This window comes from Astyanax mexicanus, chromosome 1 (genome assembly GCF_023375975.1).
Source record: "Astyanax mexicanus isolate ESR-SI-001 chromosome 1, AstMex3_surface, whole genome shotgun sequence".
NCBI classification, from domain to species: domain Eukaryota; kingdom Metazoa; phylum Chordata; class Actinopteri; order Characiformes; family Acestrorhamphidae; genus Astyanax; species Astyanax mexicanus.
The window spans coordinates 67,427,312-67,496,048 of NC_064408.1; positions in this window are offsets into that span (position 1 = coordinate 67,427,312).

A 68,737-nucleotide genomic window follows, 5' to 3' on the forward strand; every position below is an offset into this window, starting at 1 on the left:
CCAAAATTTTTCGAAGTTTTTTTGGGTCAAATTTTTTTTGGTCTCAAAATTTTTCAAACTTTTTTTTGGGTCAAAATTTTTTCGAAGTTTTTTTGGGTCAAAATTTTTTTGGTCCCAAAATTTTTCAAACTTTTTTTGGGTCAAAATTTTTTTGGTCCCAAAATTTTTCAAACTTTTTTTGGGTCAAATTTTTTTTGGTCCCAAAATTTTTCGAAGTTTTTTTTGGGTCAAAATTTTTTTGGTCCCAAAATTTTTCTAAATTTTTTTTGGCTCAAATTTTTTTTGGTCCCAAAATTTTTCAAACTTTTTTTTGGGTCAAATTTTTTTTGGTCCCAAAATTTTTCGAACTTTTTTTTGGGTCAAAATTTTTTTGGTCCCAAAATTTTTCAAACTTTTTTGGGTCAAAATTTTTTTGGTCCCAAAATTTTTCAAACTTTTTTTTGGGTCAAAATTTTTTTGGTACCAAAATTTTTCAAACTTTTTTTGGGTCAAATTTTTTTTGGTCCCAAAATTTTTCGAAGTTTTTTTTGGGTCAAAATTTTTTTGGTCCCAAAATTTTTCTAAATTTTTTTTGGCTCAAATTTTTTTTGGTCCCAAAATTTTTCAAACTTTTTTTTGGGTCAAAATTTTTTTGGTCCCAAAATTTTTCAAACTTTTTTTTGGGTCAAATTTTTTTTGGTCCCAAAATTTTTCGAACTTTTTTTTGGGTCAAAATTTTTTTGGTCCCAAAATTTTTCAAACTTTTTTGGGTCAAAATTTTTTTGGTCCCAAAATTTTTCAAACTTTTTTTTGGGTCAAAATTTTTTTGGTCCCAAAATTTTTCAAACTTTTTTTGGGTCAAATTTTTTTTGGTCCCAAAATTTTTCGAAGTTTTTTTGGGTCAAAATTTTTTTGGTCCCAAAATTTTTCAAACTTTTTTTGGGTCAAAATTTTTTTGGTCCCAAAATTTTTCAAACTTTTTTTGGGTCAAATTTTTTTTGGTCCCAAAATTTTTCGAAGTTTTTTTTGGGTCAAAATTTTTTTGGTCCCAAAATTTTTCTAAATTTTTTTTGGTTCAAATTTTTTTTGGTCCCAAAATTTTTCAAACTTTTTTTGGGTCAAAATTTTTTTGGTCCCAAAATTTTTCTAAATTTTTTTTGGCTCAAATTTTTTTTGGTCCCAAAATTTTTCAAACTTTTTTTTGGGTCAAAATTTTTTTGGTCCCAAAATTTTTCAAACTTTTTTTTGGGTCAAATTTTTTTTGGTCCCAAAATTTTTCGAACTTTTTTTTGGGTCAAAATTTTTTTGGTCCCAAAATTTTTCAAACTTTTTTGGGTCAAAATTTTTTTGGTCCCAAAATTTTTCAAACTTTTTTTTGGGTCAAAATTTTTTTGGTCCCAAAATTTTTCAAACTTTTTTTGGGTCAAATTTTTTTTGGTCCCAAAATTTTTCGAAGTTTTTTTGGGTCAAAATTTTTTTGGTCCCAAAATTTTTCAAACTTTTTTTGGGTCAAAATTTTTTTGGTCCCAAAATTTTTCAAACTTTTTTTGGGTCAAATTTTTTTTGGTCCCAAAATTTTTCGAAGTTTTTTTGGGTCAAAATTTTTTTGGTCCCAAAATTTTTCTAAATTTTTTTTGGCTCAAATTTTTTTTGGTCCCAAAATTTTTCAAACTTTTTTTGGGTCAAAATTTTTTTGGTCCCAAAATTTTTCTAAATTTTTTTTGGCTCAAATTTTTTTTGGTCCCAAAATTTTTCAAACTTTTTTTTGGGTCAAATTTTTTTTGGTCCCAAAATTTTTCAAACTTTTTTTTGGGTCAAATTTTTTTTGGTCCCAAAATTTTTCAAACTTTTTTTTGGGTCCAATTTTTTTTGGTCCCAAAATTTTTCGAAGTTTTTTTTGGGTCAAAATTTTTTTGGTCCCAAAATTTTTCTAAATTTTTTTTGGCTCAAATTTTTTTTGGTCCCAAAATTTTTCAAACTTTTTTTTGGGTCAAATTTTTTTTGGTCCCAAAATTTTTCGAACTTTTTTTTGGGTCAAAATTTTTTTGGTCCCAAAATTTTTCAAACTTTTTTGGGTCAAAATTTTTTTGGTCCCAAAATTTTTCAAACTTTTTTTTGGGTCAAAATTTTTTTGGTCCCAAAATTTTTCAAACTTTTTTTGGGTCAAATTTTTTTTGGTCCCAAAATTTTTCGAAGTTTTTTTTGGGTCAAAATTTTTTTGGTCCCAAAATTTTTCTAAATTTTTTTTGGCTCAAATTTTTTTTGGTCCCAAAATTTTTCAAACTTTTTTTTGGGTCAAATTTTTTTTGGTCCCAAAATTTTTCAACCTTTTTTTTGGGTCAAATTTTTTTTGGTCCCAAAATTTTTCGAACTTTTTTTTGGGTCAAAATTTTTTTGGTCCGAAAATTTTTCAAACTTTTTTGGGTCAAAATTTTTTTGGTCCCAAAATTTTTCAAACTTTTTTTTGGGTCAAAATTTTTTTGGTCCCAAAATTTTTCAAACTTTTTTTGGGTCAAATTTTTTTTGGTCCCAAAATTTTTCGAAGTTTTTTTTGGGTCAAAATTTTTTTGGTCCCAAAATTTTTCTAAATTTTTTTTGGCTCAAATTTTTTTTGGTCCCAAAATTTTTCAAACTTTTTTTTGGGTCAAATTTTTTTTGGTCCCAAAATTTTTCAAACTTTTTTTTGGGTCAAATTTTTTTTGGTCCCAAAATTTTTCGAACTTTTTTTTGACTCAAAATTTTTTTGGTCCCAAAATTTTTCGAAGTTTTTTTGGGTCAAAATTTTTTTGGTCCCAAAATTTTTCAAACTTTTTTGGGTCAAAATTTTTTTGGTCCCAAAATTTTTCGAATTTTTTTTGGGTCAAAGTTTTTTTGGTCCCAAAATTTTTCGAACTTTTTTTTGGGTCAAAATTTTTTTGGTCCCAAAATTTTTCAAACTTTTTTGGGTCAAAATTTTTTTAGTCCCAAAATTTTTCGAACTTTTTTTTGGGTCAAAGTTTTTTTGGTCCCAAAATTCTTCAAACTTTTTTTTTGGCTCAAAATTTTTTTGGTCCCAAAATTTTTCGACGTTTTTTTTGGGTCAAAATTTTTTTGGTCCCAAAATTTTTCGAAGTTTTTTTTGGGTCAAAATTTTTTTGGTCCCAAAATTTTTCTAAGTTTTTTTGGGTCAAATTTTTTTTGGTCTCAAAATTTTTCAAACTTTTTTTTGGGTCAAAATTTTTTTGGTCCCAAAATTTTTCGAACTTTTTTTTGACTCAAAATTTTTTTGGTCCCAAAATTTTTCGAAGTTTTTTTTGGGTCAAAATTTTTTTGGTCCCAAAATTTTTCAAACTTTTTTTTGGGTCAAAATTTTTTCGAAGTTTTTTTTGGGTCAAAATTTTTTTGGTCCCAAAATTTTTCAAACTTTTTTTTGGGTCAAAATTTTTTCGAAGTTTTTTTGGTCCCAAATTTTTCAAACTTTTTTTTTGGCTCAAAATTTTTTTGGTCCCAAAATTTTTCGAACTTTTTTTTGGGTCAAAATTTTTTTGGTTCTAAAATTTTTCGAAGTTTTTTTGGGTCAAATTTTTTTTGGTCTCAAAATTTTTCAAACTTTTTTTTGGGTCAAAATTTTTTCGAAGTTTTTTTTGGGTCAAAATTTTTTTGGTCCCAAAATTTTTCGAACTTTTTTTTGGGTCAAAGTTTTTTTGGTCCCAAAATTTTTCGAACTTTTTTTTGGGTCAAAATTTTTTTGGTCCCAAAATTTTTCAAACTTTTTTGGGTCAAAATTTTTTTGGTCCCAAAATTTTTCGAACTTTTTTTTGGGTCAAAGTTTTTTTGGTCCCAAAATTCTTCAAAAATTTTTTTGGCTCAACATTTTTTTGGTCCCAAAATTTTTCGAAGTTTTTTTTGGGTCAAAATTTTTTTGGTCCCAAAATTTTTCGAAGTTTTTTTGGGTCAAATTTTTTTGGTCTCAAAATTTTTCAAACTTTTTTTTGGGTCAAAATTTTTTCGAAGTTTTTTTGGGTCAAAATTTTTTTGGTCCCAAAATTTTTCAAACTTTTTTTTGGGTCAAAATTTTTTTGGTCCCAAAATTTTTCAAACTTTTTTTGGATCAAATTTTTTTTGGTCCCAAAATTTTTCGAAGTTTTTTTTGGGTCAAAATTTTTTTGGTCCCAAAATTTTTCTAAATTTTTTTTGGCTCAAATTTTTTTTGGTCCCAAAATTTTTCAAACTTTTTTGGGGTCAAATTTTTTTTGGTCCCAAAATTTTTCAAACTTTTTTTTGGGTCAAAATTTTTTTGGTCCCAAAATTTTTCGAACTTTTTTTTGACTCAAAATTTTTTTGGTCCCAAAATTTTTCGAAGTTTTTTTGGGTCAAAATTTTTTTGGTCCCAAAATTTTTCAAACTTTTTTGGGTCAAAATTTTTTTGGTCCCAAAATTTTTCGAACTTTTTTTTGGGTCAAAGTTTTTTTGGTCCCAAAATTTTTCGAACTTTTTTTTGGGTCAAAATTTTTTTGGTCCCAAAATTTTTCAAACTTTTTTGGGTCAAATTTTTTTTGGTCCCAAAATTTTTCGAACTTTTTTTTCGGTCAAAGTTTTTTTGGTCCCAAAATTCTTCAAACTTTTTTTTTGGCTCAAAATTTTTTTGGTCCCAAAATTTTTCGAAGTTTTTTTGGGTCAAAATTTTTTTGGTCCCAAAATTTTTCTAAGTTTTTTTGGGTCAAATTTTTTTTTGGTCTCAAAATTTTTCAAACTTTTTTTTGGGTCAAAATTTTTTCGAAGTTTTTTTTGGGTCAAAATTTTTTTGGTCCCAAAATTTTTCGAAGTTTTTTTTGGGTCAAAATTTTTTCGAAGTTTTTTTTGGGTCAAAATTTTTTTGGTCCCAAAATTTTTCAAACTTTTTTTTGGGTCAAAATTTTTTTGGTCCCAAAATTTTTCGAAGTTTTTTTTGGGTCAAATTTTTTTTGGTCCCAAAATTTTTCTAAATTTTTTTTGGGTCAAAATTTTTTTGGTCCCAAAATTTTTCGAACTTTTTTTTGACTCAAAATTTTTTTGGTCCCAAAATTTTTCGAAGTTTTTTTTGGGTCAAAATTTTTTTGGTCCCAAAATTTTTCAAACTTTTTTTTGGGTCAAAATTTTTTCGAAGTTTTTTTTGGGTCAAAATTTTTTTGGTCCCAAAATTTTTCAAACTTTTTTTTGGGTCAAAATTTTTTCGAAGTTTTTTTGCTCCCAAATTTTTCAAACTTTTTTTTTGGCTCAAAATTTTTTTGGTCCCAAAATTTTTCGAACTTTTTTTTGGGTCAAAATTTTTTTGGTTCTAAAATTTTTCGAAGTTTTTTTGGGTCAAATTTTTTTTGGTCTCAAAATTTTTCAAACTTTTTTTTGGGTCAAAATTTTTTCGAAGTTTTTTTGGTCCCAAATTTTTCAAACTTTTTTTTTGGCTCAAAATTTTTTTGGTCCCAAAATTTTTCGAACTTTTTTTTGGGTCAAATTTTTTTTGGTTCTAAAATTTTTCGAAGTTTTTTTGGGTCAAATTTTTTTTGGTCTCAAAATTTTTCAAACTTTTTTTTGGGTCAAAATTTTTTCGAAGTTTTTTTGGTCCCAAAATTTTTCAAACTTTTTTTTTGGCTCAAAATTGTTTTAATCCCAAAATTTTTCGAATTTTTTTTGGGTCAAAATTTTTTTGGTCCCAAAATTTTTCAAACTTTTTTTTGGGTCAAATTTTTTTTGGTCCCAAAATTTTTCAAACTTTTTTTTGGGTCAAAATTTTTTTGGTCCCAAAATTTTTCGAACTTTTTTTTGACTCAAAATTTTTTTGGTCCCAAAATTTTTCAATTTTTTTTTTTGGGTCAAAATTTTTTTGGTCCCAAAATTTTTCGAACTTTTTTTTGGGTCAAATTTTTTTTGGTCCCAAAATTTTTCGAACTTTTTTTTGGGTCAAAATTTTTTTGGTCCCAAAATTTTTCGAACTTTTTTTTGGGTCAAAATTTTTTTGGTCCCAAAATTTTTCGAACTTTTTTTTGATTTAAAATTTTTTTGGTCCCAAAATTTTTCGAAGTTTTTTTTGGGTCAAAATTTTTTTGGTCCCAAAATTTTTCAAACTTTTTTTTGGGTCAAAATTTTTTTGGTCCCAAAATTTTTCGAAGTTTTTTTTGGGTCAAAATTTTTTTGGTCCCAAAATTTTTCTAAATTTTTTTTGGGTCAAAATTTTTTTGGTCCCAAAATTTTTCGAACTTTTTTTTGGGTCAAATTTTTTTTGGTCCCAAAATTTTTCGAACTTTTTTTTGGGTCAAAATTTTTTTGGTCCCAAAATTTTTCGAACTTTTTTTTGGGTCAAAATTTTTTTGGTCCCAAAATTTTTCGAACTTTTTTTTGACTTAAAATTTTTTTGGTCCCAAAATTTTTCGAAGTTTTTTTTGGGTCAAAATTTTTTTGGTCCCAAAATTTTTCAAACTTTTTTTTGGGTCAAAATTTTTTTGGTCCCAAAATTTTTCGAAGTTTTTTTTGGGTCAAAATTTTTTTGGTCCCAAAATTTTTCTAAATTTTTTTTGGGTCAAAATTTTTTTGGTCCCAAAATTTTTCAAACTTTTTTTTGGGTCAAAATTTTTTCGAAGTTTTTTTTGGGTCAAAATTTTTTTGGTCCCAAAATTTTTCGAAGTTTTTTTTGGGTCAAAATTTTTTTGGTCCCAAAATTTTTCAAACTTTTTTTTGGGTCAAAATTTTTTCGAAGTTTTTTTTGGGTCAAAATTTTTTTGGTCCCAAAATTTTTCAAACTTTTTTTTGGGTCAAAATTTTTTCGAAGTTTTTTTGGTCCCAAATTTTTCAAACTTTTTTTTTGGCTCAAAATTTTTTTGGTCCCAAAATTTTTCGAACTTTTTTTTGGGTCAAAATTTTTTTGGTTCTAAAATTTTTCGAAGTTTTTTTGGGTCAAATTTTTTTTGGTCTCAAAATTTTTCGAACTTTTTTTTGGGTCAAAATTTTTTCGAAGTTTTTTTTGGGTCAAAATTTTTTTGGTCCCAAAATTTTTCGAACTTTTTTTTGGGTCAAAGTTTTTTTGGTCCCAAAATTTTTCGAACTTTTTTTTGGGTCAAAATTTTTTTGGTCCCAAAATTTTTCAAACTTTTTTGGGTCAAAATTTTTTTGGTCCCAAAATTTTTCGAACTTTTTTTTGGGTCAAAGTTTTTTTGGTCCCAAAATTCTTCAAAATTTTTTTTTGGCTCAACATTTTTTTGGTCCCAAAATTTTTCGAAGTTTTTTTTGGGTCAAAATTTTTTTGGTCCCAAAATTCTTCGAAGTTTTTTTTGGGTCAAAATTTTTTTGGTCCCAAAATTTTTCGAAGTTTTTTTGGGTCAAATTTTTTTTGGTCTCAAAATTTTTCAAACTTTTTTTTGGGTCAAAATTTTTTCGAAGTTTTTTTGGGTCAAAATTTTTTTGGTCCCAAAATTTTTCAAACTTTTTTTTGGGTCAAAATTTTTTTGGTCCCAAAATTTTTCAAACTTTTTTTGGGTCAAATTTTTTTTGGTCCCAAAATTTTTCGAAGTTTTTTTTGGGTCAAAATTTTTTTGGTCCCAAAATTTTTCTAAATTTTTTTTGGCTCAAATTTTTTTTGGTCCCAAAATTTTTCAAACTTTTTTTGGGTCAAATTTTTTTTGGTCCCAAAATTTTTCAAACTTTTTTTTGGGTCAAAATTTTTTTGGTCCCAAAATTTTTCGAACTTTTTTTTGACTCAAAATTTTTTTGGTCCCAAAATTTTTCGAAGTTTTTTTGGGTCAAAATTTTTTTGGTCCCAAAATTTTTCAAACTTTTTTGGGTCAAAATTTTTTTGGTCCCAAAATTTTTTGAACTTTTTTTTGGGTCAAAGTTTTTTTGGTCCCAAAATTTTTCAAACTTTTTTGGGTCAAATTTTTTTTGGTCCCAAAATTTTTCGAACTTTTTTTTGGGTCAAAGTTTTTTTGGTCCCAAAATTCTTCAAACTTTTTTTTTGGCTCAAAATTTTTTTGGTCCCAAAATTTTTCGACGTTTTTTTTGGGTCAAAATTTTTTTGGACCCAAAATTTTTCGAAGTTTTTTTGGGTCAAAATTTTTTTGGTCCCAAAATTTTTCTAATTTTTTTTGGGTCAAAATTTTTCAAACTTTTTTTTGGGTCAAAATTTTTTCGAAGTTTTTTTTGGGTCAAAATTTTTTTGGTCCCAAAATTTTTCGAAGTTTTTTTTGGGTCAAAATTTTTTTGGTCCCAAAATTTTTCAAACTTTTTTTTTGGGTCAAATTTTTTTTGGTCCCAAAATTTTTCGAACTTTTTTTTGGGTCAAAATTTTTTTGGTCCCAAAATTTTTCAAACTTTTTTTTGGGTCAAATTTTTTTTGGTCCCAAAATTTTTCGAACTTTTTTTTGGGTCAAATTTTTTTTGGTCCCAAAATTTTTCGAACTTTTTTTTTGACTTAAAATTTTTTTGGTCCCAAAATTTTTCAAACTTTTTTTTGGGTCAAAATTTTTTTGGTCCCAAAATTTTTCAAACTTTTTTGGGTCAAAATTTTTTTGGTCCCAAAATTTTTCGAAGTTTTTTTTGGGTCAAAATTTTTTTGGTCCCAAAATTTTTCTAAGTTTTTTTTGGGTCAAAATTTTTTTGGTCCCAAAATTTTTCAAACTTTTTTTTTGGGTCAAAAATTTTTTGGTCCCAAAATTTTTCACATTTTTTTTTGGCTCAAAATTTTTTTGGTCCCAAAATTTTTCGTACTTTTTTTTTGGTCAAAATTTTTTTGGTCCCAAAATTTTTCAAACTTTTTTTTGGCTCAAAATTTTTTTGGTCCCAAAATTTTTCGAACTTTTTTTTGGGTCAAAGTTTTTTTGGTCCCAAAAGTTTTCAAACTTTTTTTTTGGTCAAAATTTTTTTGGTCCCAAAATTTTTCGAACTTTTTTTTGGGTCAAAGTTTTTTTGGTCCCAAAATTTTTCGAACTTTTTTTTGACTCAAAATTTTTTTGGTCCCAAAATTTTTCGAAGTTTTTTTGGGTCAAATTTTTTTTGGTCCCAAAATTTTTCAAACTTTTTTTTGGGTAAAAAATTTTTTGGTCCCAAAATTTTTTCGAACTTTTTTTGAGTCAAAATTTTTTTGGTCCCAAAATTTTTCAAACTTTTTTTTGGGTCAAAATTTTTTCGAAGTTTTTTTGGTCCCAAAATTTTTCAAACTTTTTTTTTGGCTCAAAATTTTTTTGGTCCCAAAATTTTTCAAACTTTTTTTGGGTCAAATTTTTTTTGGTCCCAAAATTTTTCGAAGTTTTTTTTGGGTCAAAATTTTTTTGGTCCCAAAATTTTTCTAAATTTTTTTTGGCTCAAATTTTTTTTGGTCCCAAAATTTTTCAAACTTTTTTTTGGGTCAAAATTTTTTTGGTCCCAAAATTTTTCAACCTTTTTTTTGGGTCAAATTTTTTTTGGTCCCAAAATTTTTCGAACTTTTTTTTGGGTCAAAATTTTTTTGGTCCCAAAATTTTTCAAACTTTTTTGGGTCAAAATTTTTTTGGTCCCAAAATTTTTCAAACTTTTTTTTGGGTCAAATTTTTTTTGGTCCCAAAATTTTTCGAAGTTTTTTTTGGGTCAAAATTTTTTTGGTCCCAAAATTTTTCTAAATTTTTTTTGGCTCAAATTTTTTTTGGTCCCAAAATTTTTTAAACTTTTTTTTGGGTCAAATTTTTTTTGGTCCCAAAATTTTTTAAACTTTTTTTTGGGTCAAATTTTTTTTGGTCCCAAAATTTTTCAAACTTTTTTTTGGGTCAAATTTTTTTTGGTCCCAAAATTTTTCGAACTTTTTTTTGACTCAAAATTTTTTTTCCCAAAATTTTTCGAAGTTTTTTTTGGGTCAAAGTTTTTTTGGTCCCAAAATTCTTCAAACTTTTTTTTGGGTCAAAATTTTTTTGGTCCCAAAACTTTTCTAAATTTTTTTTGGCTCAAAATTTTTTTGGTCCCAAAATTTTTCTAAATTTTTTTTGGCTCAAAATTTTTTTGGTCCCAAAATTTTTCTAACTTTTTTTTGGGTCAAAATTTTTTTGGTCCCAAAATTTTTCGAACTTTTTTTTTACTCAAAATTTTTTTGGTCCCAAAATTTTTCGAAGTTTTTTTTGGGTCAAAATTTTTTTGGTCCCAAAATTTTTCAAACTTTTTTTTGGGTCAAATTTTTTTTGGTCCCAAAATTTTTCAAACTTTTTTTTGGGTCAAAATTTTTTTGGTCCCAAAATTTTTTGAACTTTTTTTTGGGTCAAAATTTTTTTGGTCCCAAAATTTTTCAATTTTTTTTTTGGGTCAAATTTTTTTTGGTCCCAAAATTTTTCGAACTTTTTTTTGGGTCAAAATTTTTTTGGTCCCAAAATTTTTCGAAGTTTTTTTTGGGTCAAATTTTTTTTGGTCCCAAAATTTTTTGAACTTTTTTTTGGGTCAAAATTTTTTTGGTCCCAAAATTTTTCAAACTTTTTTTTGGGTCAAATTTTTTTTGGTCCCAAAATTTTTCAAACTTTTTTTTGGGTCAAAATTTTTTTGGTCCCAAAATTTTTCAAACTTTTTTTTGGGTCAAAATTTTTTTGGTCCCAAAATTTTTCAATTTTTTTTTTGGGTCAAATTTTTTTTGGTCCCAAAATTTTTCGAACTTTTTTTTGGGTCAAAATTTTTTTGGTCCCAAAATTTTTCGAAGTTTTTTTTGGGTCAAATTTTTTTTGGTCCCAAAATTTTTCTAAATTTTTTTTGGGTCAAAATTTTTTTGGTCCCAAAATTTTTCAAACTTTTTTTTGGGTCAAAATTTTTTTGGTCCCAAAATTTTTCAAACTTTTTTTTGACTCAAAATTTTTTTGGTCCCAAAATTTTTCGAAGTTTTTTTTGGGTCAAAATTTTTTTGGTCCCAAAATTTTTCAAACTTTTTTTTGGGTCAAAATTTTTTCGAAGTTTTTTTTGGGTCAAAATTTTTTTGGTCCCAAAATTTTTCAAACTTTTTTTTGGGTCAAAATTTTTTCGAAGTTTTTTTGGTCCCAAAATTTTTCAAACTTTTTTTTGGGTCAAAATTTTTTCGAAGTTTTTTTGGTCCCAAATTTTTCAAACTTTTTTTTTGGCTCAAAATTTTTTTGGTCCCAAAATTTTTCGAACATTTTTTTGGGTCAAAATTTTTTGGTTCTAAAATTTTTCGAAGTTTTTTTGGGTCAAATTTTTTTTGGTCTCAAAATTTTTCAAACTTTTTTTTGGGTCAAAATGTTTTCGAAGTTTTTTTTTGGGTCAAAATTTTTTTGGTCCCAAAATTTTTCGAAATTTTTTTTGGGTCAAAGTTTTTTTGGTCCCAAAATTTTTCGAACTTTTTTTTGGGTCAAAATTTTTTTGGTCCCAAAATTTTTCAAACTTTTTTGGGTCAAAATTTTTTTGGTCCCAAAATTTTTCGAACTTTTTTTTGGGTCAAAGTTTTTTTGGTCCCAAAATTCTTCAAAATTTTTTTTGGGTCAAATTTTTTTTGGTCCCAAAATTTTTCGAAGTTTTTTTTGGGTCAAAATTTTTTTGGTCCCAAAATTTTTCAAACTTTTTTTTGGGTCAAAATTTTTTTGGTCCCAAAATTTTTCGAAGTTTTTTTTGGGTCAAATTTTTTTTGGTCCCAAAATTTTTCTAAATTTTTTTTGGGTCAAAATTTTTTTGGTCCCAAAATTTTTCAAACTTTTTTGGGTCAAAATTTTTTTGGTCCCAAAATTTTTCAAACTTTTTTTTGGGTCAAAATTTTTTTGGTCCCAAAATTTTTCAAACTTTTTTTGGGTCAAATTTTTTTTGGTCCCAAAATTTTTCGAAGTTTTTTTTGGGTCAAAATTTTTTTGGTCCCAAAATTTTTCTAAATTTTTTTTGCTCAATTTTTTTTTGGTCCCAAAATTTTTCAAACTTTTTTTTGGGTCAAATTTTTTTTGGTCCCAAAATTTTTCAAACTTTTTTTTGGGTCAAATTTTTTTTGGTCCCAAAATTTTTCGAACTTTTTTTTGGGTCAAAATTTTTTTGGTCCCAAAATTTTTCAAACTTTTTTGGGTCAAAATTTTTTTGGTCCCAAAATTTTTCAAACTTTTTTTTGGGTCAAAATTTTTTTGGTCCCAAAATTTTTCAAACTTTTTTTGGGTCAAATTTTTTTTGGTCCCAAAATTTTTCGAAGTTTTTTTTGGGTCAAAATTTTTTTGGTCCCAAAATTTTTCTAAATTTTTTTTGGCTCAAATTTTTTTTGGTCCCAAAATTTTTCAAACTTTTTTTTGGGTCAAATTTTTTTTGGTCCCAAAATTTTTCAAACTTTTTTTTGGGTCAAATTTTTTTTGGTCCCAAAATTTTTCGAACTTTTTTTTGACTCAAAATTTTTTTGGTCCCAAAATTTTTCGAAGTTTTTTTGGGTCAAAATTTTTTTGGTCCCAAAATTTTTCAAACTTTTTTGGGTCAAAATTTTTTTGGTCCCAAAATTTTTCGAACTTTTTTTTTGGGTCAAAGTTTTTTTGGTCCCAAAATTTTTCGAACTTTTTTTTGGGTCAAAATTTTTTTGGTCCCAAAATTTTTCAAACTTTTTTGGGTCAAAATTTTTTTAGTCCCAAAATTTTTCGAACTTTTTTTTGGGTCAAAGTTTTTTTGGTCCCAAAATTCTTCAAACTTTTTTTTTGGCTCAAAATTTTTTTGGTCCCAAAATTTTTCGAAGTTTTTTTTGGGTCAAAATTTTTTTGGTCCCAAAATTTTTCAAACTTTTTTTTGGGTCAAAATTTTTTTGGTCCCAAAATTTTTCAAACTTTTTTTTGGGTCAAATTTTTTTTGGTCTCAAAATTTTTCAAACTTTTTTTTGGGTCAAAATTTTTTTGGTCCCAAAATTTTTCAAACTTTTTTTAGGTCAAATTTTTTTTGGTCCCAAAATTTTTCGAAGTTTTTTTTGGGTCAAAATTTTTTTGGTCCCAAAATTTTTCTAAATTTTTTTTGGCTCAATTTTTTTTTGGTCCCAAAATTTTTCAAACTTTTTTTTGGGTCAAATTTTTTTTGGTCCCAAAATTTTTCAAACTTTTTTTTGGGTCAAATTTTTTTTGGTCCCAAAATTTTTCGAACTTTTTTTTGGGTCAAAATTTTTTTGGTCCCAAAATTTTTCAAACTTTTTTGGGTCAAAATTTTTTTGGTCCCAAAATTTTTCAAACTTTTTTTTGGGTCAAAATTTTTTTGGTCCCAAAATTTTTCAAACTTTTTTTGGGTCAAAGTTTTTTTGGTCCCAAAATTCTTCAAACTTTTTTTTTGGCTCAAAATTTTTTTGGTCCCAAAATTTTTCGAAGTTTTTTTTGGGTCAAAATTTTTTTGGTCCCAAAATTTTTCAAACTTTTTTTTGGGTCAAAATTTTTTTGGTCCCAAAATTTTTCAAACTTTTTTTTGGGTCAAATTTTTTTTGGTCTCAAAATTTTTCAAACTTTTTTTTGGGTCAAAATTTTTTTGGTCCCAAAATTTTTCAAACTTTTTTTAGGTCAAATTTTTTTTGGTCCCAAAATTTTTCGAAGTTTTTTTTGGGTCAAAATTTTTTTGGTCCCAAAATTTTTCTAAATTTTTTTTGGCTCAATTTTTTTTTGGTCCCAAAATTTTTCAAACTTTTTTTTGGGTCAAATTTTTTTTGGTCCCAAAATTTTTCAAACTTTTTTTTGGGTCAAATTTTTTTTGGTCCCAAAATTTTTCGAACTTTTTTTTGGGTCAAAATTTTTTTGGTCCCAAAATTTTTCAAACTTTTTTGGGTAAAAATTTTTTTGGTCCCAAAATTTTTCAAACTTTTTTTTGGGTCAAAATTTTTTTGGTCCCAAAATTTTTCAAACTTTTTTTGGGTCAAATTTTTTTTGGTCCCAAAATTTTTCGAAGTTTTTTTTGGGTCAAAATTTTTTTGGTCCCAAAATTTTTCTAAATTTTTTTTGGCTCAAATTTTTTTTGGTCCCAAAATTTTTCAAACTTTTTTTTGGGTCAAATTTTTTTTGGTCCCAAAATTTTTCAAACTTTTTTTTGGGTCAAATTTTTTTTGGTCCCAAAATTTTTCGAACTTTTTTTTGACTCAAAATTTTTTTGGTCCCAAAATTTTTCGAAGTTTTTTTGGGTCAAAATTTTTTTGGTCCCAAAATTTTTCAAACTTTTTTGGGTCAAAATTTTTTTGGTCCCAAAATTTTTCGAACTTTTTTTTGGGTCAAAGTTTTTTTGGTCCCAAAATTTTTCGAACTTTTTTTTGGGTCAAAATTTTTTTGGTCCCAAAATTTTTCAAACTTTTTTTTGGGTCAAATTTTTTTTGGTCCCAAAATTTTTCAAACTTTTTTTTGGGTCAAAATTTTTTTGGTCCCAAAATTTTTCGAACTTTTTTTTGACTCAAAATTTTTTTGGTCCCAAAATTTTTCAATTTTTTTTTTGGGTCAAAATTTTTTTGGTCCCAAAATTTTTCAAACTTTTTTTTGGGTCAAATTTTTTTTGGTCCCAAAATTTTTCGAACTTTTTTTTGGGTCAAAATTTTTTTGGTCCCAAAATTTTTCGAACTTTTTTTTGGGTCAAAATTTTTTTGGTCCCAAAATTTTTCGAACTTTTTTTTGACTTAAAATTTTTTTGGTCCCAAAATTTTTCGAAGTTTTTTTTGGGTCAAAATTTTTTTGGTCCCAAAATTTTTCAAACTTTTTTTTGGTCCCAAAATTTTTCGAACTTTTTTTTGGGTCAAAATTTTTTTGGTCCCAAAATTTTTCAAACTTTTTTGGGTCAAAATTTTTTTGGTCCCAAAATTTTTCAAACTTTTTTTTGGGTCAAAATTTTTTTGGTCCCAAAATTTTTCGAAGTTTTTTTTGGGTCAAAATTTTTTTGGTCCCAAAATTTTTCAAACTTTTTTTTGGGTCAAAATTTTTTTGGTCCCAAAATTTTTCGAACTTTTTTTTGACTTAAAAATTTTTTGGTCCCAAAATTTTTCGAAGTTTTTTTTGGGTCAAAATTTTTTTGGTCCCAAAATTTTTCAAACTTTTTTTTGGTCCCAAAATTTTTCGAACTTTTTTTTGGGTCAAAATTTTTTTGGTCCCAAAATTTTTCAAACTTTTTTGGGTCAAAATTTTTTTGGTCCCAAAATTTTTCAAACTTTTTTTTGGGTCAAAATTTTTTTGGTCCCAAAATTTTTCGAAGTTTTTTTTGGGTCAAAATTTTTTTGGTCCCAAAATTTTTCAAACTTTTTTTTGGGTCAAAATTTTTTTGGTCCCAAAATTTTTCAAACTTTTTTTTGGGTCAAATTTTTTTTGGTCTCAAAATTTTTCAAACTTTTTTTTGGGTCAAAATTTTTTTGGTCCCAAAATTTTTCAAACTTTTTTTTGGGTCAAATTTTTTTTGGTCCCAAAATTTTTCAAACTTTTTTTTGGGTCAAATTTTTTTTGGTCCCAAAATTTTTCGAACTTTTTTTTGACTCAAAATTTTTTTGGTCCCAAAATTTTTCGAAGTTTTTTTGGGTCAAAATTTTTTTGGTCCCAAAATTTTTCAAACTTTTTTGGGTCAAAATTTTTTTGGTCCCAAAATTTTTCGAACTTTTTTTTGGGTCAAAGTTTTTTTGGTCCCAAAATTTTTCGAACTTTTTTTTGGGTCAAAATTTTTTTGGTCCCAAAATTTTTCAAACTTTTTTTTGGGTCAAATTTTTTTTGGTCCCAAAATTTTTCAAACTTTTTTTTGGGTCAAAATTTTTTTGGTCCCAAAATTTTTCAATTTTTTTTTTGGGTCAAAATTTTTTTGGTCCCAAAATTTTTCAAACTTTTTTTTGGGTCAAATTTTTTTTGGTCCCAAAATTTTTCGAACTTTTTTTTGGGTCAAAATTTTTTTGGTCCCAAAATTTTTCGAACTTTTTTTTGGGTCAAAATTTTTTTGGTCCCAAAATTTTTCGAACTTTTTTTTGACTTAAAATTTTTTTGGTCCCAAAATTTTTCGAAGTTTTTTTTGGGTCAAAATTTTTTTGGTCCCAAAATTTTTCAAACTTTTTTTTGGTCCCAAAATTTTTCGAACTTTTTTTTGGGTCAAAATTTTTTTGGTCCCAAAATTTTTCAAACTTTTTTGGGTCAAAATTTTTTTGGTCCCAAAATTTTTCAAACTTTTTTTTGGGTCAAAATTTTTTTGGTCCCAAAATTTTTCAAACTTTTTTTGGGTCAAATTTTTTTTGGTCCCAAAATTTTTCGAAGTTTTTTTTGGGTCAAAATTTTTTTGGTCCCAAAATTTTTCTAAATTTTTTTTGGCTCAAATTTTTTTTGGTCCCAAAATTTTTCAAACTTTTTTTTGGGTCAAATTTTTTTTGGTCCCAAAATTTTTCTAAATTTTTTTTGGCTCAAATTTTTTTTGGTCCCAAAATTTTTCGAACTTTTTTTTGACTCAAAATTTTTTTGGTCCCAAAATTTTTCGAAGTTTTTTTGGGTCAAAATTTTTTTGGTCCCAAAATTTTTCAAACTTTTTTGGGTCAAAATTTTTTTGGTCCCAAAATTTTTCGAACTTTTTTTTGGGTCAAAGTTTTTTTGGTCCCAAAATTTTTCGAACTTTTTTTTGGGTCAAAATTTTTTTGTCCCAAAATTTTTCAAACTTTTTTGGGTCAAAATTTTTTTAGTCCCAAAATTTTTCGAACTTTTTTTTGGGTCAAAGTTTTTTTGGTCCCAAAATTCTTCAAACTTTTTTTTTGGCTCAAAATTTTTTTGGTCCCAAAATTTTTCGAAGTTTTTTTTGGGTCAAAATTTTTTTGGTCCCAAAATTTTTCAAACTTTTTTTTGGGTCAAAATTTTTTTGGTCCCAAAATTTTTCAAACTTTTTTTTGGGTCAAATTTTTTTTGGTCTCAAAATTTTTCAAACTTTTTTTTGGGTCAAAATTTTTTCGAAGTTTTTTTTGGGTCAAAATTTTTTTGGTCCCAAAATTTTTCTAAATTTTTTTTGGGTCAAAATTTTTTTGGTCCCAAAATTTTTCTAAATTTTTTTTGGCTCAAAATTTTTTTGGTCCCAAAATTTTTCGAAGTTTTTTTTGGGTCAAAATTTTTTTGGTCCCAAAATTTTTCGAACTTTTTTTTTACTCAAAATTTTTTTGGTCCCAAAATTTTTCGAAGTTTTTTTTGGGTCAAAATTTTTTTGGTCCCAAAATTTTTCAAACTTTTTTTTGGGTCAAAATTTTTTCGAAGTTTTTTTGGTCCCAAAATTTTTCAAACTTTTTTTTTGGCTCAAAATGTTTTTGGTCCCAAAATTTTTCGAACTTTTTTTTGGGTCAAAATTTTTTTGGTCCCAAAATTTTTCAAACTTTTTTTTGGGTCAAATTTTTTTTGGTCCCAAAATTTTTCAAACTTTTTTTTGGGTCAAAATGTTTTTGGTCCCAAAATTTTTCGAACTTTTTTTTGACTCAAAATTTTTTTGGTCTCAAAATTTTTCAATTTTTTTTTTGGGTCAAAATTTTTTTGGTCCCAAAATTTTTCAAACTTTTTTTTGGGTCAAATTTTTTTTGGTCCCAAAATTTTTCGAACTTTTTTTTGGGTCAAAATTTTTTTGGTCCCAAAATTTTTCGAACTTTTTTTTGGGTCAAAATTTTTTTGGTCCCAAAATTTTTCGAACTTTTTTTTGACTTAAAATTTTTTTGGTCCCAAAATTTTTCGAAGTTTTTTTTGGGTCAAAATTTTTTTGGTCCCAAAATTTTTCAAACTTTTTTTTGGGTCAAAATTTTTTTGGTCCCAAAATTTTTCGAAGTTTTTTTTGGGTCAAATTTTTTTTGGTCCCAAAATTTTTCGAACTTTTTTTTGACTCAAAATTTTTTTGGTCCCAAAATTTTTCGAAGTTTTTTTTTTTGGGTCAAAACTTTTTTGGTCCCAAAATTTTTCAAACTTTTTTTTGGGTCAAAATTTTTTTGGTCCCAAAATTTTTCGAACTTTTTTTTGGGTCAAAATTTTTTTGGTCCCAAAATTTTTCGAACTTTTTTTTGACTCAAAATTTTTTTGGTCCCAAAATTTTTCGAAGTTTTTTTTTTTGGGTCAAAACTTTTTTGGTCCCAAAATTTTTCAAACTTTTTTTTGGGTCAAAATTTTTTCGAAGTTTTTTTTGGGTCAAAATTTTTTTGGTCCCAAAATTTTTCAAACTTTTTTTTGGGTCAAAATTTTTTCGAAGTTTTTTTGGTCCCAAATTTTTCAAACTTTTTTTTTGGCTCAAAATTTTTTTGGTCCCAAAATTTTTCGAACTTTTTTTTGGGTCAAAATTTTTTTGGTTCTAAAATTTTTCGAAGTTTTTTTGGGTCAAATTTTTTTTGGTCTCAAAATTTTTCAAACTTTTTTTTGGGTCAAAATTTTTTCGAAGTTTTTTTTTGGGTCAAAATTTTTTTGGTCCCAAAATTTTTCGAACTTTTTTTTGGGTCAAAGTTTTTTTGGTCCCAAAATTTTTCGAACTTTTTTTTGGGTCAAAATTTTTTTGGTCCCAAAATTTTTCGAACTTTTTTTTAGGTCAAAATTTTATTGGTCCCAAAATTTGTCAAACTTTTTTTTTACTCAAAATTTTTTTGGTCCCAAAATTTTTCGAAGTTTTTTTTGGGTCAAAATTTTTTTGGTCCCAAAATTTTTCAAACTTTTTTTTGGGTCAAAATTTTTTAGAAGTTTTTTTGGTCCCAAAATTTTTCAAACTTTTTTTTGGGTCAAAATTTTTTTGGTCCCAAAATTTTTCAAACTTTTTTTGGGTCAAATTTTTTTTGGTCCCAAAATTTTTCGAAGTTTTTTTTGGGTCAAAATTTTTTTGGTCCCAAAATTTTTCTAAATTTTTTTTGGCTCAAATTTTTTTTGGTCCCAAAATTTTTCAAACTTTTTTTTGGGTCAAATTTTTTTTGGTCCCAAAATTTTTCAAACTTTTTTTTGGGTCAAATTTTTTTTGGTCCCAAAATTTTTCAAACTTTTTTGGGTCAAAATTTTTTTGGTCCCAAAATTTTTCAAACTTTTTTTTGGGTCAAAGTTTTTTTGGTACCAAAATTTTTCGAACTTTTTTTTGGGTCAAAATTTTTTTGGTCCCAAAATTTTTCAAACTTTTTTGGGTCAAAATTTTTTTGGTCCCAAAATTTTTCAAACTTTTTTTTGGGTCAAAATTTTTTTGGTCCCAAAATTTTTCAAACTTTTTTTTGGGTCAAATTTTTTTTGGTCCCAAAATTTATGAACTTTTTTTTGGGTCAAATTTTTTTTGGTCCCAAAATTTTTCGAACTTTTTTTTGACTTAAAATTTTTTTGGTCCCAAAATTTTTCGAACTTTTTTTTGGGTCAAAATTTTTTTGGTCCCAAAATTTTTCAAACTTTTTTTTGGGTCAAAATTTTTTTGGTCCCAAAATTTTTCAAACTTTTTTTTGGGTCAAAATTTTTTCGAAGTTTTTTTTGGGTCAAAATTTTTTTGGTCCCAAAATTTTTCAAACTTTTTTTTAGGTCAAAATTTTTTCGAAGTTTTTTTGGTCCCAAAATTTTTCGAACTTTTTTTTGGGTCAAAGTTTTTTTGGTCCCAAAATTCTTCAAACTTTTTTTTTGGCTCAAAATTTTTTTGGTCCCAAAATTTTTCGACGTTTTTTTTGGGTCAAAATTTTTTTGGTCCCAAAATTTTTCAAACTTTTTTTTTGGGTCAAAAATTTTTTGGTCCCAAAATTTTTCAAATTTTTTTTTGGGTCAAAGTTTTTTTGGTCCCAAAATTTTTCGAACTTTTTTTTGACTCAAAATTTTTTTGGTCCCAAAATTTTTCGAAGTTTTTTTGGGTCAAATTTTTTTTGGTCCCAAAATTTTTCAAACTTTTTTTTGGGTAAAAATTTTTTTGGTCCCAAAATTTTTCGAACTTTTTTGGGTCAAAATTTTTTTGGTCCCAAAATTTTTCAAACTTTTTTTTGGGTCAAAATTTTTTCGAAGTTTTTTTGGTCCCAAAATTTTTCAAACTTTTTTTTTGGCTCAAAATTTTTTTGGTCCCAAAATTTTTCGAACTTTTTTTTGGGTCAAAATTTTTTTGGTCCCAAAATTTTTCAAACTTTTTTTTGGGTCAAATTTTTTTTGGTCCCAAAATTTTTCGAACTTTTTTTTGGGTCAAAATTTTTTTGGTCCCAAAATTTTTCGAACTTTTTTTTGGGTCAAAATTTTTTTGGTCCCAAAATTTTTCAAACTTTTTTGGGTCAAAATTTTTTTGGTCCCAAAATTTTTCGAACTTTTTTTTGGGTCAAAGTTTTTTTGGTCCCAAAATTCTTCAAACTGTTTTTTTGGCTCAAAATGTTTTTGGTCCCAAAATTTTTCGAAGTTTTTTTTGGGTCAAAATTTTTTTGGTCCCAAAATTTTTCTAAGTTTTTTTTGAGTCAAAATTTTTTTGGTCCCAAAATTTTTCGAACTTTTTTTTGACTTAAAATGTTTTTGGTCCCAAAATTTTTCGAAGTTTTTTTGGGTCAAAATTTTTTTGGTCCCAAAATTTTTCGAACTTTTTTTTGGGTCAAATTTTTTTTGGTCCCAAAATTTTTCAAACTTTTTTTTTGGTCAAAATTTTTTTGGTCCCAAAATTTTTCGAACTTTTTTTGGGTCAAAATTTTTTTGGTCCCAAAATTTTTCAAACTTTTTTTTGGGTCAAAATTTTTTCGAAGTTTTTTTGGTCCCAAAATTTTTCAAACTTTTTTTTTGGCTCAAAATTTTTTTGGTCCCAAAATTTTTCGACCTTTTTTTTGGGTCAAAATTTTTTTGGTCCCAAAATTTTTCAAACTTTTTTTTGGGTCAAATTTTTTTTGGTCCCAAAATTTTTCGAACTTTTTTTTGGGTCAAAATTTTTTTGGTCCCAAAATTTTTCGAACTTTTTTTTTACTCAAAATTTTTTTGGTCCCAAAATTTTTCAAACTTTTTTTTGGGTCAAAATTTTTTTGGTCCCAAAATTTTTCAAACTTTTTATTTTGTCAAATTTTTTTTGGTCCCAAAATTTTTCGAACTTTTTTTTGGGTCAAAATTTTTTGGTCCCAAAATTTTTCGAACGTTTTTTTGGGTCAAAATGTTTTTGGTCCCAAAATTTTTCGAACTTTTTTTTGACTTAAAATTTTTTTGGTCCCAAAATTTTTCGAAGTTTTTTTTGGGTCAAAATTTGTTTGGTCCCAAAATTTTTCGAACTTTTTTTTGACTTAAAATTTTTTTGGTCCCAAAATTTTTCAAACTTTTTTTTGGGTCAAAATTTTTTTGGTCCCAAAATTTTTCAAACTTTTTTTTGGGTCAAAATTTTTTCGAAGTTTTTTTTGGGTCAAAATTTTTTTGGCCCAAAATTTTTCAAACTTTTTTTTAGGTCAAAATTTTTGCGAAGTTTTTTTGGTCCCAAAATTTTTCGACGTTTTTTTTGGGTCAAAATTTTTTTGGTCCCAAAATTTTTCAAACTTTTTTTTTGGGTCAAAATTTTTTCGAAGTTTTTTTGGTCCCAAAATTTTTCGAACTTTTTTTTGGGTCAAAGTTTTTTTGGTCCCAAAATTCTTCAAACTTTTTTTTTGGCTCAAAATTTTTTTGGTCCCAAAATTTTTCGACGTTTTTTTTGGGTCAAAATTTTTTTGGTCCCAAAATTTTTCAAACTTTTTTTTTGGGTCAAAAATTTTTTGGTCCCAAAATTTTTCAAATTTTTTTTTGGCTCAAAATTTTTTTGGTCCCAAAATTTTTCGTACTTTTTTTTTGGTCAAAATTTTTTTGGTCCCAAAATTTTTCAAACTTTTTTTTGGCTCAAAATTTTTTTGGTCCCAAAATTTTTCGAACTTTTTTTTGGGTCAAAGTTTTTTTGGTCCCAAAAGTTTTCAAACTTTTTTTTTGGTCAAAATTTTTTTGGTCCCAAAATTTTTCGAACTTTTTTTTGGGTCAAAGTTTTTTTGGTCCCAAAATTTTTCGAACTTTTTTTTGACTCAAAATTTTTTTGGTCCCAAAATTTTTCGAAGTTTTTTTGGGTCAAATTTTTTTTGGTCCCAAAATTTTTCAAACTTTTTTTTGGGTAAAAATTTTTTTGGTCCCAAAATTTTTCGAACTTTTTTTGGGTCAAAATTTTTTTGGTCCCAAAATTTTTCAAACTTTTTTTTGGGTCAAAATTTTTTCGAAGTTTTTTTGGTCCCAAAATTTTTCAAACTTTTTTTTTGGCTCAAAATTTTTTTGGTCCCAAAATTTTTCGAACTTTTTTTTGGGTCAAAATTTTTTTGGTCCCAAAATTTTTCAAACTTTTTTTTGGGTCAAATTTTTTTTGGTCCCAAAATTTTTCGAACTTTTTTTTGGGTCAAAATTTTTTTGGTCCCAAAATTTTTCGAACTTTTTTTTGGGTCAAAATTTTTTTGGTCCCAAAATTTTTCAAACTTTTTTGGGTCAAAATTTTTTTGGTCCCAAAATTTTTCGAACTTTTTTTTGGGTCAAAATTTTTTTGGTCCCAAAATTTTTCAAACTTTTTTTTAGGTCAAAATTTTTGCGAAGTTTTTTTGGTCCCAAAATTTTTCGAACTTTTTTTTGGGTCAAAGTTTTTTTGGTCCCAAAATTCTTCAAACTTTTTTTTTAGCTCAAAATTTTTTTGGTCCCAAAATTTTTCGACGTTTTTTTGGGTCAAAATTTTTTTGGTCCCAAAATTTTTCAAACTTTTTTTTTGGGTCAAAAATTTTTTGGTCCCAAAATTTTTCAAATTTTTTTTTGGCTCAAAATTTTTTTGGTCCCAAAATTTTTCGTACTTTTTTTTTGGTCAAAAATTTTTTTGGTCCCAAAATTTTTCAAACTTTTTTTTGGCTCAAAATTTTTTTGGTCCCAAAATTTTTCGAACTTTTTTTTGGGTCAAAGTTTTTTTGGTCCCAAAAGTTTTCAAACTTTTTTTTTGGTCAAAATTTTTTTGGTCCCAAAATTTTTCGAACTTTTTTTTGGGTCAAAGTTTTTTTGGTCCCAAAATTTTTCGAACTTTTTTTTGACTCAAAATTTTTTTGGTCCCAAAATTTTTCGAAGTTTTTTTGGGTCAAATTTTTTTTGGTCCCAAAATTTTTCAAACTTTTTTTTGGGTAAAAATTTTTTTGGTCCCAAAATTTTTCGAACTTTTTTTTGGGTCAAAATTTTTTTGGTCCCAAAATTTTTCAAACTTTTTTTTGGGTCAAAATTTTTTCGAAGTTTTTTTGGTCCCAAAATTTTTCAAACTTTTTTTTTGGCTCAAAATTTTTTTGGTCCCAAAATTTTTCGAACTTTTTTTTGGGTCAAAATTTTTTTGGTCCCAAAATTTTTCAAACTTTTTTTTGGGTCAAATTTTTTTTGGTCCCAAAATTTTTCGAACTTTTTTTTGGGTCAAAATTTTTTTGGTCCCAAAATTTTTCGAACTTTTTTTTGGGTCAAAATTTTTTTGGTCCCAAAATTTTTCAAACTTTTTTGGGTCAAAATTTTTTTGGTCCCAAAATTTTTCGAACTTTTTTTTGGGTCAAAGTTTTTTTGGTCCCAAAATTCTTCAAACTGTTTTTTTGGCTCAAAATGTTTTTGGTCCCAAAATTTTTCGAAGTTTTTTTTGGGTCAAAATTTTTTTGGTCCCAAAATTTTTCTAAGTTTTTTTTGAGTCAAAATTTTTTTGGTCCCAAAATTTTTCGAACTTTTTTTTGACTTAAAATGTTTTTGGTCCCAAAATTTTTCGAAGTTTTTTTGGGTCAAAATTTTTTTGGTCCCAAAATTTTTCGAACTTTTTTTTGGGTCAAATTTTTTTTGGTCCCAAAATTTTTCAAACTTTTTTTTGGGTAAAAATTTTTTTGGTCCCAAAATTTTTCGAACTTTTTTTGGGTCAAAATTTTTTTGGTCCCAAAATTTTTCAAACTTTTTTTTGGGTCAAAATTTTTTCGAAGTTTTTTTGGTCCCAAAATTTTTCAAACTTTTTTTTTGGCTCAAAATTTTTTTGGTCCCAAAATTTTTCGAACTTTTTTTTGGGTCAAAATTTTTTTGGTCCCAAAATTTTTCAAACTTTTTTTTGGGTCAAATTTTTTTTGGTCCCAAAATTTTTCGAACTTTTTTTTGGGTCAAAATTTTTTTGGTCCCAAAATTTTTCGAACTTTTTTTTGGGTCAAAATTTTTTTGGTCCCAAAATTTTTCAAACTTTTTTGGGTCAAAATTTTTTTGGTCCCAAAATTTTTCGAACTTTTTTTTGGGTCAAAGTTTTTTTGGTCCCAAAATTCTTCAAACTGTTTTTTTGGCTCAAAATGTTTTTGGTCCCAAAATTTTTCAAACTTTTTTTTGGGTCAAAATTTTTTTGGTCCCAAAATTTTTCTAAGTTTTTTTTGAGTCAAAATTTTTTTGGTCCCAAAATTTTTCAAACTTTTTTTTGACTTAAAATTTTTTTGGTCCCAAAATTTTTCGAAGTTTTTTTGGGTCAAAATTTTTTTGGTCCCAAAATTTTTCAAACTTTTTTTTGGGTCAAAATTTTTTTGGTCCCAAAATTTTTCAAACTTTTTTGGGTCAAAATTTTTTTGGTCCCAAAATTTTTCGAACTTTTTTTTGGGTCAAAGTTTTTTTGGTCCCAAAATTCTTCAAACTGTTTTTTTGGCTCAAAATTTTTCAAACTTTTTTTTGACTTAAAATTTTTTTGGTCCCAAAATTTTTCAAACTTTTTTGGGTCAAAATATTTTTGGTCCCAAAATTTTTCAAACTTTTTTTTGGGTCAAAATTTTTTTGGTCCCAAAATTTTTCTAAGTTTTTTTTGGGTCAAAATTTTTTTGGTCCCAAAATTTTTCAAACTTTTTTTTTGGGTCAAAAATGTTTTGGTCCCAAAATTTTTCAAATTTTTTTTTGGGTCAAAATTTTTTTGGTCCCAAAATTTTTCGTACTTTTTTTTTGGTCAAAATTTTTTTGGTCCCAAAATTTTTCAAACTTTTTTTTGGCTCAAAATTTTTTTGTCCCAAAATTTTTCGAATTTTTTTTTGGGTCAAAGTTTTTTTGGTCCCAAAAGTTTTCAAACTTTTTTTTTGGTCAAAATTTTTTTGGTCCCAAAATTTTTCGAACTTTTTTTTGGGTCAAAGTTTTTTTGGTCCCAAAATTTTTCGAACTTTTTTTTGACTCAAAATTTTTTTGGTCCCAAAATTTTTCGAAGTTTTTTTGGGTCAAATTTTTTTTGGTCCCAAAATTTTTCAAACTTTTTTTTGGGTAAAAATTTTTTTGGTCCCAAAATTTTTCGAACTTTTTTTGGGTCAAAATTTTTTTGGTCCCAAAATTTTTCAAACTTTTTTTTGGGTCAAAATTTTTTCGAAGTTTTTTTGGTCCCAAAATTTTTCAAACTTTTTTTTTGGCTCAAAATTTTTTTGGTCCCAAAATTTTTCGACCTTTTTTTTGGGTCAAATTTTTTTTGGTCCCAAAATTTTTCAAACTTTTTTTTGGGTCAAATTTTTTTTGGTCCCAAAATTTTTCGAACTTTTTTTTGGGTCAAAATTTTTTTGGTCCCAAAATTTTTCGAACTTTTTTTTGACTCAAAATTTTTTTGGTCCCAAAATTTTTCAAACTTTTTTTTGGGTCAAAATTTTTTTGATCCCAAAATTTTTCAAACTTTTTATTGGGTCAAATTTTTTTTGGTCCCAAAATTTTTCGAACTTTTTTTTGGGTCAAAATTTTTTTGGTCCCAAAATTTTTCGAACGTTTTTTTGGGTCAAAATTTTTTTGGTCCCAAAATTTTTCGAACTTTTTTTTGACTTAAAATTTTTTTGGTCCCAAAATTTTTCGAAGTTTTTTTTGGGTCAAAATTTTTTTGGTTCTAAAATTTTTCGAAGTTTTTTTGGGTCAAATTTTTTTTGGTCCAAAAATTTTTCGAACTTTTTTTGGGTCAAAGTTTTTTTGGTCCCAAAATTCTTCAGATTTTTTTTGGGCTCAACATTTTTTTGGTCCCAAAATTTTTCGAAGTTTTTTTTAGGTCAAAATTTTTTTGGTCCAAAAATTTTTCGAACTTTTTTTTGGGTCAAAGTTTTTTTGGTCCCAAAATTTTTCGAAGTTATTTTTGGGTCAAAATTTTTTTGGTCCCAAAATTTTTCTAAATTTTTTTTGGCTCAAAATTTTTTTGGTCCCAAAATTTTTCGAAGTTTTTTTTGGGTCAAAATTTTTTTGGTCCAAAAATTTTTCGAACTTTTTTTTGGGTCAAAGTTTTTTTGGTCCCAAAATTCTTCAAACTTTTTTTTTGGCTCAACATTTTTTTGGTCCCAAAATTTTTCGAAGTTTTTTTTGGGTCAAAATTTTTTTGGTCCCAAAATTTTTCAAACTTTTTTTTGGGTAAAAATTTTTTTGGTCCCAAAATTTTTCGAACTTTTTTTGGGTCAAAATTTTTTTGGTCCCAAAATTTTTCAAACTTTTTTTTGGGTCAAAATTTTTTCGAAGTTTTTTTGGTCCCAAAATTTTTCAAACTTTTTTTTTGGCTCAAAATTTTTTTGGTCCCAAAATTTTTCGAACTTTTTTTTGGGTCAAAATTTTTTTGGTCCCAAAATTTTTCAAACTTTTTTTTGGGTCAAATTTTTTTTGGTCCCAAAATTTTTCGAACTTTTTTTTGGGTCAAAATTTTTTTGGTCCCAAAAGTTTTCGAACTTTTTTTTGACTCAAAATTTTTTTGGTCCCAAAATTTTTCAAACTTTTTTTTGGGTCAAAATTTTTTTGGTCCCAAAATTTTTCAAACTTTTTTTTAGGTCAAAATTTTTTCGAAGTTTTTTTGATCCCAAAATTTTTCGAACTTTTTTTTGGGTCAAAGTTTTTTTGGTCCCAAAATTCTTCAAACTTTTTTTTTGGCTCAAAATTTTTTTGGTCCCAAAATTTTTCGACGTTTTTTTTGGGTCAAAATTTTTTTGGTCCCAAAATTTTTCGAAGTTTTTTTTGGGTCAAAATTTTTTTGGTCCCAAAATTTTTCGAAGTTTTTTTGGGTCAAATTTTTTTGGTCTCAAAATTTTTCAAACTTTTTTTTGGGTCAAAAATGTTTTGGTCCCAAAATTTTTCAAATTTTTTTTTTGGCTCAAAATTTTTTTGGTCCCAAAATTTTTCGTACTTTTTTTTTGGTCAAAATTTTTTTGGTCCCAAAATTTTTCAAACTTTTTTTTGGCTCAAAATTTTTTTGGTCCCAAAATTTTTCGAAGTTTTTTTTGGGTCAAAATTTTTTTGGTCCCAAAATTTTTCGAAGTTTTTTTTGGGTCAAAATTTTTTTGGTTCTAAAATTTTTCGAAGTTTTTTTGGGTCAAATTTTTTTTGGTCCAAAAATTTTTCGAACTTTTTTTGGGTCAAAGTTTTTTTTGTCCCAAAATTCTTCAAATTTTTTTTGGGCTCAACATTTTTTTGGTCCCAAAATTTTTCGAAGTTTTTTTTGGGTCAAAGTTTTTTTGGTCCCAAAATTCTTCAAACTTTTTTTTTGGCTCAACATTTTTTTGGTCCCAAAATTTTTCGAAGTTTTTTTTGGGTCAAAATTTTTTTGGTCCCAAAATTTTTCAAACTTTTTTTTGGGTAAAAATTTTTTTGGTCCCAAAATTTTTCGAACTTTTTTTGGGTCAAAATTTTTTTGGTCCCAAAATTTTTCAAACTTTTTTTTGGGTCAAAATTTTTTCGAAGTTTTTTTGGTCCCAAAATTTTTCAAACTTTTTTTTTGGCTCAAAATTTTTTTGGTCCCAAAATTTTTCGAACTTTTTTTTGGGTCAAAATTTTTTTGGTCCCAAAATTTTTCAAACTTTTTTTTGGGTCAAATTTTTTTTGGTCCCAAAATTTTTCGAACTTTTTTTTGGGTCAAAATTTTTTTGGTCCCAAAAGTTTTCGAACTTTTTTTTGACTCAAAATTTTTTTGGTCCCAAAATTTTTCAAACTTTTTTTTGGGTCAAAATTTTTTTGGTCCCAAAATTTTTCAAACTTTTTTTTAGGTCAAAATTTTTTCGAAGTTTTTTTGGTCCCAAAATTTTTCGAACTTTTTTTTGGGTCAAAGTTTTTTTGGTCCCAAAATTCTTCAAACTTTTTTTTTGGCTCAAAATTTTTTTGGTCCCAAAATTTTTCGACGTTTTTTTTGGGTCAAAATTTTTTTGGTCCCAAAATTTTTCGAAGTTTTTTTTGGGTCAAAATTTTTTTGGTCCCAAAATTTTTCGAACTTTTTTTTGGGTCAAAGTTTTTTTGGTCCCAAAATTTTTCGAACTTTTTTTTGACTCAAAATTTTTTTGGTCCCAAAATTTATCGAAGTTTTTTTGGGTCAAATTTTTTTTGGTCCCAAAATTTTTCAAACTTTTTTTGGGGTAAAAATTTTTTTGGTCCCAAAATTTTTCGAACTTTTTTTGGGTCAAAATTTTTTTGGTCCCAAAATTTTTCAAACTTTTTTTTGGGTCAAAATTTTTTCGAAGTTTTTTTGGTCCCAAAATTTTTCAAACTTTTTTTTTGGCTCAAAATTTTTTTGGTCCCAAAATTTTTCGACCTTTTTTTTGGGTCAAAATTTTTTTGGTCCCAAAATTTTTCAAACTTTTTTTTGGGTCAAATTTTTTTTGGTCCCAAAATTTTTCGAACTTTTTTTTGGGTCAAAATTTTTTTGGTCCCAAAATTTTTCGAACTTTTTTTTGACTCAAAATTTTTTTGGTCCCAAAATTTTTCAAACTTTTTTTTGGGTCAAAATTTTTTTGGTCCCAAAATTTTTCAAACTTTTTATTGGGTCAAATTTTTTTTGGTCCCAAAATTTTTCGAACTTTTTTTTGGGTCAAAATTTTTTTGGTCCCAAAATTTTTCGAACTTTTTTTTGGGTCAAAATTTTTTTGGTCCCAAAATTTTTCTAACTTTTTTTTGACTTAAAATTTTTTTGGTCCCAAAATTTTTCGAAGTTTTTTTTGGGTCAAAATTTTTTTGGTCCCAAAATTTTTCAAACTTTTTTTTGGGTCAAAATTTTTTCGAAGTTTTTTTTGGGTAAAAATTTTTTTGGTCCCAAAATTTTTCAAACTTTTTTTTAGGTCAAAATTTTTTCGAAGTTTTTTTGGTCCCAAAATTTTTCGAACTTTTTTTTGGGTCAAAGTTTTTTTGGTCCCAAAATTCTTCAAACTTTTTTTTTGGCTCAAAATTTTTTTGGTCCCAAAATTTTTCGACGTTTTTTTTGGGTCAAAATTTTTTTGGTCCCAAAATTTTTCGAAGTTTTTTTTGGGTCAAAATTTTTTTGGTCCCAAAATTTTTCGAAGTTTTTTTGGGTCAAATTTTTTTGGTCTCAAAATTTTTCAAACTTTTTTTTGGGTCAAAATTTTTTCGAAGTTTTTTTTGGGTCAAAATTTTTTTGGTCCCAAAATTTTTCAAACTTTTTTTTGGGTCAAAATTTTTTTGGTCCCAAAATTTTTCGCAGTTTTTTTTGGGTCAAAATTTTTTTGGTCCCAAAATTTTTCTAAATTTTTTTTGGCTCAAAATTTTTTTGGTCCCAAAATTTTTCGAAGTTTTTTTTGGGTCAAAATTTTTTTGGTCCAAAAATTTTTCGAACTTTTTTTTGGGTCAAAGTTTTTTTGGTCCCAAAATTCTTCAAACTTTTTTTTTTGGCTCAACATTTTTTTGGTCCCAAAATTTTTCGAAGTTTTTTTTGGGTCAAAATTTTTTTGGTCCCAAAATTTTTCAAACTTTTTTTTGGGTAAAAATTTTTTTGGTCCCAAAATTTTTCGAACTTTTTTTGGGTCAAAATTTTTTTGGTCCCAAAATTTTTCAAACTTTTTTTTGGGTCAAAATTTTTTCGAAGTTTTTTTGGTCCCAAAATTTTTCAAACTTTTTTTTTGGCTCAAAATTTTTTTGGTCCCAAAATTTTTCGAACTTTTTTTTGGGTCAAAATTTTTTTGGTCCCAAAATTTTTCAAACTTTTTTTTGGGTCAAATTTTTTTTGGTCCCAAAATTTTTCGAACTTTTTTTTGGGTCAAAATTTTTTTGGTCCCAAAAGTTTTCGAACTTTTTTTTGACTCAAAATTTTTTTGGTCCCAAAATTTTTCAAACTTTTTTTTTGGGTCAAAATTTTTTTGGTCCCAAAATTTTTCAAACTTTTTATTGGGTCAAATTTTTTTTGGTCCCAAAATTTTTCGAAGTTTTTTTTGGGTCAAAATTTTTTTGGTCCCAAAATTTTTCAAACTTTTTTTTGGGTCAAAATTTTTTCGAAGTTTTTTTTGGGTCAAAATTTTTTTGGTCCCAAAATTTTTCAAACTTTTTTTTAGGTCAAAATTTTTTTGGTCCCAAAATTTTTCAAACTTTTTTTTGGGTCAAAATTTTTTCGAAGTTTTTTTTGGGTCAAAATTTTTTTGGTCCCAAAATTTTTCGAACTTTTTTTTGGGTCAAAGTTTTTTTGGTCCCAAAATTCTTCAAACTTTTTTTTTGGCTCAAAATTTTTTTGGTCCCAAAATTTTTCGACGTTTTTTTTGGGTCAAAAATTTTTTGGTCCCAAAATTTTTCGAAGTTTTTTTTGGGTCAAATTTTTTTTGGTTCCAAAATTTTTCGAAGTTTTTTTGGGTCAAATTTTTTTTGTTCTCAAAATTTTTTAAACTTTTTTTTGGGTCAAAATTTTTTCGAAGTTTTTTTTGGGTCAAAATTTTTTTGGTCCCAAAATTTTTCAAACTTTTTTTTGGGTCAAAATTTTTTTGGTCCCAAAATTTTTCAAACTTTTTTTTGGGTCAAAATTTTTTTGGTCCCAAAATTTTTCGAACTTTTTTTTGGGTCAAAATGTTTTTGGTCCCAAAATTTTTCGAACTTTTTTTTGGGTCAAAATTTTTTTGGTCCCAAAATTTTTCGAACTTTTTTTTGGGTCAAAATTTTTTTGGTCCCAAAATTTTTCGAACTTTTTTTTGACTTAAAATTTTTTTGGTCCCAAAATTTTTCGAAGTTTTTTTTGGGTCAAAATTTTTTTGGTCCCAAAATTTTTCAAACTTTTTTTTGGGTCAAAATTTTTTCGAAGTTTTTTTTGGGTCAAAATTTTTTTGGTCCCAAAATTTTTCAAACTTTTTTTTAGGTCAAAATTTTTTCGAAGTTTTTTTGGTCCCAAAATTTTTCGAACTTTTTTTTGGGTCAAAGTTTTTTTGGTCCCAAAATTCTTCAAACATTTTTTTTGGCTCAAAATTTTTTTGGTCCCAAAATTTTTCGATGTTTTTTTTGGGTCAAAATTTTTTTGGTCCCAAAATTTTTCGAAGTTTTTTTTGGGTCAAAATTTTTTTGGTCCCAAAATTTTTCGAAGTTTTTTTGGGTCAAATTTTTTTTGGTCTCAAAATTTTTCAAACTTTTTTTTGGGTCAAAATTTTTTCGAAGTTTTTTTTGGGTCAAAATTTTTTTGGTCCCAAAATTTTTCAAACTTTTTTTTGGGTCAAAATTTTTTTGGTCCCAAAATTTTTCGAAGTTTTTTTTGGGTCAAAATTTTTTTGGTCCCAAAATTTTTCTAAATTTTTTTTGGCTCAAAATTTTTTTGGTCCCAAAATTTTTCGAAGTTTTTTTTGGGTCAAAATTTTTTTGGTCCCAAAATTTTTCGAACTTTTTTTTGACTTAAAATTTTTTTGGTCCCAAAATTTTTCGAAGTTTTTTTTGGGTCAAAATTTTTTTGGTCCCAAAATTTTTCAAACTTTTTTTTGGGTCAAAATTTTTTCGAAGTTTTTTTTGGGTCAAAATTTTTTTGGTCCCAAAATTTTTCAAACTTTTTTTTAGGTCAAAATTTTTTTGGTCCCAAAATTTTTCAAACTTTTTTTTGGGTCAAAATTTTTTCGAAGTTTTTTTTGGGTCAAAATTTTTTTGGTCCCAAAATTTTTCGAACTTTTTTTTGGGTCAAAGTTTTTTTGGTCCCAAAATTCTTCAAACTTTTTTTTTGGCTCAAAATTTTTTTGGTCCCAAAATTTTTCGACGTTTTTTTTGGGTCAAAAATTTTTTGGTCCCAAAATTTTTCGAAGTTTTTTTTGGGTCAAATTTTTTTTGGTTCCAAAATTTTTCGAAGTTTTTTTGGGTCAAATTTTTTTTGTTCTCAAAATTTTTTAAACTTTTTTTTGGGTCAAAATTTTTTCGAAGTTTTTTTTGGGTCAAAATTTTTTTGGTCCCAAAATTTTTCAAACTTTTTTTTGGGTCAAAATTTTTTTGGTCCCAAAATTTTTCAAACTTTTTTTTGGGTCAAAATTTTTTTGGTCCCAAAATTTTTCGAACTTTTTTTTGGGTCAAAATGTTTTTGGTCCCAAAATTTTTCGAACTTTTTTTTGGGTCAAAATTTTTTTGGTCCCAAAATTTTTCGAACTTTTTTTTGGGTCAAAATTTTTTTGGTCCCAAAATTTTTCGAACTTTTTTTTGACTTAAAATTTTTTTGGTCCCAAAATTTTTCGAAGTTTTTTTTGGGTCAAAATTTTTTTGGTCCCAAAATTTTTCAAACTTTTTTTTGGGTCAAAATTTTTTCGAAGTTTTTTTTGGGTCAAAATTTTTTTGGTCCCAAAATTTTTCAAACTTTTTTTTAGGTCAAAATTTTTTCGAAGTTTTTTTGGTCCCAAAATTTTTCGAACTTTTTTTTGGGTCAAAGTTTTTTTGGTCCCAAAATTCTTCAAACATTTTTTTTGGCTCAAAATTTTTTTGGTCCCAAAATTTTTCGATGTTTTTTTTGGGTCAAAATTTTTTTGGTCCCAAAATTTTTCGAAGTTTTTTTTGGGTCAAAATTTTTTTGGTCCCAAAATTTTTCGAAGTTTTTTTGGGTCAAATTTTTTTTGGTCTCATAATTTTTCAAACTTTTTTTTGGGTCAAAATTTTTTCGAAGTTTTTTTTGGGTCAAAATTTTTTTGGTCCCAAAATTTTTCAAACTTTTTTTTGGGTCAAAATTTTTTTGGTCCCAAAATTTTTCGAAGTTTTTTTTGGGTCAAAATTTTTTTGGTCCCAAAATTTTTCTAAATTTTTTTTGGCTCAAAATTTTTTTGGTCCCAAAATTTTTCGAAGTTTTTTTTGGGTCAAAATTTTTTTGGTCCAAAAATTTTTCGAACTTTTTTTTGGGTCAAAGTTTTTTTGGTCCCAAAATTCTTCAAACTTTTTTTTTGGCTCAACATTTTTTTGGTCCCAAAATTTTTCGAAGTTTTTTTTGGGTCAAAATTTTTTTGGTCCCAAAATTTTTCAAACTTTTTTTTGGGTAAAAATTTTTTTGGTCCCAAAATTTTTCGAACTTTTTTTGGGTCAAAATTTTTTTGGTCCCAAAATTTTTCAAACTTTTTTTTGGGTCAAAATTTTTTCGAAGTTTTTTTGGTCCCAAAATTTTTCAAACTTTTTTTTTGGCTCAAATTTTTTTTGGTCCCAAAATTTTTCGAACTTTTTTTTGGGTCAAAATTTTTTTGGTCCCAAAAGTTTTCGAACTTTTTTTTGACTCAAAATTTTTTTGGTCCCAAAAGTTTTCGAACTTTTTTTTGACTCAAAATTTTTTTGGTCCCAAAATTTTTCAAACTTTTTTTTGGGTCAAAATTTTTTTGGTCCCAAAATTTTTCAAACTTTTTTTTGGGTCAAAATTTTTTTGGTCCCAAAATTTTTCGAAGTTTTTTTTGGGTCAAAATTTTTTTGGTCCCAAAATTTTTCTAAATTTTTTTTGGCTCAAAATTTTTTTGGTCCCAAAATTTTTCGAAGTTTTTTTTGGGTAAAAATTTTTTTGGTCCCAAAATTTTTCGAACTTTTTTTGGGTCAAAATTTTTTTGGTCCCAAAATTTTTCAAACTTTTTTTTGGGTCAAAATTTTTTCGAAGTTTTTTTGGTCCCAAAATTTTTCAAACTTTTTTTTTGGCTCAAATTTTTTTTGGTTCCAAAATTTTTCGAACTTTTTTTTGGGTCAAAATTTTTTTGGTCCCAAAAGTTTTCGAACTTTTTTTTGACTCAAAATTTTTTTGGTCCCAAAAGTTTTCGAACTTTTTTTTGACTCAAAATTTTTTTGGTCCCAAAATTTTTCGAACGTTTTTTTGGGTCAAAATTTTTTTGGTCCCAAAATTTTTCGAACGTTTTTTTGGGTCAAAATTTTTTTGGTCCCAAAATTTTTCGAACTTTTTTTTGGGTCAAAGTTTTTTTGGTCCCAAAATTCTTCAAACATTTTTTTTGGCTCAAAATTTTTTTGGTCCCAAAATTTTTCGACGTTTTTTTTGGGTCAAAATTTTTTTGGTCCCAAAATTTTTCGAAGTTTTTTTTGGGTCAAAATTTTTTTGGTCCCAAAATTTTTCGAAGTTTTTTTGGGTCAAATTTTTTTTGGTCTCAAAATTTTTCAAACTTTTTTTTGGGTCAAAATTTTTTCGAAGTTTTTTTTGGGTCAAAATTTTTTTGGTCCCAAAATTTTTCAAACTTTTTTTTGGGTCAAAATTTTTTTGGTCCCAAAATTTTTCGAAGTTTTTTTTGGGTCAAAATTTTTTTGGTCCCAAAATTTTTCTAAATTTTTTTTGGCTCAAAATTTTTTTGGTCCCAAAATTTTTCGAAGTTTTTTTTGGGTCAAAATTTTTTTGGTCCAAAAATTTTTCGAACTTTTTTTTGGGTCAAAGTTTTTTTGGTCCCAAAATTCTTCAAACTTTTTTTTTGGCTCAACATTTTTTTGGTCCCAAAATTTTTCGAAGTTTTTTTTGGGTCAAAATTTTTTTGGTCCCAAAATTTTTCAAACTTTTTTTTGGGTAAAAATTTTTTTGGTCCCAAAATTTTTCAAACTTTTTTTTGGGTCAAAATTTTTTCGAAGTTTTTTTGGTCCCAAAATTTTTCAAACTTTTTTTTTGGCTCAAATTTTTTTTGGTCCCAAAATTTTTCGAACTTTTTTTTGGGTCAAAATTTTTTTGGTCCCAAAAGTTTTCGAACTTTTTTTTGACTCAAAATTTTTTTGGTCCCAAAAGTTTTCGAACTTTTTTTTGACTCAAAATTTTTTTGGTCCCAAAATTTTTCAAACTTTTTTTTGGGTCAAAATTTTTTTGGTCCCAAAATTTTTCAAACTTTTTATTGGGTCAAATTTTTTTTGGTCCCAAAATTTTTCAAACTTTTTTTTGGGTCAAAATTTTTTCGAAGTTTTTTTTGGGTCAAAATTTTTTTGGTCCCAAAATTTTTCAAACTTTTTTTTGGGTCAAAATTTTTTTGGTCCCAAAATTTTTCGAAGTTTTTTTTGGGTCAAAATTTTTTTGGTCCCAAAATTTTTCTAAATTTTTTTTGGCTCAAAATTTTTTTGGTCCCAAAATTTTTCGAAGTTTTTTTTGGGTAAAAATTTTTTTGGTCCCAAAATTTTTCGAACTTTTTTTGGGTCAAAATTTTTTTGGTCCCAAAATTTTTCAAACTTTTTTTTGGGTCAAAATTTTTTCGAAGTTTTTTTGGTCCCAAAATTTTTCAAACTTTTTTTTTGGCTCAAATTTTTTTTGGTTCCAAAATTTTTCGAACTTTTTTTTGGGTCAAAATTTTTTTGGTCCCAAAAGTTTTCGAACTTTTTTTTGACTCAAAATTTTTTTGGTCCCAAAAGTTTTCGAACTTTTTTTTGACTCAAAATTTTTTTGGTCCCAAAATTTTTCGAACGTTTTTTTGGGTCAAAATTTTTTTGGTCCCAAAATTTTTCGAACGTTTTTTTGGGTCAAAATTTTTTTGGTCCCAAAATTTTTCGAACTTTTTTTTGGGTCAAAGTTTTTTTGGTCCCAAAATTCTTCAAACATTTTTTTTGGCTCAAAATTTTTTTGGTCCCAAAATTTTTCGACGTTTTTTTTGGGTCAAAATTTTTTTGGTCCCAAAATTTTTCGAAGTTTTTTTTGGGTCAAAATTTTTTTGGTCCCAAAATTTTTCGAAGTTTTTTTGGGTCAAATTTTTTTTGGTCTCAAAATTTTTCAAACTTTTTTTTGGGTCAAAATTTTTTCGAAGTTTTTTTTGGGTCAAAATTTTTTTGGTCCCAAAATTTTTCAAACTTTTTTTTGGGTCAAAATTTTTTTGGTCCCAAAATTTTTCGAAGTTTTTTTTGGGTCAAAATTTTTTTGGTCCCAAAATTTTTCTAAATTTTTTTTGGCTCAAAATTTTTTTGGTCCCAAAATTTTTCGAAGTTTTTTTTGGGTCAAAATTTTTTTGGTCCAAAAATTTTTCGAACTTTTTTTTGGGTCAAAGTTTTTTTGGTCCCAAAATTCTTCAAACTTTTTTTTTGGCTCAATATTTTTTTGGTCCCAAAATTTTTCGAAGTTTTTTTTGGGTCAAAATTTTTTTGGTCCCAAAATTTTTCAAACTTTTTTTTGGGTAAAAATTTTTTTGGTCCCAAAATTTTTCAAACTTTTTTTTGGGTCAAAATTTTTTCGAAGTTTTTTTGGTCCCAAAATTTTTCAAACTTTTTTTTTGGCTCAAATTTTTTTTGGTCCCAAAATTTTTCGAACTTTTTTTTGGGTCAAAATTTTTTTGGTCCCAAAAGTTTTCGAACTTTTTTTTGACTCAAAATTTTTTTGGTCCCAAAAGTTTTCGAACTTTTTTTTGACTCAAAATTTTTTTGGTCCCAAAATTTTTCAAACTTTTTTTTGGGTCAAAATTTTTTTGGTCCCAAAATTTTTCAAACTTTTTATTGGGTCAAATTTTTTTTGGTCCCAAAATTTTTCAAACTTTTTTTTGGGTCAAAATTTTTTCGAAGTTTTTTTTGGGTCAAATTTTTTTTGGTCCCAAAATTTTTCGAACTTTTTTTTGGGTCAAAATTTTTTTGGTCCCAAAATTTTTCAAACGTTTTTTTGGGTCAAAATTTTTTTGGTCCCAAAATGTTTCGAACTTTTTTTTGACTTAAAATTTTTTTGGTCCCAAAATTTTTCGAAGTTTTTTTTAGGTCAAAATTTTTTTGGTCCCAAAATTTTTCGAACTTTTTTTTGACTTAAAATTTTTTTGGTCCCAAAATTTTTCGAAGTTTTTTTTGGGTCAAAATTTTTTTGGTCCCAAAATTTTTCAAACTTTTTTTTGGGTCAAAATTTTTTCGAAGTTTTTTTTGGGTCAAAATTTTTTTGGTCCCAAAATTTTTCAAACTTTTTTTTAGGTCAAAATTTTTTCGAAGTTTTTTTGGTCCCAAAATTTTTCGAACTTTTTTTTGGGTCAAAGTTTTTTTGGTCGCAAAATTCTTCAAACTTTTTTTTTGGCTCAAAATTTTTTTGGTCCCAAAATTTTTCGACGTTTTTTTTGGGTCAAAATTTTTTTGGTCCCAAAATTTTTCAAACTTTTTTTTTGGGTCAAAAATGTTTTGGTCCCAAAATTTTTCAAATTTTTTTTTGGCTCAAAATTTTTTTGGTCCCAAAATTTTTCGTACTTTTTTTTTGGTCAAAATTTTTTTGGTCCCAAAATTTTTCAAACTTTTTTTTGGCTCAAAATTTTTTTGGTCCCAAAATTTTTCGAACTTTTTTTTGGGTCAAAGTTTTTTTGGTCCCAAAAGTTTTCAAACTTTTTTTTTGGTCAAAATTTTTTTGGTCCCAAAATTTTTCGAACTTTTTTTTGGGTCAAAGTTTTTTTGGTCCCAAAATTTTTCGAACTTTTTTTTGACTCAAAATTTTTTTGGTCCTAAAATTTTTCTAAGTTTTTTTGGGTCAAATTTTTTTTGGTCCCAAAATTTTTCAAACTTTTTTTTGGGTTAAAATTTTTTTGGTCCCAAAATTTTTCGAACTTTTTTTGGGTCAAAATTTTTTTGGTCCCAAAATTTTTCAAACTTTTTTTTGGGTCAAAATTTTTTCGAAGTTTTTTTGGTCCCAAAATTTTTCAAACTTTTTTTTTGGCTCAAAATTTTTTTGGTCCTAAAATTTTTCGAACTTTTTTTTGGGTCAAAATTTTTTTGGTCCCAAAATTTTTCAAACTTTTTTTTGGGTCAAATTTTTTTTGGTCCCAAAATTTTTCGAACTTTTTTTTGGGTCAAAATTTTTTTGGTCCCAAAATTTTTCGAACTTTTTTTTGGGTCAAAATTTTTTTGGTCCCAAAATTTTTCAAACTTTTTTGGGTCAAAATTTTTTTGGTCCCAAAATTTTTCGAACTTTTTTTTGGGTCAAAGTTTTTTTGGTCCCAAAATTCTTCAAACTGTTTTTTTGGCTCAAAATTTTTTTGGTCCCAAAATTTTTCGAAGTTTTTTTTGGGTCAAACTTTTTTTGGTCCCAAAATTTTTCTAAGTTTTTTTTGAGTCAAAATTTTTTTGGTCCCAAAATTTTTCGAACTTTTTTTTGACTTAAAATGTTTTTGGTCCCAAAATTTTTCGAAGTTTTTTTGGGTCAAAATTTTTTTGGTCCCAAAATTTTTCGAACTTTTTTTTGGGTCAAATTTTTTTTGATCCCAAAATTTTTCAAACTTTTTTTTTGGTCAAAATTTTTTTGGTCCCAAAATTTTTCGAACTTTTTTTTGGGTCAAAATTTTTTTGGTCCCAAAATTTTTCAAACTTTTTTTTGACTTAAAATTTTTTTGGTCCCAAAATTTTTCGAAGTTTTTTTGGGTCAAAATTTTTTTGGTCCCAAAATTTTTCAAACTTTTTTTTGGGTCAAAATTTTTTTGGTCCCAAAATTTTTCAAACTTTTTTGGGTCAAAATTTTTTTGGTCCCAAAATTTTTCGAACTTTTTTTTGGGTCAAAGTTTTTTTGGTCCCAAAATTCTTCAAACTGTTTTTTTGGCTCAAAATTTTTTTGGTCCCAAAATTTTTCGAAGTTTTTTTTGGGTCAAAATTTTTTTGGTCCCAAAATTTTTCGAAGTTTTTTTTGGGTCAAAATTTTTTTGGTCCCAAAATTTTTCAAACTTTTTTTTGGGTCAAATTTTTTTTGGTCCCAAAATTTTTCGAACTTTTTTTTAGGTCAAAATTTTTTTGGTCCCAAAATTTTTCAAACTTTTTTTTGGATCAAATTTTTTTTGGTCCCAAAATTTTTCGAACTTTTTTTTGGGTCAAATTTTTTTTGGTCCCAAAATTTTTCGAACTTTTTTTTGACTTAAAATTTTTTTGGTCCCAAAATTTTTCGAACTTTTTTTTGGGTCAAAATTTTTTTGGTCCCAAAATTTTTCAAACTTTTTTGGGTCAAAATTTTTTTGGTCCCAAAATTTTTCGAACTTTTTTTTGGGTCAAAGTTTTTTTGGTCCCAAAATTCTTCAAACAGTTTTTTTGGCTCAAAATTTTTTTGGTCCCAAAATTTTTCGAAGTTTTTTTTGGGTCAAAATTTTTTTGGTCCCAAAATTTTTCGAACTTTTTTTTGACTTAAAATTTTTTTGGTCCCAAAATTTTTCGAAGTTTTTTTGGGTCAAAATTTTTTTGGTCCCAAAATTTTTCAAACTTTTTTTTGGGTCAAATTTTTTTTGGTCCCAAAATTTTTCAAACTTTTTTTTTGGTCAAAATTTTTTTGGTCCCAAAATTTTTCGAACTTTTTTTTGGGTCAAAATTTTTTTGGTCCCAAAATTTTTCAAACTTTTTTTTGACTTAAAATTTTTTTGGTCCCAAAATTTTTCGAAGTTTTTTTGGGTCAAAATTTTTTTGGTCCCAAAATTTTTCGAACTTTTTTTTGGGTCAAATTTTTTTTGGTCCCAAAATTTTTCAAACTTTTTTGGGTCAAAATTTTTTTGGTCCCAAAATTTTTCGAACTTTTTTTTGGGTCAAAGTTTTTTTGGTCCCAAAATTCTTCAAACTGTTTTTTTGGCTCAAAATTTTTTTGGTCCCAAAATTTTTCGAAGTTTTTTTTGGGTCAAAATTTTTTTGGTCCCAAAATTTTTCGAAGTTTTTTTTGCGTCAAAATTTTTTTGGTCCCAAAATTTTTCAAACTTTTTTTTGGGTCAAATTTTTTTTGGTCCCAAAATTTTTCGAACTTTTATTTGACTTAAAATTTTTTTGGTCCCAAAATTTTTCGAACTTTTTTTTGGGTCAAAATTTTTTTGGTCCCAAAATTTTTCAAACTTTTTTGGGTCAAAATTTTTTTGGTCCCAAAATTTTTCGAACTTTTTTTTGGGTCAAAGTTTTTTTGGTCCCAAAATTCTTCAAACTGTTTTTTTGGCTCAAAATTTTTTTTGTCCAAAAATTTTTCGAAGTTTTTTTTGGGTCAAAATTTTTTTGGTCCCAAAATTTTTCTAAGTTTTTTTTGGGTCAAAATTTTTTTGGTCCCAAAATTTTTCAAACTTTTTTTTTGGGTCAAAAATGTTTTGGTCCCAAAATTTTTCAAATTTTTTTTGGGTCAAATTTTTTTTGGTCCCAAAATTTTTCAAACTTTTTTTGGGGTAAAAATTTTTTTGGTCCCAAAATTTTTCGAACTTTTTTTGGGTCAAAATTTTTTTGGTCCCAAAATTTTTCTAACTTTTTTTTGGGTCAAAATTTTTTCGAAGTTTTTTTGGTCCCAAAATTTTTCAAACTTTTTTTTTGGCTCAAAATTTTTTTGGTCCCAAAATTTTTCGACCTTTTTTTTGGGTCAAAATTTTTTTGGTCCCAAAATTTTTCAAACTTTTTTTTGGGTCAAATTTTTTTTGGTCCCAAAATTTTTCGAACTTTTTTTTGGGTCAAAATTTTTTTGGTCCCAAAATTTTTCGAACTTTTTTTTGACTCAAAATTTTTTTGGTCCCAAAATTTTTCAAACTTTTTTTTGGGTCAAAATTTTTTTGGTCCCAAAATTTTTCAAACTTTTTATTGGGTCAAATTTTTTTTGGTCCCAAAATTTTTCGAACTTTTTTTTGGGTCAAAATTTTTTTGGTCCCAAAATTTTTCGAACTTTTTTTTGGGTCAAAATTTTTTTGATCCCAAAATTTTTCGAACTTTTTTTTGACTTAAAATTTTTTTGGTCCCAAAATTTTTCGAAGTTTTTTTTGGGTCAAAATTTTTTTGGTCCCAAAATTTTTCGAACTTTTTTTTGACTTAAAATTTTTTTGGTCCCAAAATTTTTCGAAGTTTTTTTTGGGTCAAAATTTTTTTGGTCCCAAAATTTTTCAAACTTTTTTTTGGGTCAAAATTTTTTCGAAGTTTTTTTTGGGTAAAAATTTTTTTGGTCCCAAAATTTTTCAAACTTTTTTTTAGGTCAAAATTTTTTCGAAGTTTTTTTGGTCCCAAAATTTTTCGAACTTTTTTTTGGGTCAAAGTTTTTTTGGTCCCAAAATTCTTCAAACTTTTTTTTGGCTCAAAATTTTTTTGGTCCCAAAATTTTTCGACGTTTTTTTTGGGTCAAAATTTTTTTGGTCCCAAAATTTTTCGAAGTTTTTTTTGGGTCAAAATTTTTTTGGTCCCAAAATTTTTCGAAGTTTTTTTGGGTCAAATTTTTTTGGTCTCAAAATTTTTCAAACTTTTTTTTGGGTCAAAATTTTTTCGAAGTTTTTTTTTGGTCAAAATTTTTTTGGTCCCAAAATTTTTCGAACTTTTTTTTGGGTCAAAGTTTTTTTGGTCCCAAAATTTTTCGAACTTTTTTTTGACTCAAAATTTTTTTGGTCCCAAAATTTTTCTAAGTTTTTTTGGGTCAAATTTTTTTTGGTCCCAAAATTTTTCAAACTTTTTTTTGGGTAAAAATTTTTTTGGTCCCAAAATTTTTCGAACTTTTTTTGGGTCAAAATTTTTTTGGTCCCAAAATTTTTCAAACTTTTTTTTGGGTCAAAATTTTTTCGAAGTTTTTTTGGTCCCAAAATTTTTCAAACTTTTTTTTGGCTCAAAATTTTTTTGGTCCCAAAATTTTTCGAACTTTTTTTTGGGTCAAAATTTTTTTGGTCCCAAAATTTTTCAAACTTTTTTTTGGGTCAAATTTTTTTTGGTCCCAAAATTTTTCGAACTTTTTTTTGGGTCAAAATTTTTTTGGTCCCAAAATTTTTCAAACTTTTTTGGGTCAAAATTTTTTTGGTCCCAAAATTTTTCGAACTTTTTTTTGGGTCAAAGTTTTTTTGGTCCCAAAATTCTTCAAACTGTTTTTTTGGCTCAAAATTTTTTTGGTCCCAAAATTTTTCGAAGTTTTTTTTGGGTCAAAATTTTTTTGGTCCCAAAATTTTTCTAAGTTTTTTTTGAGTCAAAATTTTTTTGGTCCCAAAATTTTTCGAACTTTTTTTTGACTTAAAATGTTTTTGGTCCCAAAATTTTTCGAAGTTTTTTTGGGTCAAAATTTTTTTGGTCCCAAAATTTTTCGAACTTTTTTTTGGGTCAAATTTTTTTTGATCCCAAAATTTTTCAAACTTTTTTTTTGGTCAAAATTTTTTTGGTCCCAAAATTTTTCGAACTTTTTTTTGGGTCAAAATTTTTTTGGTCCCAAAATTTTTCAAACTTTTTTTTGACTTAAAATTTTTTTGGTCCCAAAATTTTTCGAAGTTTTTTTGGGTCAAAATTTTTTTGGTCCCAAAATTTTTCAAACTTTTTTTTGGGTCAAAATTTTTTTGGTCCCAAAATTTTTCAAACTTTTTTGGGTCAAAATTTTTTTGGTCCCAAAATTTTTCGAACTTTTTTTTGGGTCAAAGTTTTTTTGGTCCCAAAATTCTTCAAACTGTTTTTTTGGCTCAAAATTTTTTTGGTCCCAAAATTTTTCGAAGTTTTTTTTGGGTCAAAATTTTTTTGGTCCCAAAATTTTTCGAAGTTTTATTTGGGTCAAAATTTTTTTGGTCCCAAAATTTTTCAAACTTTTTTTTGGGTCAAATTTTTTTTGGTCCCAAAATTTTTCGAACTTTTTTTTAGGTCAAAATTTTTTTGGTCCCAAAATTTTTCAAACTTTTTTTTGGGTCAAATTTTTTTTGGTCCCAAAATTTTTCGAACTTTTTTTTGGGTCAAATTTTTTTTGGTCCCAAAATTTTTCGAACTTTTTTTTGACTTAAAATTTTTTTGGTCCCAAAATTTTTCGAACTTTTTTTTGGGTCAAAATTTTTTTGGTCCCAAAATTTTTCAAACTTTTTTGGGTCAAAATTTTTTTGGTCCCAAAATTTTTCGAACTTTTTTTTGGGTCAAAGTTTTTTTGGTCCCAAAATTCTTCAAACTGTTTTTTTGGCTCAAAATTTTTTTGGTCCCAAAATTTTTCGAAGTTTTTTTTTGGGTCAAAATTTTTTTGGTCCCAAAATTTTTCGAACTTTTTTTTGACTTAAAATTTTTTTGGTCCCAAAATTTTTCGAAGTTTTTTTGGGTCAAAATTTTTTTGGTCCCAAAATTTTTCAAACTTTTTTTTGGGTCAAATTTTTTTTGGTCCCAAAATTTTTCAAACTTTTTTTTTGGTCAAAATTTTTTTGGTTCCAAAATTTTTCGAACTTTTTTTTGGGTCAAAATTTTTTTGGTCCCAAAATTTTTCAAACTTTTTTTTGACTTAAAATTTTTTTGGTCCCAAAATTTTTCGAAGTTTTTTTGGGTCAAAATTTTTTTGGTCCCAAAATTTTTCGAACTTTTTTTTGGGTCAAATTTTTTTTGGTCCCAAAATTTTTCGAAGTTTTTTTTGGGTCAAAATTTTTTTGGTCCCAAAATTTTTCGAAGTTTTATTTGGGTCAAAATTTTTTTGGTCCCAAAATTTTTCAAACTTTTTTTTGGGTCAAATTTTTTTTGGTCCCAAAATTTTTCGAACTTTTTTTTAGGTCAAAATTTTTTTGGTCCCAAAATTTTTCAAACTTTTTTTTGGGTCAAATTTTTTTTGGTCCCAAAATTTTTCGAACTTTTTTTTGGGTCAAATTTTTTTTGGTCCCAAAATTTTTCGAACTTTTTTTTGACTTAAAATTTTTTTGGTCCCAAAATTTTTCGAACTTTTTTTTGGGTCAAAATTTTTTTGGTCCCAAAATTTTTCAAACTTTTTTGGGTCAAAATTTTTTTGGTCCCAAAATTTTTCGAACTTTTTTTTGGGTCAAAGTTTTTTTGGTCCCAAAATTCTTCAAACTGTTTTTTTGGCTCAAAATTTTTTTGGTCCCAAAATTTTTCGAAGTTTTTTTTTGGGTCAAAATTTTTTTGGTCCCAAAATTTTTCGAACTTTTTTTTGACTTAAAATTTTTTTGGTCCCAAAATTTTTCGAAGTTTTTTTGGGTCAAAATTTTTTTGGTCCCAAAATTTTTCAAACTTTTTTTTGGGTCAAATTTTTTTTGGTCCCAAAATTTTTCAAACTTTTTTTTTGGTCAAAATTTTTTTGGTTCCAAAATTTTTCGAACTTTTTTTTGGGTCAAAATTTTTTTGGTCCCAAAATTTTTCAAACTTTTTTTTGACTTAAAATTTTTTTGGTCCCAAAATTTTTCGAAGTTTTTTTGGGTCAAAATTTTTTTGGTCCCAAAATTTTTCGAACTTTTTTTTGGGTCAAATTTTTTTTGGTCCCAAAATTTTTCAAACTTTTTTGGGTCAAAATTTTTTTGGTCCCAAAATTTTTCGAACTTTTTTTTGGGTCAAAGTTTTTTTGGTCCCAAAATTCTTCAAACTGTTTTTTTGGCTCAAAATTTTTTTGGTCCCAAAATTTTTCGAAGTTTTTTTTGGGTCAAAATTTTTTTGGTCCCAAAATTTTTCGAAGTTTTTTTTGCGTCAAAATTTTTTTGGTCCCAAAATTTTTCAAACTTTTTTTTGGGTCAAATTTTTTTTGGTCCCAAAATTTTTCGAACTTTTTTTTGACTTAAAATTTTTTTGGTCCCAAAATTTTTCGAACTTTTTTTTGGGTCAAAATTTTTTTGGTCCCAAAATTTTTCAAACTTTTTTGGGTCAAAATTTTTTTGGTCCCAAAATTTTTCGAACTTTTTTTTGGGTCAAAGTTTTTTTGGTCCCAAAATTCTTCAAACTGTTTTTTTGGCTCAAAATTTTTTTGGTCCCAAAATTTTTCGAAGTTTTTTTTGGGTCAAAATTTTTTTGGTCCCAAAATTTTTCTAAGTTTTTTTTGGGTCAAAATTTTTTTGGTCCCAAAATTTTTCAAACTTTTTTTTTGGGTCAAAAATGTTTTGGTCCCAATATTTTTCAAATTTTTTTTTGGCTCAAAATTTTTTTGGTCCCAAAATTTTTCATACTTTTTTTTTGGTCAAAATTTTTTTGGTCCCAAAATTTTTCAAACTTTTTTTTGGCTCAAATTTTTTTTGGTCCCAAAATTTTTCGAAGTTTTTTTTGGGTCAAAATTTTTTTGGTCCCAAAAGTTTTCAAACTTTTTTCTTGGTCAAAATTTTTTTGGTCCCAAAATTTTTCGAACTTTTTTTTGGGTCAAAGTTTTTTTGGTCCCAAAATTTTTCGAACTTTTTTTTGACTCAAAATTTTTTTGGTCCCAAAATTTTTCGAAGTTTTTTTGGGTCAAATTTTTTTTGGTCCCAAAATTTTTCAAACTTTTTTTGGGGTAAAAATTTTTTTGGTCCCAAAATTTTTCGAACTTTTTTTGGGTCAAAATTTTTTTGGTCCCAAAATTTTTCAAACTTTTTTTTGGGTCAAAATTTTTTCGAAGTTTTTTTGGTCCCAAAATTTTTCAAACTTTTTTTTTGGCTCAAAATTTTTTTGGTCCCAAAATTTTTCGACCTTTTTTTTGGGTCAAAATTTTTTTGGTCCCAAAATTTTTCAAACTTTTTTTTGGGTCAAATTTTTTTTGGTCCCAAAATTTTTCGAAGTTTTTTTTGGGTCAAAATTTTTTTGGTCCCAAAATTTTTCGAACTTTTTTTTGACTTAAAATTTTTTTGGTCCCAAAATTTTTCGAAGTTTTTTTTGGGTCAAAATTTTTTTGGTCCCAAAATTTTTCAAACTTTTTTTTGGGTCAAAATTTTTTCGAAGTTTTTTTTGGGTAAAAATTTTTTTGGTCCCAAAATTTTTCAAACTTTTTTTTAGGTCAAAATTTTTTCGAAGTTTTTTTGGTCCCAAAATTTTTCGAACTTTTTTTTGGGTCAAAGTTTTTTTGGTCCCAAAATTCTTCAAACTTTTGTTTTGGCTCAAAATTTTTTTGGTCCCAAAATTTTTCGACGTTTTTTTTGGGTCAAAATTTTTTTGGTCCCAAAATTTTTCGAAGTTTTTTTTGGGTCAAAATTTTTTTGGTCCCAAAATTTTTCGAAGTTTTTTTGGGTCAAATTTTTTTGGTCTCAAAATTTTTCAAACTTTTTTTTGGGTCAAAATTTTTTCGAAGTTTTTTTTTGGTCAAAATTTTTTTGGTCCCAAAATTTTTCGAACTTTTTTTTGGGTCAAAGTTTTTTTGGTCCCAAAATTTTTCGAACTTTTTTTTGACTCAAACTTTTTTTGGTCCCAAAATTTTTCTAAGTTTTTTTGGGTCAAATTTTTTTTGGTCCCAAAATTTTTCAAACTTTTTTTTGGGTAAAAATTTTTTTGGTCCCAAAATTTTTCGAACTTTTTTTGGGTCAAAATTTTTTTGGTCCCAAAATTTTTCAAACTTTTTTTTGGGTCAAAATTTTTTCGAAGTTTTTTTGGTCCCAAAATTTTTCAAACTTTTTTTTTGGCTCAAAATTTTTTTGGTCCCAAAATTTTTCGAACTTTTTTTTGGGTCAAAATTTTTTTGGTCCCAAAATTTTTCAAACTTTTTTTTGGGTCAAATTTTTTTTGGTCCCAAAATTTTTCGAACTTTTTTTTGGGTCAAAATTTTTTTGGTCCCAAAATTTTTCGAACTTTTTTTTGGGTCAAAATTTTTTTGGTCCCAAAATTTTTCAAACTTTTTTGGGTCAAAATTTTTTTGGTCCCAAAATTTTTCGAACTTTTTTTTGGGTCAAAGTTTTTTTGGTCCCAAAATTCTTCAAACTGTTTTTTTGGCTCAAAATTTTTTTGGTCCCAAAATTTTTCGAAGTTTTTTTTGGGTCAAAATTTTTTTGGTCCCAAAATTTTTCTAAGTTTTTTTTGAGTCAAAATTTTTTTGGTCCCAAAATTTTTCGAACTTTTTTTTGACTTAAAATGTTTTTGGTCCCAAAATTTTTCGAAGTTTTTTTGGGTCAAAATTTTTTTGGTCCCAAAATTTTTCGAACTTTTTTTTGGGTCAAATTTTTTTTGATCCCAAAATTTTTCAAACTTTTTTTTTGGTCAAAATTTTTTTGGTCCCAAAATTTTTCGAACTTTTTTTTGGGTCAAAATTTTTTTGGTCCCAAAATTTTTCAAACTTTTTTTTGACTTAAAATTTTTTTGGTCCCAAAATTTTTCGAAGTTTTTTTGGGTCAAAATTTTTTTGGTCCCAAAATTTTTCAAACTTTTTTTTGGGTCAAAATTTTTTTGGTCCCAAAATTTTTCAAACTTTTTTGGGTCAAAATTTTTTTGGTCCCAAAATTTTTCGAACTTTTTTTTGGGTCAAAGTTTTTTTGGTCCCAAAATTCTTCAAACTGTTTTTTTGGCTCAAAATTTTTTTGGTCCCAAAATTTTTCGAAGTTTTTTTTGGGTCAAAATTTTTTTGGTCCCAAAATTTTTCGAAGTTTTTTTTGGGTCAAAATTTTTTTGGTCCCAAAATTTTTCAAACTTTTTTTTGGGTCAAATTTTTTTTGGTCCCAAAATTTTTCGAACTTTTTTTTAGGTCAAAATTTTTTTGGTCCCAAAATTTTTCAAACTTTTTTTTGGGTCAAATTTTTTTTGGTCCCAAAATTTTTCGAACTTTTTTTTGGGTCAAATTTTTTTTGGTCCCAAAATTTTTCGAACTTTTTTTTGACTTAAAATTTTTTTGGTCCCAAAATTTTTCGAACTTTTTTTTGGGTCAAAATTTTTTTGGTCCCAAAATTTTTCAAACTTTTTTGGGTCAAAATTTTTTTGGTCCCAAAATTTTTCGAACTTTTTTTTGGGTCAAAGTTTTTTTGGTCCCAAAATTCTTCAAACTGTTTTTTTGGCTCAAAATTTTTTTGGTCCCAAAATTTTTCGAAGTTTTTTTTTGGGTCAAAATTTTTTTGGTCCCAAAATTTTTCGAACTTTTTTTTGACTTAAAATTTTTTTGGTCCCAAAATTTTTCGAAGTTTTTTTGGGTCAAAATTTTTTTGGTCCCAAAATTTTTCAAACTTTTTTTTGGGTCAAATTTTTTTTGGTCCCAAAATTTTTCAAACTTTTTTTTTGGTCAAAATTTTTTTGGTCCCAAAATTTTTCGAACTTTTTTTTGGGTCAAAATTTTTTTGGTCCCAAAATTTTTCGAACTTTTTTTTGGGTCAAAATTTTTTTGGTCCCAAAATTTTTCAAACTTTTTTGGGTCAAAATTTTTTTGGTCCCAAAATTTTTCGAACTTTTTTTTGGGTCAAAGTTTTTTTGGTCCCAAAATTCTTCAAACTGTTTTTTTGGCTCAAAATTTTTTTGGTCCCAAAATTTTTCGAAGTTTTTTTTTGGGTCAAAATTTTTTTGGTCCCAAAATTTTTCGAACTTTTTTTTGACTTAAAATTTTTTTGGTCCCAAAATTTTTCGAAGTTTTTTTGGGTCAAAATTTTTTTGGTCCCAAAATTTTTCAAACTTTTTTTTGGGTCAAATTTTTTTTGGTCCCAAAATTTTTCAAACTTTTTTTTTGGTCAAAATTTTTTTGGTCCCAAAATTTTTCGAACTTTTTTTTGGGTCAAAATTTTTTTGGTCCCAAAATTTTTCAAACTTTTTTTTGACTTAAAATTTTTTTGGTCCCAAAATTTTTCGAAGTTTTTTTGGGTCAAAATTTTTTTGGTCCCAAAATTTTTCGAACTTTTTTTTGGGTCAAATTTTTTTTGGTCCCAAAATTTTTCAAACTTTTTTGGGTCAAAATTTTTTTGGTCCCAAAATTTTTCGAACTTTTTTTTGGGTCAAAGTTTTTTTGGTCCCAAAATTCTTCAAACTGTTTTTTTGGCTCAAAATTTTTTTGGTCCCAAAATTTTTCGAAGTTTTTTTTTGGGTCAAAATTTTTTTGGTCCCAAAATTTTTCGAAGTTTTTTTTGCGTCAAAATTTTTTTGGTCCCAAAATTTTTCAAACTTTTTTTTGGGTCAAATTTTTTTTGGTCCCAAAATTTTTCGAACTTTTTTTTGACTTAAAATTTTTTTGGTCCCAAAATTTTTCGAACTTTTTTTTGGGTCAAAATTTTTTTGGTCCCAAAATTTTTCAAACTTTTTTGGGTCAAAATTTTTTTGGTCCCAAAATTTTTCGAACTTTTTTTTGGGTCAAAGTTTTTTTGGTCCCAAAATTCTTCAAACTGTTTTTTTGGCTCAAAATTTTTTTGGTCCCAAAATTTTTCGAAGTTTTTTTTGGGTCAAAATTTTTTTGGTCCCAAAATTTTTCTAAGTTTTTTTTGGGTCAAAATTTTTTTGGTCCCAAAATTTTTCAAACTTTTTTTTTGGGTCAAAAATGTTTTGGTCCCAATATTTTTCAAATTTTTTTTTGGCTCAAAATTTTTTTGGTCCCAAAATTTTTCATACTTTTTTTTTGGTCAAAATTTTTTTGGTCCCAAAATTTTTCAAACTTTTTTTTGGCTCAAATTTTTTTTGGTCCCAAAATTTTTCGAAGTTTTTTTTGGGTCAAAATTTTTTTGGTCCCAAAAGTTTTCAAACTTTTTTCTTGGTCAAAATTTTTTTGGTCCCAAAATTTTTCGAACTTTTTTTTGGGTCAAAGTTTTTTTGGTCCCAAAATTTTTCGAACTTTTTTTTGACTCAAAATTTTTTTGGTCCCAAAATTTTTCGAAGTTTTTTTGGGTCAAATTTTTTTTGGTCCAAAAATTTTTCAAACTTTTTTTGGGGTAAAAATTTTTTTGGTCCCAAAATTTTTCGAACTTTTTTTGGGTCAAAATTTATTTGGTCCCAAAATTTTTCAAACTTTTTTTTGGGTCAAAATTTTTTCGAAGTTTTTTTGGTCCCAAAATTTTTCAAACTTTTTTTTTGGCTCAAAATGTTTTTGGTCCCAAAATTTTTCGACCTTTTTTTTGGGTCAAAATTTTTTTGGTCCCAAAATTTTTCAAACTTTTTTTTGGGTCAAATTTTTTTTGGTCCCAAAATTTTTCGAACTTTTTTTTGGGTCAAAATGTTTTTGGTCCCAAAATTTTTCGAACTTTTTTTTGACTCAAAATTTTTTTGGTCCCAAAATTTTTCAAACTTTTTTTTGGGTCAAAATTTTTTTGGTCCCAAAATTTTTCAAACTTTTTATTGGGTCAAATTTTTTTTGGTCCCAAAATTTTTCGAACTTTTTTTTGGGTCAAAATTTTTTTGGTCCCAAAATTTTTCGAACTTTTTTTTGGGTCAAAATTTTTTTGGTCCCAAAATTTTTCGAACTTTTTTTTGACTTAAAATTTTTTTGGTCCCAAAATTTTTCGAAGTTTTTTTTGGGTCAAAATTTTTTTGGTCCCAAAATTTTTCGAACTTTTTTTTGACTTAAAATTTTTTTGGTCCCAAAATTTTTCGAAGTTTTTTTTGGGTCAAAATTTTTTTGGTCCCAAAATTTTTCAAACTTTTTTTTGGGTCAAAATTTTTTTGGTCCCAAAATTTTTCAAACTTTTTTTTGGGTCAAATTTTTTTTGGTCCCAAAATTTTTCGAACTTTTTTTTGGGTCAAAATTTTTTTGGTCCCAAAAGTTTTCGAACTTTTTTTTGACTCAAAATTTTTTTGGTCCCAAAATTTTTCAAACTTTTTATTGGGTCAAATTTTTTTTGGTCCCAAAATTTTTCGAACTTTTTTTTGGGTCAAAATTTTTTTGGTCCCAAAATTTTTCGAACTTTTTTTTGGGTCAAAATTTTTTTGGTCCCAAAATTTTTCGAACTTTTTTTTGACTTAAAATTTTTTTGGTCCCAAAATTTTTCGAAGTTTTTTTTGGGTCAAAATTTTTTTGGTCCCAAAATTTTTCGAACTTTTTTTTGACTTAAAATTTTTTTGGTCCCAAAATTTTTCGAAGTTTTTTTTGGGTCAAAATTTTTTTGGTCCCAAAATTTTTCAAACTTTTTTTTTGGTCCCAAAATTTTTCGAAGTTTTTTTTGGGTCAAAATTTTTTTGGTCCCAAAATTTTTCGAACTTTTTTTTGACTTAAAATTTTTTTGGTCCCAAAATTTTTCGAAGTTTTTTTTGGGTCAAAATTTTTTTGGTCCCAAAATTTTTCAAACTTTTTTTTTGGGTCAAAATTTTTTCGAAGTTTTTTTTGGGTCAAAATTTTTTTGGTCCCAAAATTTTTCGAACTTTTTTTTGGGTCAAAGTTTTTTTGGTCCCAAAATTCTTCAAACTTTTTTTTTGGCACAAAATTTTTTTGGTCCCAAAATTTTTCGAAGTTTTTTTTGGGTCAAAAATTTTTTGGTCCCAAAATTTTTCGAAGTTTTTTTTGGGTAAAAATTTTTTTGGTCCCAAAATTTTTCGAAGTTTTTTTGAGTCAAATTTTTTTTGTTCTCAAAATTTTTTAAACTTTTTTTTGGGTCAAAATTTTTTCGAAGTTTTTTTTGGGTCAAAATTTTTTTGGTCCCAAAATTTTTCAAACTTTTTTTTGAGTCAAAATTTTTTTGGTCCCAAAATTTTTCAAACTTTTTTTTGGGTCAAAATTTTTTTGGTCCCAAAATTTTTCGAACTTTTTTTTGGGTCAAAATGTTTTTGGTCCCAAAATTTTTCGAACTTTTTTTTGGGTCAAAATTTTTTTGGTCCCAAAATTTTTCGAACTTTTTTTTGGGTCAAAATTTTTTTGGTCCCAAAATTTTTCGAACTTTTTTTTGACTTAAAATTTTTTTGGTCACAAAATTTTTCGAAGTTTTTTTTGACTTAAAATTTTTTTGGTCCCAAAATTTTTCGAAGTTTTTTTTGGGTCAAAATTTTTTTGGTCCCAAAATTTTTCAAACTTTTTTTTGGGTCAAAATTTTTTCGAAGTTTTTTTTGGGTCAAAATTTTTTTGGTCCCAAAATTTTTCAAACTTTTTTTTAGGTCAAAATTTTTTCGAAGTTTTTTTGGTCCCAAAATTTTTCGAACTTTTTTTTGGGTCAAAGTTTTTTTGGTCCCAAAATTCTTCAAACTTTTTTTTTGGCTCAAAATTTTTTTGGTCCCAAAATTTTTCGACGTTTTTTTTGGGTCAAAATTTTTTTGGTCCCAAAATTTTTCGAAGTTTTTTTTGGGTCAAAATTTTTTTGGTCCCAAAATTTTTCGAAGTTTTTTTTGGGTCAAAATTTTTTTGGTCCCAAAATTTTTCAAACTTTTTTTTGGGTCAAAATTTTTTTGGTCCCAAAATTTTTCAAACTTTTTTTTGGGTCAAAATTTTTTTGGTCCCAAAATTTTTCTAAATTTTTTTTGGCTCAAAATTTTTTTGGTCCCAAAATTTTTCGAAGTTTTTTTTGGGTCAAAATTTTTTTGGTCCAAAAATTTTTCGAACTTTTTTTGGGTCAAAGTTTTTTGGTCCCAAAATTCTTCAAACTTTTTTTTTGGCTCAACATTTTTTTGGTCCCAAAATTTTTCGAAGTTTTTTTTGGGTCAAAATTTTTTTGGTCCCAAAATTTTTCGAACTTTTTTTTGGGTCAAAATGTTTTTGGTCCCAAAATTTTTCGAACTTTTTTTTGGGTCAAAATTTTTTTGGTCCCAAAATTTTTCGAACTTTTTTTGGGTCAAAATTTTTTTGGTCCCAAAATTTTTCGAACTTTTTTTTGACTTAAAATTTTTTTGGTCACAAAATTTTTCGAAGTTTTTTTTGACTTAAAATTTTTTTGGTCCCAAAATTTTTCGAAGTTTTTTTTGGGTCAAAATTTTTTTGGTCCCAAAATTTTTCAAACTTTTTTTTGGGTCAAAATTTTTTCGAAGTTTTTTTTGGGTCAAAATTTTTTTGGTCCCAAAATTTTTCAAACTTTTTTTTAGGTCAAAATTTTTTCGAAGTTTTTTTGGTCCCAAAATTTTTCGAACTTTTTTTTGGGTCAAAGTTTTTTTGGTCCCAAAATTCTTCAAACTTTTTTTTTGGCTCAAAATTTTTTTGGTCCCAAAATTTTTCGACGTTTTTTTTGGGTCAAAATTTTTTTGGTCCCAAAATTTTTCGAAGTTTTTTTTGGGTCAAAATTTTTTTGGTCCCAAAATTTTTCAAACTTTTTTTTGGGTCAAAATTTTTTTGGTCCCAAAATTTTTCAAACTTTTTTTTGGGTCAAAATTTTTTTGGTCCCAAAATTTTTCTAAATTTTTTTTGGCTCAAAATTTTTTTGGTCCCAAAATTTTTCGAAGTTTTTTTTGGGTCAAAATTTTTTTGGTCCAAAAATTTTTCGAACTTTTTTTGGGTCAAAGTTTTTTGGTCCCAAAATTCTTCAAACTTTTTTTTTGGCTCAACATTTTTTTGGTCCCAAAATTTTTCGAAGTTTTTTTTGGGTCAAAATTTTTTTGGTCCCAAAATTTTTCGAACTTTTTTTTGGGTCAAAATGTTTTTGGTCCCAAAATTTTTCGAACTTTTTTTTGGGTCAAAATTTTTTTGGTCCCAAAATTTTTCGAACTTTTTTTTGGGTCAAAATTTTTTTGGTCCCAAAATTTTTCGAACTTTTTTTTGACTTAAAATTTTTTTGGTCACAAAATTTTTCGAAGTTTTTTTTGACTTAAAATTTTTTTGGTCCCAAAATTTTTCGAAGTTTTTTTTGGGTCAAAATTTTTTTGGTCCCAAAATTTTTCAAACTTTTTTTTGGGTCAAAATTTTTTCGAAGTTTTTTTTGGGTCAAAATTTTTTTGGTCCCAAAATTTTTCAAACTTTTTTTTAGGTCAAAATTTTTTCGAAGTTTTTTTGGTCCCAAAATTTTTCGAACTTTTTTTTGGGTCAAAGTTTTTTTGGTCCCAAAATTCTTCAAACTTTTTTTTTGGCTCAAAATTTTTTTGGTCCCAAAATTTTTCGACGTTTTTTTTGGGTCAAAATTTTTTTGGTCCCAAAATTTTTCGAAGTTTTTTTTGGGTCAAAATTTTTTTGGTCCCAAAATTTTTCGAAGTTTTTTTTGGGTCAAAATTTTTTTGGTCCCAAAATTTTTCAAACTTTTTTTTGGGTCAAAATTTTTTTGGTCCCAAAATTTTTCAAACTTTTTTTTGGGTCAAAATTTTTTTGGTCCCAAAATTTTTCTAAATTTTTTTTGGCTCAAAATTTTTTTGGTCCCAAAATTTTTCGAAGTTTTTTTTGGGTCAAAATTTTTTTGGTCCAAAAATTTTTCGAACTTTTTTTTGGGTCAAAGTTTTTTTGGTCCCAAAATTCTTCAAACTTTTTTTTTGGCTCAACATTTTTTTGGTCCCAAAATTTTTCGAAGTTTTTTTTGGGTCAAAATTTTTTTGGTCCCAAAATTTTTCAAACTTTTTTTTGGGTAAAAATTTTTTTGGTCCCAAAATTTTTCGAAGTTTTTTTTGGGTCAAAATTTTTTTGGTCCAAAAATTTTTCGAACTTTTTTTTGGGTCAAAGTTTTTTTGGTCCCAAAATTCTTCAAACTTTTTTTTTGGCTCAACATTTTTTTGGTCCCAAAATTTTTCGAAGTTTTTTTTGGGTCAAAATTTTTTTGGTCCCAAAATTTTTCGAAGTTTTTTTGGGTCAAATTTTTTTTGGTCTCAAAATTTTTCAAACTTTTTTTTGGGTCAAAATTTTTTCGAAGTTTTTTTTGGGTCAAAATTTTTTTGGTCCCAAAATTTTTCTAAATTTTTTTTAGCTCAAAATTTTTTTGGTCCCAAAATTTTTCAAACTTTTTTTTGGGTCAAAATTTTTTTGGTCCCAAAATTTTTCAAACTTTTTTTTGGGTCAAAATTTTTTTGGTCCCAAAATTTTTCTAAATTTTTTTTGGCTCAAAATTTTTTTGGTCCCAAAATTTTTCGAAGTTTTTTTTGGGTCAAAATTTTTTTGGTCCAAAAATTTTTCGAACTTTTTTTTGGGTCAAAGTTTTTTTGGTCCCAAAATTCTTCAAACTTTTTTTTTGGCTCAACATTTTTTTGGTCCCAAAATTTTTCGAAGTTTTTTTTGGGTCAAAATTTTTTTGGTCCCAAAATTTTTCAAACTTTTTTTTGGGTAAAAATTTTTTTGGTCCCAAAATTTTTCGAACTTTTTTTGGGTCAAAATTTTTTTGGTCCCAAAATTTTTCAAACTTTTTTTTGGGTCAAAATTTTTTCGAAGTTTTTTTGGTCCCAAAATTTTTCAAACTTTTTTTTTGGCTCAAAATTTTTTTGGTCCCAAAATTTTTCGAAGTTTTTTTGGGTCAAATTTTTTTTGGTCTCAAAATTTTTCAAACTTTTTTTTGGGTCAAAATTTTTTCGAAGTTTTTTTTTGGGTCAAAATTTTTTTGGTCCCAAAATTTTTCAAACTTTTTTTTGGGTCAAAATTTTTTTGGTCCCAAAATTTTTCGAAGTTTTTTTTGGGTCAAAATTTTTTTGGTCCAAAAATTTTTCGAACTTTTTTTTGGGTCAAAGTTTTTTTGGTCCCAAAATTCTTCAAACTTTTTTTTTGGCTCAACATTTTTTTGGTCCCAAAATTTTTCGAAGTTTTTTTTGGGTCAAAATTTTTTTGGTCCCAAAATTTTTCGAAGTTTTTTTGGGTCAAATTTTTTTTGGTCTCAAAATTTTTCAAACTTTTTTTTGGGTCAAAATTTTTTCGAAGTTTTTTTTGGGTCAAAATTTTTTTGGTCCCAAAATTTTTCTAAATTTTTTTTAGCTCAAAATTTTTTTGGTCCCAAAATTTTTCAAACTTTTTTTTGGGTCAAATTTTTTTTGGTCCCAAAATTTTTCGAAGTTTTTTTGGGTCAAAATTTTTTCGAAGTTTTTTTTGGGTCAAATTTTTTTTGGTCCCAAAATTTTTCAAACTTTTTTTTAGGTCAAAATTTTTTCGAAGTTTTTTTGGTCCCAAAATTTTTCGAACTTTTTTTTGGGTCAAAGTTTTTTTGGTCCCAAAATTCTTCAAACTTTTTTTTTGGCTCAAAATTTTTTTGGTCCCAAAGTTTTTCGACGTTTTTTTTTGGGTCAAAATTTTTTTGGTCCCAAAATTTTTCGAAGTTTTTTTTGGGTCAAAATTTTTTTGGTCCCAAAATTTTTCGAAGTTTTTTTGGGTCAATTTTTTTTTGGTCTCAAAATTTTTCAAACTTTTTTTTGGGTCAAAATTTTTTCGAAGTTTTTTTTGGGTCAAAATTTTTTTGGTCCCAAAATTTTTCAAACTTTTTTTTGGGTCAAAATTTTTTTGGTCCCAAAATTTTTCGAAGTTTTTTTTTGGGTCAAAATTTTTTTGGTCCCAAAATTTTTCTAAATTTTTTTTGGCTCAAAATTTTTTTGGTCCAAAAATTTTTCGAACGTTTTTTTGGGTCAAAGTTTTTTTGGTCCCAAAATTCTTCAAACTTTTTTTTTGGCTCAACATTTTTTTGGTCCCAAAATTTTTCGAAGTTTTTTTTGGGTCAAAATTTTTTTGGTCCCAAAATTTTTCAAACTTTTTTTTGGGTAAAAATTTTTTTGGTCCCAAAATTTTTCGAACATTTTTTGGGTCAAAATTTTTTTGGTCCCAAAATTTTTCAAACTTTTTTTTGGGTCAAAATTTTTTCGAAGTTTTTTTGGTCCCAAAATTTATCAAACTTTTTTTTTGGCTCAAAATTTTTTTGGTCCCAAAATTTTTCGAACTTTTTTTTGGGTCAAAATTTTTTTGGTCCCAAAATTTTTCAAACTTTTTTTTGGGTCAAATTTTTTTTGGTCCCAAAATTTTTCGAACTTTTTTTTGGGTCAAATTTTTTTTGGTCCCAAAATTTTTCGAACTTTTTTTTGACTCAAAATTTTTTTGGTCCCAAAATTTTTCAAACTTTTTTTTGGGTCAAAATTTTTTTGGTCCCAAAATTTTTCAAACTTTTTATTGGGTCAAATTTTTTTTGGTCCCAAAATTTTTCGAACTTTTTTTTGGGTCAAAATTTTTTTGGTCCCAAAATTTTTCGAACTTTTTTTTGGGTCAAACTTTTTTTGGTCCCAAAATTTTTCGAACTTTTTTTTGACTTAAAATTTTTTTGGTCCCAAAATTTTTCGAAGTTTTTTTTGGGTCAAAATTTTTTTGGTCCCAAAATTTTTCGAACTTTTTTTTGACTTAAAATTTTTTTGGTCCCAAAATTTTTCGAAGTTTTTTTTGGGTCAAAATTTTTTTGGTCCCAAAATTTTTCAAACTTTTTTTTTGGGTCAAAATTTTTTCGAAGTTTTTTTTGGGTCAAAATTTTTTTGGTCCCAAAATTTTTCAAACTTTTTTTTAGGTCAAAATTTTTTCAAAGTTTTTTTGGTCCCAAAATTTTTCGAACTTTTTTTTGGGTCAAATTTTTTTTGGTCCCAAAATTTTTCGAACTTTTTTTTGGGTCAAATTTTTTTTGGTCCCAAAATTTTTCGAACTTTTTTTTGACTTAAAATTTTTTTGGTCCCAAAATTTTTCGAAGTTTTTTTTGGGTCAAAATTTTTTTGGTCCCAAAATTTTTCGAACTTTTTTTTGACTTAAAATTTTTTTGGTCCCAAAATTTTTCGAAGTTTTTTTTGGGTCAAAATTTTTTTGGTCCCAAAATTTTTCAAACTTTTTTTTTGGGTCAAAATTTTTTCGAAGTTTTTTTTGGGTCAAAATTTTTTTGGTCCCAAAATTTTTCAAACTTTTTTTTAGGTCAAAATTTTTTCAAAGTTTTTTTGGTCCCAAAATTTTTCGAACTTTTTTTTGGGTCAAAGTTTTTTTGGTCCCAAAATTCTTCAAACTTTTTTTTTGGCACAAAATTTTTTTGGTCCCAAAATTTTTCGACGTTTTTTTTGGGTCAAAAATTTTTTGGTCCCAAAATTTTTCGAAGTTTTTTTTGGGTCAAAATTTTTTTGGTCCCAAAATTTTTCGAAGTTTTTTTGAGTCAAATTTTTTTTGTTCTCAAAATTTTTTAAACTTTTTTTTGGGTCAAAATTTTTTCGAAGTTTTTTTTGGGTCAAAATTTTTTTGGTCCCAAAATTTTTCAAACTTTTTTTTGAGTCAAAATTTTTTTGGTCCCAAAATTTTTCAAACTTTTTTTTGGGTCAAAATTTTTTTGGTCCCAAAATTTTTCGAACTTTTTTTTGGGTCAAAATGTTTTTGGTCCCAAAATTTTTCGAACTTTTTTTTGGGTCAAAATTTTTTTGGTCCCAAAATTTTTCGAACTTTTTTTTGGGTCAAAATTTTTTTGGTCCCAAAATTTTTCGAACTTTTTTTTGACTTAAAATTTTTTTGGTCCCAAAGTTTTTCGAAGTTTTTTTTGACTTAAAATTTTTTTGGTCCCAAAATTTTTCGAAGTTTTTTTTGGGTCAAAATTTTTTTGGTCCCAAAATTTTTCAAACTTTTTTTTGGGTAAAAATTTTTTTGGTCCCAAAATTTTTCGAACATTTTTTGGGTCAAAATTTTTTTGGTCCCAAAATTTTTCAAACTTTTTTTTGGGTCAAAATTTTTTCGAAGTTTTTTTGGTCCCAAAATTTTTCAAACTTTTTTTTTGGCTCAAAATTTTTTTGGTCCCAAAATTTTTCGAACTTTTTTTTGGGTCAAAATTTTTTTGGTCCCAAAATTTTTCAAACTTTTTTTTGGGTCAAATTTTTTTTGGTCCCAAAATTTTTCGAACTTTTTTTTGGGTCAAAATTTTTTTGGTCCCAAAAGTTTTCGAACTTTTTTTTGACTCAAAATTTTTTTGGTCCCAAAATTTTTCAAACTTTTTTTTGGGTCAAAATTTTTTTGGTCCCAAAATTTTTCAAACTTTTTATTGGGTCAAATTTTTTTTGGTCCCAAAATTTTTCGAACTTTTTTTTGGGTCAAAATTTTTTTGGTCCCAAAATTTTTCGAACTTTTTTTTGGGTCAAAATTTTTTTGGTCCCAAAATTTTTCGAACTTTTTTTTGACTTAAAATTTTTTTGGTCCCAAAATTTTTCGAAGTTTTTTTTGGGTCAAAATTTTTTTGGTCCCAAAATTTTTCGAACTTTTTTTTGACTTAAAATTTTTTTGGTCCCAAAATTTTTCGAAGTTTTTTTTGGGTCAAAATTTTTTTGGTCCCAAAATTTTTCAAACTTTTTTTTTGGGTCAAAATTTTTTCGAAGTTTTTTTTGGGTCAAAATTTTTTTGGTCCCAAAATTTTTCAAACTTTTTTTTAGGTCAAAATTTTTTCGAAGTTTTTTTGGTCCCAAAATTTTTCGAACTTTTTTTTGGGTCAAAGTTTTTTTGGTCCCAAAATTCTTCAAACTTTTTTTTTGGCACAAAATTTTTTTGGTCCCAAAATTTTTCGAAGTTTTTTTTGGGTCAAAATTTTTTTGGTCCCAAAATTTTTCAAACTTTTTTTTGGGTCAAAATTTTTTTGGTCCCAAAATTTTTCAAACTTTTTTTTGGGTCAAATTTTTTTTGGTCCCAAAATTTTTCGAACTTTTTTTTGGGTCAAAATTTTTTTGGTCCCAAAAGTTTTCGAACTTTTTTTTGACTCAAAATTTTTTTGGTCCCAAAATTTTTCAAACTTTTTTTTGGGTCAAATTTTTTTTGGTCCCAAAATTTTTCGAACTTTTTTTTGGGTCAAAATTTTTTTGGTCCCAAAAGTTTTCGAACTTTTTTTTGACTCAAAATTTTTTTGGTCCCAAAATTTTTCAAACTTTTTTTTGGGTCAAAATTTTTTTGGTCCCAAAATTTTTCAAACTTTTTATTGGGTCAAATTTTTTTTGGTCCCAAAATTTTTCGAACTTTTTTTTGGGTCAAAATTTTTTTGGTCCCAAAATTTTTCGAACTTTTTTTTGGGTCAAAATTTTTTTGGTCCCAAAATTTTTCGAACTTTTTTTTGACTTAAAATTTTTTTGGTCCCAAAATTTTTCGAAGTTTTTTTTGGGTCAAAATTTTTTTGGTCACAAAATTTTTCGAACTTTTTTTTGACTTAAAATTTTTTTGGTCCCAAAATTTTTCGAAGTTTTTTTTGGGTCAAAATTTTTTTGGTCCCAAAATTTTTCAAACTTTTTTTTTGGGTCAAAATTTTTTCGAAGTTTTTTTTGGGTCAAAATTTTTTTGGTCCCAAAATTTTTCAAACTTTTTTTTAGGTCAAAATTTTTTCGAAGTTTTTTTGGTCCCAAAATTTTTCGAACTTTTTTTTGGGTCAAAGTTTTTTTGGTCCCAAAATTCTTCAAACTTTTTTTTTGGCACAAAATTTTTTTGGTCCCAAAATTTTTCGAAGTTTTTTTTGGGTCAAAATTTTTTCGAAGTTTTTTTTGGGTCAAAATTTTTTTGGTCCCAAAATTTTTCAAACTTTTTTTTGAGTCAAAATTTTTTTGGTCCCAAAATTTTTCAAACTTTTTTTTGGGTCAAAAATTTTTTGGTCCCAAAATTTTTCGAAGTTTTTTTTGGGTCAAAATTTTTTTGGTCCCAAAATTTTTCGAAGTTTTTTTGAGTCAAATTTTTTTTGTTCTCAAAATTTTTTAAACTTTTTTTTGGGTCAAAATTTTTTCGAAGTTTTTTTTGGGTCAAAATTTTTTTGGTCCCAAAATTTTTCAAACTTTTTTTTGAGTCAAAATTTTTTTGGTCCCAAAATTTTTCAAACTTTTTTTTGGGTCAAAATTTTTTTGGTCCCAAAATTTTTCGAACTTTTTTTTGGGTCAAAATGTTTTTGGTCCCAAAATTTTTCGAACTTTTTTTTGGGTCAAAATTTTTTTGGTCCCAAAATTTTTCGAAGTTTTTTTTGGGTCAAAATTTTTTTGGTCCCAAAATTTTTCAAACTTTTTTTTGGGTCAAAATTTTTTCGAAGTTTTTTTTGGGTCAAAATTTTTTTGGTCCCAAAATTTTTCAAACTTTTTTTTAGGTCAAAATTTTTTCGAAGTTTTTTTGGTCCCAAAATTTTTCGAACTTTTTTTTGGGTCAAAGTTTTTTTGGTCCCAAAATTCTTCAAACTTTTTTTTTGGCTCAAAATTTTTTTGGTCCCAAAATTTTTCGACGTTTTTTTTGGGTCAAAATTTTTTTGGTCCCAAAATTTTTCGAAGTTTTTTTTGGGTCAAAATTTTTTTGGTCCCAAAATTTTTCGAAGTTTTTTTTGGGTCAAAATTTTTTTGGTCCCAAAATTTTTCAAACTTTTTTTTGGGTCAAAATTTTTTTGGTCCCAAAATTTTTCGAAGTTTTTTTTGGGTCAAAATTTTTTTGGTCCCAAAATTTTTCTAAATTTTTTTTGGCTCAAAATTTTTTTGGTCCCAAAATTTTTTGAAGTTTTTTTTGGGTCAAAATTTTTTTGGTCCAAAAATTTTTCGAACTTTTTTTTGGGTCAAAGTTTTTTTGGTCCCAAAATTCTTCAAACTTTTTTTTTGGCTCAACATTTTTTTGGTCCCAAAATTTTTCGAAGTTTTTTTTGGGTCAAAATTTTTTTGGTCCCAAAATTTTTCAAACTTTTTTTTGGGTAAAAATTTTTTTAGTCCCAAAATTTTTCGAACTTTTTTTGGGTCAAAATTTTTTTGGTCCCAAAATTTTTCAAACTTTTTTTTGGGTCAAAATTTTTTCGAAGTTTTTTTGGTCCCAAAATTTTTCAAACTTTTTTTTTGGCTCAAAATTTTTTTGGTCCCAAAATTTTTCGAAGTTTTTTTGGGTCAAATTTTTTTTGGTCTCAAAATTTTTCAAACTTTTTTTTGGGTCAAAATTTTTTCGAAGTTTTTTTTGGGTCAAAATTTTTTTGGTCCCAAAATTTTTCAAACTTTTTTTTGGGTCAAAATTTTTTTGGTCCCAAAATTTTTCGAAGTTTTTTTTGGGTCAAAATTTTTTTGGTCCAAAAATTTTTCGAACTTTTTTTTGGGTCAAAGTTTTTTTGGTCCCAAAATTCTTCAAACTTTTTTTTTGGCTCAACATTTTTTTGGTCCCAAAATTTTTCGAAGTTTTTTTTGGGTCAAAATTTTTTTGGTCCCAAAATTTTTCGAAGTTTTTTTGGGTCAAATTTTTTTTGGTCTCAAAATTTTTCAAACTTTTTTTTGGGTCAAAATTTTTTCGAAGTTTTTTTTGGGTCAAAATTTTTTTGGTCCCAAAATTTTTCTAAATTTTTTTTAGCTCAAAATTTTTTTGGTCCCAAAATTTTTCAAACTTTTTTTTGGGTCAAATTTTTTTTGGTCCTAAAATTTTTCGAAGTTTTTTTGGGTCAAAATTTTTTCGAATTTTTTTTTGGGTCAAATTTTTTTTGGTCCCAAAATTTTTCAAACTTTTTTTTAGGTCAAAATTTTTTCGAAGTTTTTTTGGTCCCAAAATTTTTCGAACTTTTTTTTGGGTCAAAGTTTTTTTGGTCCCAAAATTCTTCAAACTTTTTTTTTGGCTCAAAATTTTTTTGGTCCCAAAATTTTTCGACGTTTTTTTTTGGGTCAAAATTTTTTTGGTCCCAAAATTTTTCGAAGTTTTTTTTGGGTCAAAATTTTTTTGGTCCCAAAATTTTTCGAAGTTTTTTTGGGTCAATTTTTTTTTGGTCTCAAAATTTTTCAAACTTTTTTTTGGGTCAAAATTTTTTCGAAGTTTTTTTTGGGTCAAAATTTTTTTGGTCCCAAAATTTTTCAAACTTTTTTTTGGGTCAAAATTTTTTTGGTCCCAAAATTTTTCGAAGTTTTTTTTTGGGTCAAAATTTTTTTGGTCCCAAAATTTTTCTAAATTTTTTTTGGCTCAAAATTTTTTTGGTCCCAAAATTTTTCGAGGTTTTTTTTGGGTCAAAATTTTTTTGGTCCAAAAATTTTTCGAACTTTTTTTTGGGTCAAAGTTTTTTTGGTCCCAAAATTCTTCAAACTTTTTTTTTTGGCTCAACATTTTTTTGGTCCCAAAATTTTTCGAAGTTTTTTTTGGGTCAAAATTTTTTTGGTCCCAAAATTTTTCAAACTTTTTTTTGGGTCAAAATTTTTTCGAAGTTTTTTTTGGGTCAAAATTTTTTTGGTCCCAAAATTTTTCAAACTTTTTTTTAGGTCAAAATTTTTTCGAAGTTTTTTTGGTCCCAAAATTTTTCGAACTTTTTTTTGGGTCAAAGTTTTTTTGGTCCCAAAATTCTTCAAACTTTTTTTTTGGCACAAAATTTTTTTGGTCCCAAAATTTTTCGAAGTTTTTTTTGGGTCAAAATTTTTTTGGTCCCAAAATTTTTCAAACTTTTTTTTGGGTCAAAATTTTTTTGGTCCCAAAATTTTTCAAACTTTTTTTTGGGTCAAATTTTTTTTGGTCCCAAAATTTTTCGAACTTTTTTTTGGGTCAAAATTTTTTTGGTCCCAAAAGTTTTCGAACTTTTTTTTGACTCAAAATTTTTTTGGTCCCAAAATTTTTCAAACTTTTTTTTGGGTCAAATTTTTTTTGGTCCCAAAATTTTTCGAACTTTTTTTTGGGTCAAAATTTTTTTGGTCCCAAAAGTTTTCGAACTTTTTTTTGACTCAAAATTTTTTTGGTCCCAAAATTTTTCAAACTTTTTTTTGGGTCAAAATTTTTTTGGTCCCAAAATTTTTCAAACTTTTTATTGGGTCAAATTTTTTTTGGTCCCAAAATTTTTCGAACTTTTTTTTGGGTCAAAATTTTTTTGGTCCCAAAATTTTTCGAACTTTTTTTTGGGTCAAAATTTTTTTGGTCCCAAAATTTTTCGAACTTTTTTTTGACTTAAAATTTTTTTGGTCCCAAAATTTTTCGAAGTTTTTTTTGGGTCAAAATTTTTTTGGTCACAAAATTTTTCGAACTTTTTTTTGACTTAAAATTTTTTTGGTCCCAAAATTTTTCGAAGTTTTTTTTGGGTCAAAATTTTTTTGGTCCCAAAATTTTTCAAACTTTTTTTTTGGGTCAAAATTTTTTCGAAGTTTTTTTTGGGTCAAAATTTTTTTGGTCCCAAAATTTTTCAAACTTTTTTTTAGGTCAAAATTTTTTCGAAGTTTTTTTGGTCCCAAAATTTTTCGAACTTTTTTTTGGGTCAAAGTTTTTTTGGTCCCAAAATTCTTCAAACTTTTTTTTTGGCACAAAATTTTTTTGGTCCCAAAATTTTTCGAAGTTTTTTTTGGGTCAAAATTTTTTCGAAGTTTTTTTTGGGTCAAAATTTTTTTGGTCCCAAAATTTTTCAAACTTTTTTTTGAGTCAAAATTTTTTTGGTCCCAAAATTTTTCAAACTTTTTTTTGGGTCAAAAATTTTTTGGTCCCAAAATTTTTCGAAGTTTTTTTTGGGTCAAAATTTTTTTGGTCCCAAAATTTTTCGAAGTTTTTTTGAGTCAAATTTTTTTTGTTCTCAAAATTTTTTAAACTTTTTTTTGGGTCAAAATTTTTTCGAAGTTTTTTTTGGGTCAAAATTTTTTTGGTCCCAAAATTTTTCAAACTTTTTTTTGAGTCAAAATTTTTTTGGTCCCAAAATTTTTCAAACTTTTTTTTGGGTCAAAATTTTTTTGGTCCCAAAATTTTTCGAACTTTTTTTTGGGTCAAAATGTTTTTGGTCCCAAAATTTTTCGAACTTTTTTTTGGGTCAAAATTTTTTTGGTCCCAAAATTTTTCGAAGTTTTTTTTGGGTCAAAATTTTTTTGGTCCCAAAATTTTTCAAACTTTTTTTTGGGTCAAAATTTTTTCGAAGTTTTTTTTGGGTCAAAATTTTTTTGGTCCCAAAATTTTTCAAACTTTTTTTTAGGTCAAAATTTTTTCGAAGTTTTTTTGGTCCCAAAATTTTTCGAACTTTTTTTTGGGTCAAAGTTTTTTTGGTCCCAAAATTCTTCAAACTTTTTTTTTGGCTCAAAATTTTTTTGGTCCCAAAATTTTTCGACGTTTTTTTTGGGTCAAAATTTTTTTGGTCCCAAAATTTTTCGAAGTTTTTTTTGGGTCAAAATTTTTTTGGTCCCAAAATTTTTCGAAGTTTTTTTTGGGTCAAAATTTTTTTGGTCCCAAAATTTTTCAAACTTTTTTTTGGGTCAAAATTTTTTTGGTCCCAAAATTTTTCGAAGTTTTTTTTGGGTCAAAATTTTTTTGGTCCCAAAATTTTTCTAAATTTTTTTTGGCTCAAAATTTTTTTGGTCCCAAAATTTTTTGAAGTTTTTTTTGGGTCAAAATTTTTTTGGTCCAAAAATTTTTCGAACTTTTTTTTGGGTCAAAGTTTTTTTGGTCCCAAAATTCTTCAAACTTTTTTTTTGGCTCAACATTTTTTTGGTCCCAAAATTTTTCGAAGTTTTTTTTGGGTCAAAATTTTTTTGGTCCCAAAATTTTTCAAACTTTTTTTTGGGTAAAAATTTTTTTAGTCCCAAAATTTTTCGAACTTTTTTTGGGTCAAAATTTTTTTGGTCCCAAAATTTTTCAAACTTTTTTTTGGGTCAAAATTTTTTCGAAGTTTTTTTGGTCCCAAAATTTTTCAAACTTTTTTTTTGGCTCAAAATTTTTTTGGTCCCAAAATTTTTCGAAGTTTTTTTGGGTCAAATTTTTTTTGGTCTCAAAATTTTTCAAACTTTTTTTTGGGTCAAAATTTTTTCGAAGTTTTTTTTGGGTCAAAATTTTTTTGGTCCCAAAATTTTTCAAACTTTTTTTTGGGTCAAAATTTTTTTGGTCCCAAAATTTTTCGAAGTTTTTTTTGGGTCAAAATTTTTTTGGTCCAAAAATTTTTCGAACTTTTTTTTGGGTCAAAGTTTTTTTGGTCCCAAAATTCTTCAAACTTTTTTTTTGGCTCAACATTTTTTTGGTCCCAAAATTTTTCGAAGTTTTTTTTGGGTCAAAATTTTTTTGGTCCCAAAATTTTTCGAAGTTTTTTTGGGTCAAATTTTTTTTGGTCTCAAAATTTTTCAAACTTTTTTTTGGGTCAAAATTTTTTCGAAGTTTTTTTTGGGTCAAAATTTTTTTGGTCCCAAAATTTTTCTAAATTTTTTTTAGCTCAAAATTTTTTTGGTCCCAAAATTTTTCAAACTTTTTTTTGGGTCAAATTTTTTTTGGTCCTAAAATTTTTCGAAGTTTTTTTGGGTCAAAATTTTTTCGAATTTTTTTTTGGGTCAAATTTTTTTTGGTCCCAAAATTTTTCAAACTTTTTTTTAGGTCAAAATTTTTTCGAAGTTTTTTTGGTCCCAAAATTTTTCGAACTTTTTTTTGGGTCAAAGTTTTTTTGGTCCCAAAATTCTTCAAACTTTTTTTTTGGCTCAAAATTTTTTTGGTCCCAAAATTTTTCGACGTTTTTTTTTTGGGTCAAAATTTTTTTGGTCCCAAAATTTTTCGAAGTTTTTTTTGGGTCAAAATTTTTTTGGTCCCAAAATTTTTCGAAGTTTTTTTGGGTCAATTTTTTTTTGGTCTCAAAATTTTTCAAACTTTTTTTTGGGTCAAAATTTTTTCGAAGTTTTTTTTGGGTCAAAATTTTTTTGGTCCCAAAATTTTTCAAACTTTTTTTTGGGTCAAAATTTTTTTGGTCCCAAAATTTTTCGAAGTTTTTTTTTGGGTCAAAATTTTTTTGGTCCCAAAATTTTTCTAAATTTTTTTTGGCTCAAAATTTTTTTGGTCCCAAAATTTTTCGAGGTTTTTTTTGGGTCAAAATTTTTTTGGTCCAAAAATTTTTCGAACTTTTTTTTGGGTCAAAGTTTTTTTGGTCCCAAAATTCTTCAAACTTTTTTTTTTGGCTCAACATTTTTTTGGTCCCAAAATTTTTCGAAGTTTTTTTTGGGTCAAAATTTTTTTGGTCCCAAAATTTTTCAAACTTTTTTTTGGGTCAAAATTTTTTCGAAGTTTTTTTTGGGTCAAAATTTTTTTGGTCCCAAAATTTTTCAAACTTTTTTTTAGGTCAAAATTTTTTCGAAGTTTTTTTGGTCCCAAAATTTTTCGAACTTTTTTTTGGGTCAAAGTTTTTTTGGTCCCAAAATTCTTCAAACTTTTTTTTTGGCTCAAAATTTTTTTGGTCCCAAAATTTTTCGACGTTTTTTTTGGGTCAAAATTTTTTTGGTCCCAAAATTTTTCGAAGTTTTTTTGGGTCAAATTTTTTTTGGTCTCAAAATTTTTCAAACTTTTTTTTGGGTCAAAATTTTTTCGAAGTTTTTTTTGGGTCAAAATTTTTTTGGTCCCAAAATTTTTCAAACTTTTTTTTGGGTCAAAATTTTTTTGGTCCCAAAATTTTTCGAAGTTTTTTTTGGGTCAAAATTTTTTTGGTCCCAAAATTTTTCGAAGTTTTTTTTGGGTCAAAATTTTTTTGGTCCCAAAATTTTTCTAAATTTTTTTTGGCTCAAATTTTTTTGGTCCCAAAATTTTTCGAAGTTTTTTTTGGGTCAAAATTTTTTTGGTCCAAAAATTTTTCGAACTTTTTTTTGGGTCAAAGTTTTTTTGGTCCCAAAATTCTTCAAACTTTTTTTTTGGCTCAACATTTTTTTGGTCCCAAAATTTTTCGAAGTTTTTTTTGGTCAAAATTTTTTCGAAGTTTTTTTTGGGTCAAAATTTTTTTGGTCCCAAAATTTTTCAAACTTTTTTTTAGGTCAAAATTTTTTCGAAGTTTTTTTGGTCCCAAAATTTTTCGAACTTTTTTTTGGGTCAAAGTTTTTTTGGTCCCAAAATTCTTCAAACTTTTTTTTTGGCTCAAAATTTTTTTGGTCCCAAAATTTTTCGACGTTTTTTTTGGGTCAAAATTTTTTTGGTCCCAAAATTTTTCGAAGTTTTTTTGGGTCAAATTTTTTTTGGTCTCAAAATTTTTCAAACTTTTTTTTGGGTCAAAATTTTTTCGAAGTTTTTTTTGGGTCAAAATTTTTTTGGTCCCAAAATTTTTCAAACTTTTTTTTGGGTCAAATTTTTTTTGGTCCCAAAATTTTTCGAACTTTTTTTTGGGTCAAAATTTTTTTGGTCCCAAAAGTTTTCGAACTTTTTTTTGACTCAAAATTTTTTTGGTCCCAAAATTTTTCAAACTTTTTATTGGGTCAAATTTTTTTTGGTCCCAAAATTTTTCGAACTTTTTTTTGGGTCAAAATTTTTTTGGTCCCAAAATTTTTCGAACTTTTTTTTGGGTCAAAATTTTTTTGGTCCCAAAATTTTTCGAACTTTTTTTTGACTTAAAATTTTTTTGGTCCCAAAATTTTTCGAAGTTTTTTTTGGGTCAAAATTTTTTTGGTCCCAAAATTTTTCGAACTTTTTTTTGACTTAAAATTTTTTTGGTCCCAAAATTTTTCGAAGTTTTTTTTGGGTCAAAATTTTTTTGGTCCCAAAATTTTTCAAACTTTTTTTTTGGGTCAAAATTTTTTCGAAGTTTTTTTTGGGTCAAAATTTTTTTGGTCCCAAAATTTTTCGAACTTTTTTTTGGGTCAAAGTTTTTTTGGTCCCAAAATTCTTCAAACTTTTTTTTTGGCACAAAATTTTTTTGGTCCCAAAATTTTTCGAAGTTTTTTTTGGGTCAAAAATTTTTTGGTCCCAAAATTTTTAGAAGTTTTTTTTGGGTAAAAATTTTTTTGGTCCCAAAATTTTTCGAAGTTTTTTTGAGTCAAATTTTTTTTGTTCTCAAAATTTTTTAAACTTTTTTTTGGGTCAAAATTTTTTCGAAGTTTTTTTTGGGTCAAAATTTTTTTGGTCCCAAAATTTTTCAAACTTTTTTTTGAGTCAAAATTTTTTTGGTCCCAAAATTTTTCAAACTTTTTTTTGGGTCAAAATTTTTTTGGTCCCAAAATTTTTCGAACTTTTTTTTGGGTCAAAATGTTTTTGGTCCCAAAATTTTTCGAACTTTTTTTTGGGTCAAAATTTTTTTGGTCCCAAAATTTTTCGAACTTTTTTTTGGGTCAAAATTTTTTTGGTCCCAAAATTTTTCGAACTTTTTTTTGACTTAAAATTTTTTTGGTCACAAAATTTTTCGAAGTTTTTTTTGACTTAAAATTTTTTTGGTCCCAAAATTTTTCGAAGTTTTTTTTGGGTCAAAATTTTTTTGGTCCCAAAATTTTTCAAACTTTTTTTTGGGTCAAAATTTTTTCGAAGTTTTTTTTGGGTCAAAATTTTTTTGGTCCCAAAATTTTTCAAACTTTTTTTTAGGTCAAAATTTTTTCGAAGTTTTTTTGGTCCCAAAATTTTTCGAACTTTTTTTTGGGTCAAAGTTTTTTTGGTCCCAAAATTCTTCAAACTTTTTTTTTGGCTCAAAATTTTTTTGGTCCCAAAATTTTTCGACGTTTTTTTTGGGTCAAAATTTTTTTGGTCCCAAAATTTTTCGAAGTTTTTTTTGGGTCAAAATTTTTTTGGTCCCAAAATTTTTCGAAGTTTTTTTTGGGTCAAAATTTTTTTGGTCCCAAAATTTTTCAAACTTTTTTTTGGGTCAAAATTTTTTTGGTCCCAAAATTTTTCAAACTTTTTTTTGGGTCAAAATTTTTTT